Below are 71,085 nucleotides of genomic sequence, written 5' to 3'. Positions count from 1 at the left end.
CTTATTAAATCTCAGGTATTGCTCATTTACTCACAGCGAAGCATCAAAAAGAGAGAGAGAATAGAAAAAACAAAAATTCTGGCGTTAGGGTATTTAATCCATTTATGGACGCTCGGAGAGAACAGTCGGTGTCACTCTGCCGCCATCTTGGTCAGTCACAGCATGGCATCAAAACAAACCCATTCATCTGGTTCAGAAAAAGGAAAAAGAAGAAACTAGATGAAGGAAAAAGACTGATTGACTGAAGTGACACCTGTGTTAGTGAAGTCCAGCACGTTGGCATTACATTTGGGAGGGAGGGTGTGTTGTTAGGCAGATGTGTGTCACCTGCTGTATCCTTGTCCAGTGGGAGCTGCTGTTCCCTCATAGACCTCCTCTGCTCTTCAATATTTGCCATGTAACATTACTTTAGTACTAACATTACTTTAGAATTATTTTAGTGTGTCCTCAGATTATAGGTCTCTAATGTGAAGTGTGCTAAACAACACGAATACATATTAGACCTATTGTAGATGATTATGGACTATTGTGGCAGTAGATTATTGCTCTGAGTGGATTATTGTTAACTCTGAGTTAGTTGCTTCTTTCTTTACCAAATTTATTACAATATTTATTGTGACAATATGATTAGAACAAATTTGCCTAAATTCTTACAGTTCAGTTATGTTTTTAATGTATTACTTTGTTTTATTCAAAAGAATCATAAAAACTCAAATCATAGTATGAATATTTGCTTAGGATCTATATTGCTTGCTAACCTGAGGAGTTTTGTCTTGCAGGAGCAATTCTGAAATATTTCGGAGCTGCGGACCATGAAGCAGCACGGCCGCCTTCAGCACCACCAGACCAGGATGTTTGAGTTTAAAAAGGTTTGACAATTTAAAATAAACACTTTTGAGGAACACTGCATCAGTTTCATTTATTGACCTATAGAGGATCCCCATTGTTTACTTTGTCTTATCATTTTCTATCAGTTCAACTTGTTTGGTTGGGTCAATTTAAGATGTTTGATTTTAATTTGAGAGAGGTTTTCACGACTGTAGCCTGTTTTCCTCTTAAAATGTGATTGTTGCATCTTTGTGGATCACCTAAAGGGTTAGGAATCTATCCATCATAGTTTGATAGAATAGGGGCCTCAAACAGCATCTTGCATAGGGCCCCCGACTATCTCAGCAAAAATCAAAGGTTAGTGAAAAGGTCCTAAAACTAACAACAGATCAGAACTCCATTAATCATCCCGTGACCCATCAGATTCATCAGGCCTTATGTATAAAACTGTATATAAAGTAGTTCAAACTTGCTCCACCACCATCAGCGACAAGGGTAACATGCTGCTTTTACTCTGATGTGTCAGTATTAATGATCTAACTATGTCATATATTAGTCAGAGGGGCCAAACCAGTTGTCTAATTTAATACTTTAACTACATTTTGCTAGTGGTACTGAGATACTTCTTTTTAAGGATCTGAATACTCCCTCCATCACTGGCTATAATGTTGCTTAGGTGCTATTATTGGTGGGGTTTCACCATCAGCAGCTTAATTTATTATTATAATGTAACACCCAGTGGTCACATGTACTTTTCTTCTCCCTTCAGATGCACTTTTGAAATAGTTTGTCCCCAATGAGAGAGGCACCATAACAGATATGTGCTTGAGATACAGGTCTCTTTCAGCAAGTGGGTGGAAGCCTTTCCCCTACATAATGACCAGGCTGTAACTGTGGCTGCAGTGTTCGCCTCAGAGTGAGTGTGTTGTTATGGAGAACCAAAGACACTTCAACGAGTGGAGATGAACTTCCAGAGCACAGTTGAATCATGATCTCAACATTTCTAAAAAACAATTTTGTCTGTCTGTAAGTATACTTCCTCCTTGAACCGGCACCTTATCGTGGTGGAGGGGTTTGAGCACCCGAATGATCCTAGGAGTTATGTTGTCCAGGGCTTAATGCCCCTGGTAGGGTCTCCCAAGGCAAACAGGTCCTAGGTGACGGGTCAGACTAAGATCGGTTCACAAGCCCCTAATGAAAGGAAAAACACCAAGGACGTTCACGTCGCCCGGATTGGCGTCACCGGGGCCCCACCCTGGAGCCAGGCCTGGGGTTGTGGCCGGGTCTTTGCCCACGGGATCCGGCCGGGCACAGCCCGAACGAGCGACGTGGGCCCTCCCTCCCGTGGGCTCACCACTCGCGGGAGGGTTCAGATAGGGCCAGTGCAGTGGGATATGGGTGGCAGTCGTGGGTGGGGGCCCCGGCGACCCAATCCCCGGATGGTGACTCTAGCCATGGGGACATGGAATGTCACCTCGCTGGGGGGGAAAGAGCCTGAGCTGGTGCGGGAGGTTGAGCGGTACCGGCTAGAAATAGTCGAGCTCACCTCCACGCACAGTTCTGGAGTTGCCCGCGGTGAGAGGCGGCGAGCTGGTGTGGGCTCGCTTATAGCTCCTCAGCTCAGCCGCCATGTGTTGGAGTTTTCCCCAGTGAACGAGAGGGTCGCTTCCCTGCGCCTCCGGGTCAGGGATAGGACTCTCACCGTTGTCTCGGCTTATGGGCCAAACAGCGGTGCAGAGTACCCGGCCCTCTTGGAGTCCCTGGGAGGGGTACTGGAGAGTGCTCCAACCGGGGACTCCGTCGTTCTACTGGGGGACTTCAACGCCCACGTGGGCAGCGACAGTGTTACCTGGAGGGGTGTGATTGGGAGGAACGGCCTCCCCGATCTGAACCCGAGTGGTGTTTTGTTACTGGACTTCTGTGCTAGTCACAGTTTGTCCATAACGAACACCATGTGCAAGCATAAGGGTGTCCATATGTGCACGTGGCACCAGGACACCCTAGGCCGGAGGTCAATGATCGACTTTGTGGTCGTGTCATCTGACCTCCGGCCGTATGTCTTGGACACTCGGGTGAAGAGAGGGGCTGAGCTGTCAACTGATCACCACCTGGTGGTGAGTTGGATCCGCTGGCAGGGAAGGAAGCTGGACAGACCTGGCAGACCCAAACGTATTATGAGGGTCTGCTGGGAACTTCTGGCGGAACCCTCTGTCAGGGAGATCTTTAACTCCCACCTCCGGGAGAGCTTTGATCAGATCCTGAGGGAGGCTGGGGACATTGAGTCTGAATGGACCATGTTCTCCACTTCTATGTTGACACGGCTGTCCGGAGCTGTGGCCATAAGGTCTCCGGTGCCTGTCGCGGCGGCAATCCCCGAACCCGGTGGTGGACCCCGGAAGTAAGGGTTGCTGTCAAGCTGAAGAAGGAGTCCTACCGACCCTGGCTGGCCCGGGGGACTCCTGAGGCAGCTGACGGGTACCGGTGTTGGGACCCACAGATGAAGTCATTCATTGTGGATTTCAAAATGGACTCTGAAATGAACTCAGTGTCCCAGAATTCCCCATTCTTCACACCTAGGTGCAGAATTCAGGTTTGAGCTACTATTGGTCAGGGTGACAGACCCCCTGCTGATCAGGTAGTCAAAACCCCAGAGCATTCAATGTTCTCTCTCTCACTCAACGCCCTCTACTCCTTCAACTTTGGATCTTCAAGGGCTCCTCTCCACCTCCCCCCACGGGGCTGCCTGCCTTCTAGATCCCTTCTTCTGGGCCCAACAAGCTGTGGAGAGCTGCAAGCTGCATTGGCAGCAGGCCCAAAGAACTTCTCCTCACTGCAGCGACACGAGGTCCTGCCAATCTGAGGATCTAAGGAACACCAAGCAGGTTAGCACCGAGCTGCTATCCTTACAAAGTAAAGGAGCGACCAGTTTCCTCCTCTGCCGACTTTCATCAAACCTTGCACAGCAAGAGCAGCTTGTTCAACCTTGGAGCCCCAACTTTCTCCTGCAACCGCCAGCACCTTCTCCTCAAAGACTGGTAACGTTGAACTGGGCTTAGATAGCAAACCATAGCACGGCTAAGCACAGGACTTTAAACTCTGGTTGATGTAATGTGTTCAATTGATGTGTTTGTTCAATGTTTTGGTGTTATGGTGACCTCGAGTCAAGTTATTGGTAGTTTGCTTTCCTAGACGGCTAATTCGACATTAGTTGAATTATGCTTCACACCGACTCAGGGTCTCTGCATGCAACTAACCATCTTCTATAACCTGGCACCACGTCACACACACATACATACTCACAGACACACACATTCCTGGAGGCTAGAGCATATCACACCCACATGTGATATCATTGACCGCCATTGTTCCTTTGTTCTGCCAGGCACTCGCACACACACACACACACACACACACACACTGGTATAGTACATGTTAGTTAGATTGTGTGTTTCCATTTTGTGTTAAATAAAAGATCTTGAACCTTCTTGCTGTCTATCTAATATTGTACATGAGTGAATGTTGCCAACCTCTACACTGTCAAGAACTCCAAAATCCTTCAACCATTACTAGCTGTTATGGTGAATTTGGTTGTAGTTATTAAGTTAATTATTAACCAGAGTTATAAACAGTTCAGTACGTTTTTATGAGACTGATTTAGTAAAATTGCTATCTTTTTCCCTTCTTCAAGGGTGGTGCCCCGAGGTGATCTAATGCAAATTGGATCATATTATTTATCATAATTAATAATTATCCCAAATAATCATTAATTATTATTGATAGCCAAATTTAACCTAAATCCCCCTTTTATTGTTGTTAAACACACCTTAACCGGGCCTTGTGTAAGGTGAGGCCCAACACCGGCAGGCCAAGCGTGCGGCAGCACAGGCAGTCGCGGAAGCAAAAACTCGGGTCTGGGAAGAGTTCGGGGAGGCCATGGAGGAGGACTACCGGTCGGCCTCGAAGAAATTCTGGCAAACCATCCGGCACCTCAGGAGGGGGAAGCAGTCCTCCACCAACACTGTTTAAAGTGGAGGTGGGGAGCTGTTGACCTCAACTGGGGACATCGTTGGGCAGTGGAAGGAATACTTCGAGAATCCCACTGACACGCCTTCCATAGAGGAAGCAGAGGCTGGGGACTCAGAGGTTGACCCATTCATCACCCAAGCCGAAGTCACTGAGGTAGTCCGGAAGCTCCTCAGTGGCAAAGCAACCGGGGGTGGATGAGAGCCGCCCTGAGTACCTCAAGTCTCTGGATGTTGTGGGGCTGTCTTGGCTGACACGTCTCTGCAGCATCGCGTGGCAGTCGGGGACAGTGCCTCTGGACTGGCAGACCGGGGTGGTGGTCCCCCTATTCAAAAAGGGGGACCGGAGGGAGTGTTCCAACTATCGGGGGATCACACTCCTCAGCCTCCCTGGGAAAGTCTATTCCAGGGTACTGGAGAGGAGAATTCGGCCGATAGTCGAACCTCGGATCCAGGAGGAACAATGCGGTTTTCATCCTGGCCGTGGAACACTGGACCAGCTCTATACCCTCCGCAGGGTGCTCGAGGGTTCATGGGAGTTTGCCCAACCAGTCCACATGTGTTTTGTGGACTTGGAGAAAGCATTCCACCGTGTCCCTCTTGGCATTCTGTGGGAGGTGCTCCGGGAGTACAGGGCTGTACGGTCCTTGTACGACCGGAGCAGGAGCTTGGTTCGCATTGCCGGCAGTAAGTCAGACCTGTTCCCGGTGCATGTTGGACTCCGGCAGGGCTGCCCTTTGTCACCGGTTCTGTTCATTATTTTTATGGACAGAATTTCTAGGCGCAGCCACGGGCCGGAGGGGATCTGGTTCGGGAGCCACTGGATTTCATCTCTGCTTTTCGCGGATGATGTGGTCTTGTTGGCTCCTTCGAGCCAGGACCTCCAGCATGTCCTGGGGCGGTTTGCAGCCGAGTGTGAAGCGGCTGGGATGAGCATCAGCACCTCCAAATCCAAGGCCATGGTTCTCGACCGGAAAAAGGTGGCTTGCTCCCTCCGGGTTGGGGGAGAGTTCCTGCCTCAAGTGGAGGAGTTTAAGTATCTTGGGGTCTTGTTCACGAGTGAGGGAAGGATGGAGAGTGAGATTGACAGGCGGATCGGTGCAGCGGCCGCATTAATGCGGTCGTTGTATCGGTCTGTCGTGGTGAAGAGAGAGCTGAGCCGAAAGGCGAGCTCTCGATTTACCAGTCAATCTACGTTCCTACTCTCACCTATGGCCATGAACTTTGGGTCATGACCGAAAGAATAAGATCCCGGATACAAACGGCCGAAATGAGTTTCCTCCGCAGGGTGGCAGGGCGCTCCCTTAGAGATAGGGTGAAGAGCCACCCGGGAGGAGCTCGGAGTAGAGCCGCTGCTCCTCCACATCGAGAGGAGCCAGCTGAGGTGGCTCAGGCATCTGTTTCAGATGCCCCCGGGACGCCTCCCTCGGGAGGTGTTCCTGGCATGTCCCGCCGGAGGACACGCTGGTGTGACTATGTCACTCAGCTGGCCTGGGAACGCCTTGGGATCCCCCCAGAAGAGCTGGAGGCAGTGTCTGGGGAGAGGGAAGTCTGGGTGTCCCTGCTCAGGCAGCTGGGCCCGCGACCCGGCCCCGGATAAGCGGACGAAAATGGATGGATGGATGGATGGATGTAAGTATTCAGAACCATTATTTGTAATGAAGGAATTTATAATTCATTCATTCATTTTCCTGACTGACTTTTTTTCTGTAGTCATAAATCTATCCCATGTTCTGTAAATAACCCCAGGGACACCTTATCATGCTGTTTTCTTTTTCAGATCTTCTTTTTCTTTTTCAATTCATTTTTCATTGAATGTATTAATCAATAATCAGTCACGTAAGTAGAGTTTATGGTACATTAGACTTTATATTACATTTTACTCATTGTAAGAGACACAACTGGAAAGCTGATATGTGGTGCGTCCACGTTCCCACTGCACCCCTACCACCTTGCCAGCAACTTGCTACCACTGGTTGGCAGCATGAGAAATAATGCTGTCAGTTTTAGTCTATTAATACCTACATAATATTCAGATTTCTAATGCTCACATTTAGCCTATTATTAATTCCTATGTTAACCAACCTATCATCTGACTTATGCATTATCAATACCAGCATGTGGTATGAGCTCCGTCCACAAGAGGGTATTCCAACATTACCAATAAACAATAAACTGTAAGCTTTCTTGTTAAATGATAAATAAAGCAACAATATGTAGAAAATTATATTTTGTGTGATTTGGCAGCCCCCCACACTTTCGAAGGTGCAACACCACAGTAGCAATGCAATGACTTTGAATCTGTCATTTTAAGGTAAAAAAGTTACTTGACAGTGCTATGTTAAATGTAAACGTTTGATTGGGATCCAGATAGTTTTTGATCATCAGACATAACAAGATTTCGTTGTCACATGTGTGACAGACAAAAGCTCATTTGTAGGAGCAGATCTGCCACACAATGAATTTTGTTACTGATCGCTTGTATCACCCTACACACTGTAAGCTTATCGTCAGCTATACAGTCAACCCTCTTTTAAAGAAGCATTACGCTAGCTACCAAGTTAATCAAAATCCGCTTCCAATGTTTTTTTTTAAGGACTTGATTTCTGTCAAAATAATCTGCATAATTTGCAGATTTTAAGACTTTATGGAAACAAATCCCAGTGCAAAAAGGGTGAAACTCGCTCATGCTGGCCTACACATTTATTTTATCTGTGATTTATATCCGAAGCATTTCGTTGGACATGACAAATGCAGCGAAAACTTTTGAAACAGAAGTGAAAACAACAATAGACCCACTGTGAAAGACTCATCTGTAGTACGTTATTTTGAGCATCACAACCCCCACAAAATTCAGATTCAGATTCAGATTCAGAATTTTTTATTAATCCCCGGGGGGAAATTGTTTAACAAAGTTAAAGTAAGCAGGAGCGACTGGAACAGGCTGCATACACCGCGGTACATGCACACTTGAATGACTAATTTCACTGTAAATATTTGAGCCATTTGGACCAATAACATTTGAAAAGTCCAGAAGATCAACACAATTACATTATTTTATCCCCCTTCAAGTTAGCTGGGCACTAAACCGAAAGTTTAGATTGCTCTGTCTGCTATCCATGTATTTTCATAGCCAAGAAGTCAAGCGTTGGGGTGCCGTTTAGCTCAGTGGGTAGAGCACGCGTCCCATGTGCCGAGGCTCTGCAGCGGACCTGGGTTCGACTCCGGGTCGCCTTGGTCCCTTTGCTGCGTGTCACTCCCCCTCTCTCTCTCTCCCTGTTTCCTGTCATATCTTCAGCTGTTCTATCAAAAAAGGCCAAAAAAATATTTAAAAAAAAAAGAAGTCAAGCGTTTTTGGGATCAGAACACCCCTGAGCAGCTTTCATAGTACTTTCCTCTAAGCCGGGGGTCAGCAACCTGCGGCTCTGAAGTCATATGCAGCTCTTTGCCTTTCTGCAGTGGCCTCCTGTGGCTTTGTCAAAAAATGAAATCAAAATGAATAACAGTTAATACTATCACTATTTTAGGTCAAGAGTGATTCATACATTCTCTGACTGTACAGATGCATACCATGCACATATCTGCTCTAGCATGTTGTGATTTTGTCATTGAATTAAATGAGATTTTAACAGGAAACTTCACTCTTGTAGGTAGCACAGGGCCAACATTTGTCCATCCCTAAATGTTCAAACTGAATACTAATGATTGGGAGAGGTTGGAGCTCTGATGGGGACTAACTGCTGTCTTCTGAACTGGGTTATATCTGAGATCAGACCATAGAGCAGATCCTAATGTGAAACTACCAGAAAAGGCAAATTATTCCAACATTTAACAGATATGCCTGCCCTGGCAGCAACAGGGTAAGGCTCCGCTTCACCATGCACAAAGCATATGGCAAAGGTTCCAGAAGTGCAGATAACATTAGCTGGTACATTCTGTCTATATGTCCAGAGTACTGCCACTGTCAATCATGAGTCTTTACAGAAATGGACTGGTTACTCTGGGTTGTCAAGTCAACGTTGAACAGCCTCCTAGGTTTTAATGATGTACAGTCTTGCTGGTTCTCCCTTCCAGAAGGGTTACCCACCCCTGGCATTGAGGGAGTGTTGGCCTTTAGGCCTCCACAGCAGCCTTCAAAGCAGCATCGCTCCTTAACTGGCGCTATTTGGGTGGCCACAAAAAAGTTGGCCAGGTTGAAAGCTTCAGCAGCTGATTTAGGATCATGCTTCTTAATCCAAACCTGAAAATCAGGGGAGACTGCTCTTAATGAGAATTGTTTCACAAATGTCCATAGAACTTTTACATTTGCTGAAGATGTAGTAGTCCTGGCCGTGGTAGCCATAGCTATTTTCTTTGTTGTTGTGTGCTGGAGCAGCAGATTCTGTAGTCAACACCATCAGAATCTACAAGTATCTTAATATATATTGTTTCAAACAATAGGCGACCCCTATAGAATGTTATCACATCAAGACAAATCTGAGGATGGAAGAAAAATAATTACATTTTTAATTATTGCCACAGTTGTAGACATGAGTCGCACTGAATGCCTTCTTCCATATACTGTTGCTTTAAGTTTGCAATTAGCATAAAATATTTCTGATTAAAAAAACAATAACTAATTAAACAAGGAGGTTAACTTACATTTTGTTCTTAATATAGTAATACCAATTTTTATCTGGTGTTGTGTAAATGGGGTTAAGAATGATATGTGTGCCATCTATTTGCACTAACCTCAAAGATGGCAATGGCATTGCAGGGAACACAAATTGAAACTTGGGAACACACTTCGGCACAACATTGCCAATTTTAAATTGTTATAAGTATGTGGATGGATTGCACTGCACTAAGTCCAGGTTCACATAGAATCGTTCTGTTTAAGAACTATTTTTCAGATTAAATAATTACAAACTGGGCCGAACCATTTAACTAAATAGAATTCACCCAAAGATGAAAATGTAGCCATTATATCCTCTAGGAGATGGATATTCAGGTGAAGTTTTGTAGTCCACAAAACATTTCTGGAGCTTCACAGCAAAACAGAGTTGCAGCACTTCTGTAAACAACTGAAGTGGCTGGAGACTTGTCTTAAAACCTGAAAAAACAGCTGTAACAAAACATAATGGCTCCAAATAGCTTGTCAGGCATAATCTAAGACTCACGAACATTTAATATTAATATTTAATAAACAATGGTATTTACACTCTTGGTGCACAGTTGAGCTCATGCACCCAATTCAGACGGGATGCATGCTAACACTGATTACGGCTTTGAAAGGGTGTTAATAACATCTTTCCAATTTGGGATCTCGTGGCTTCTGGGGACTTGGATTCAGTTGGATGAGCTGTATGGACCCATTCTTTTGTTTTCTTTCAGTTGTTTATGTTTTAAAACAAGTCCCCAGCTACTTATTTCAGGACCCATTCCATCAGCATAGGGGTGAGTAAATAATAAAAATTGTATTTTTGGATGAACTCATTATTTCAGATTCTAACGGCTGCTCTAGAAGAATAAGATATATCAGGCTTTGAATACACACAAACACTTTAAGCAGAATACATTTTCTGTTGTACTTATATATTACCACCAGAACTATCCTTAAGGTGTGACAACACAACTATCCTGAAGATGTTTCCTTTCCCAAAGAATGCCTTGAATTTCAAAGATCATTATTCAATTCCTTCATTATTTGAACAATATTTGCACATTTCCCCCCACTGTCATCAATAATTTATTTCCGATTCTGATTTAATGATCAACATTACTCTGTAAATATTTTTTGTCAGTGCTTTCTCCTTCCATCCTTACTCAATTCTAAATAATTTGACAAAATGGCACATCATACATGTACACATTAAATTAAAAAACCTGCTTGGTCTTGAACAAGTGTGCAATATATGTTTTTTTAATTTCATGATCTTTCATTGGATGTTTCCTTGATCATTTTTACTACCCATCAAAAGTATGGTTAATAGCCTCCAGAGTGCCACTGCACTGGCCGGAGTCTATAATGGAAAACAAATGAAAGCCTTGATAATCCTGTAAAACATTTAATGAACAACATAAAAAGAAAGATGATCAGTACAACCAGTAAACAATCATGTTTTCTTTTCCCAAATTCTTTTCCATTAACAATCTGCACAAACACTTCCAAACTCAGACAACTTTGACCTTTCGAAGACTATATAGATGTTTGCTGTAGTATAACTCTGCTACATGAAAAAGGATTTCACCACATTAACATCTGAAGATTAAAGAGTACAAAATGATGTCATTAGATTGTCTACAGATCTTTTAGACCTTTGTCACAAAGGCAGTGTAACTGTAAATAGACATGACATTTTTCTTTTCTTAAAAATAGAAACCACCCACGACTGACTGCTTGTAAAGTTTGAGATACTGTTGGTTTATGTTGCTTTTATGATGACATCTATGTTCTATATCTGATCATTCGTTCTCAGGGCCACAAGCAAGCTCAGCCTGAACTTGGTTCTGGTTTGTCAGAGAGCTTTGGTGGCTGGTAACGATGACATTTACAGTTAGACTTCACCATTTGTGATCAGGTAGGATATCTGCGACTTACAATGCATTCCACTGCTAGTCTTCAGTTGAAAATTTCCAGCTAACAGATTGTACAGCAACCTCCGTGTGCTCCAGTGATGTAGTTCAGGAAAAAAACAGGGAAGTACATGGACAACCTTGAGCTTTCTTTGCCCAACTTTAAATGCTCCTTGTGTTTGGAGAATAATCAACAGGGTGAAAGTAACATCATCTGTCAAGTTTTAGGAAAAACTGGACATATTGTTAGATTGCTGCACCATATACCAGAGTTGACATACTCACTTTAAGAGCTGTTGAATGTTAACAAATAGTAGGTTGGAATTTCCTAATTTCCAGCATCTTTGGGAAGCAGCACTATTTGATAACAGTAGAAGGACATCAATTTTCCCTTTTTTTCTTCTAGCTCCTCTTTGCATGCACTCAGCTGGGGTCCATAGAAGCACCTTTATATAATGTAACATAGCACCATTTTTTCATATAGTTTTCCTATTATACTGGGACCCACCCATTGGCATGCATACATTCTAAACTTTATTTTCTTGGTTATCACTTCTAAACGTAGCATTGTTCAAATGTTACAAGGCAAGTAATGAATATTCATACAGTACTTTACATGTAGAAGATGAACTAATACAGTACACATAAAGAAAGTGCTAGAGTACAAAATGTCCTTGTTTTTTTGTTTTTTTAAATCTCACGCTACAGGACAATAGGACACACCAATGTATTACATTTATCTAAATATACACCTTTTCACATTTTCATTACTCATTTCAGTTCATCTTTAAATAATTACCAAACATTTACATCTCCAAAACTATGATGGTGAAAAGAGGGCAAAACAAAACAGCAAACCAGAACGTCTTCAGTATGCATAGGCTAAATTCACATCACTCTTCCTGCACAACCACAGATAAACACCTACCATTTTTCACACCTCTTTACTTGTAATACTCACTGTTGTGAAATTATCATTTTCATCCCGGATATGATCATGCTATTCAAATTTAAAACAACAGTGCTATGAGAACTAGTTTTCTATTGGTTTTGACCATTGGAGTTTTTTTAATGGTGTTTTATTCATTATTTATTATCACTCCTAATTTCTTAAACAAAGCACATGAATCAAAATAAGCAAAAATACAGTCAGACTGTGAAGGTGCTTTAAGGCGTCAGGGTTGGAAACCCTGAGATCTTTGTTAACAGTCCAGATCTCCTGTCATCAAGTTGTTCATCAACATCCTGTAACATCCTGTAGCTCTGCCCCTGTAGCTCTCTGTTGACTGTCCACTGAAAATGAGATGTTCCTGGGATCAAACACTCAGTTACTGTTGATATCTCCTGAGTGACAAGGAAGAGCAGCTGTGGTCAAAATATGGTTGAACACACCATTTGTCATTGCACTTTCATACTCCTGTGATGACAAATTCTGAGAGGTGCGCTGACACATCAGAGACAGACATTTAGCCATTTCGTCGCAAAAATATGCATATTTACAAACTTCATAGCACACAGATGGACAGCTATTTTTTTACTCAAAGAAAATAGGTGTAATACACTGACCACAGCTGCAGTTTTCTGTCAGGGAGGAATTTACAGCTTTTTACAGCAGCCTTTTTAGTCTACACAGAGTGAAGGATTTGGACACTCAATTTCAAAGAGCACACTCAGTACATCACTGTAATGATCACCAATGTTTTTATTGATTTACTTACCATTCATGCCATGCAAATAGAAAGTAATTTATAAGGCCATAATTTCTGAAGGTTTGCAGGAAAGAACTGTCATTTTTTAGACTTCATTTAAGGGAAACTGGATTAGTATATTGAGATAATACTGAAGGTGAGCACAGCTGAAACAGTGCCAATAATCCTTCACTTCACAGGAAAATTTTGCGCACACAACTGAGAAAGTAAAGTTAGTTTATTGTACCTTCTGGGTCTGATTGAAGGTCGAGTGTTAAGGTTCGCGTTCAAAACAAAGGAGCTGAAAGTCAATCAGAAATATGGAGGATACATGATGCGTTGGTAATAGGGGAAAAGGCGAAGCTCCACTATGTGTCTTCAAGGGGAACAAAAAGCATAACAAATATGAATATATTAAATACCCATTTTTATTATGCAAATAAGATACTAACATAGTTATAAATACAGACAAAGCATTTGCACCATAAATTATTGTATTATTTATATATTCATTTAATTATATTTGGGATTTTTGGATTTGTTTTTTTAAATAAGGGTCACCAGTTTTAGATAAATATTCATAATCTCTCTCAGCTTTTTTAAGAATCTTTTTAGTTCTGCAGTTTGACATTATTTCCATACAATAAGGAAACTTCTCATGAGGGTTCCACCGTTGACATCCAGTACATCATTTTAATTCTACAGAAAATACAGGCGCATACAGTATATTTCAGAGTTACGTTGTAGAGCTGAGATAATTTTCCTTCTTATCCTAATCATCTTGGTCTCATGAAATGCTGTGAAATGAGCACAAAGCTAAGGTATAAAATGTATGCTTCCACAAAACAAAGGCTATTGTGGTTGCACCATTTCAATGTTTTATTTTAAGTATAATTTACTTTTTGTAGTCAAGTCGTGTCAGGTTTAAAGTAATCCGAACAAACATATAATCCACTGAAATTTATTTGAATTTAACCAACATGTCAAACTACGTTGTAGCATAAACATTGGTTTGTTCAGCTGCGGTGCCATCTATGGTGTTAGATTCAAAAAGAAAAGAAGTTGAGAAGTAAGTTACTTCTCAGATGGTTTTGAGCCATAATTCTCTCTTCAGCACAGCTTGCACATTTAGCGTTACTAGCAACACAAATTTGGTTTGCTGACTACAGGGCATGGATCAGATATGAACTTTTTGAATTCAAATAGGTGATTTGACACATTGAACATTGCATTTCTTTTATTGGTAGTTTGGACTGTTGCCAAACAATGCCATTCAAAATGAAGTAATCTTCACATTGGTCATGTCCACAGGATGAAACTACGTACTCATTTCACAAAATTCAGTGATGCTAGTGTCTCAGTACATCTGATAATGATTATTTAATTTGGCAAGTGCAATATACACAAGATGGTAAACTCTGAACTCTCCCCTCAATGAGAAGCAGTCAACAACAGACGCAGATCATGATGCTCATTAGATTCTACAAGCAGGGATCCATGATTGTCACTTTCACCAAAGGCAGGGGGAAAAAAAATGGTCCCACTACGTCAACTGATTACAAAGCAGCAGAACAAAAGTGCAGCTTTCATTTAAAGTGCTTTTGGCTGTGATATTTGGAATTCAAAAGACAGATGACATATTTCAAGGAATTTATATTCCACTTTTAAGAGAATAAATACCATGTCTTTATCTTAATATCGTGGCTGAGGCCAGATTTGATCTAAAATCCGCCTCTAGAGCCATGTTCCATTGGCCATCGATGCTAAATCAAATCAATGTAAAGAATTGATTATATATTCTTATTCCACATCATTTTGAAAATATAATTGTGCTTTGAATTATACTTCCTACACTGCTTTATAACTCAGCCATTTTTATGAAAATAAAACAACCCATTGATTCATTTAAGTTCAAGCCTTACACTAGACAACAAACACACCAAACCCAACTAGTCTTGTGCTTTTCATGCACCTAAAGGCATCACAAGAAACGGCTGCCACAAGTACAAATCTTTTAACATAGAATTTTCTCAACAGATTTTTTTTACATCCTCCACCAAGACCAGTCATTTCATTTTATCGCAACATTAAACTTAGGGTTGATAGCAGTCAGTACACTGTAGAGTTACACTGAGACAAAGGGCCCGATTCAGAGACTTCTGAGACTCATGTGTCATTCAAAATGTGTGTTTGGGTTGCTTCTGTTTAGACATGGGCTAGTCAGTAAGTTTTTTTATATATGGATGATAATGAGTTCAGGTGAAACCTCAGTGCAGCTCAGTATTATTCAATAATACTGTGAGGACAAGGTCGCTCGATAAGCACAATATTAAAACAATACAACAAGAACGATGCAGCAGCATTCATTCCTCTGAACAGGCACTGGCAGGATCTGGCAGAAATATATATTTCTAAGTGTGTCTATAAAAACTGCAGCAGGCACCAGAGCACTGAGATAATAGTTCAGACACCTCTACAGAGCAGCATGTCTGCTGCAAGACAACACACATCAGTTACAGAAGTCCCAACATCTTATATACATTGACCCTCAGCTGCTGTTGCCATCAAAGATGCGATATTTAAAAACTTTAAAACTTTAAAAACGCAGGGGGAACTAGGCCTTTTATTTAAACATGCCTTTATTCTAAATTCCATTTTATTAGAATATCTTTATTAAAGCAGATACTTCCCTGTTTTTATAATCTGTTCATTTCATATTGTTATTTTACACAAACTGAGTCCTTCCTCCATGTTTATCTGTCGACTTTGAAAATGTAGTGGACATTCAAACAGCTCCTTGTTCTGCTGCTGTTTGTGTCTACATCTGTAGGGAAGTGTTGAGTTTCACTTACACTAGTGTGGTGAACAAACCAACAGCAAAATACACGTGACTAGAATTAAAGCAACATTATATAACCATTTTACTTTCAATAATAACAGCTTCAAAAGCATTTTGATGGTACAGTGTATTGTACTAGATTGAATGGTGTCAGCTGCCCTATCACTTGTTTCTGCCCTATGCAACTTTTGCAAGCCGGTAGGATCAGAGAGCATCATGCCTTACAGCCGTACATTTGAAACAACAACAACTATCAGGGATTTTAGTGAAACTGAATCATATTTTATGGTTAAGAGGTTTTCTTGTGTTCCTCGGATGTCCTCCGGCTGCTCTGCCTCAGCTCTCTGTGATTTACGTAGTTTCCTGAAAGCAACCGGTAACTGCTGCAAGCAGGCAATGTAGACAGGCTCAACAGCCTCTACCGACATCATGACAGAGCTGAAGAGACCAAAGAGGTAGGAAGAGAAAAAAGGAGAGTGACAAAGCAAGAAGCTAAAGACAAGAGTGAATCTCACACTAGCTTTGAGTCAGTGGCAACGATCTTGCTAAATAAAAGGCTGCAGGCAGACACAGAGCTGGACTTGTTACTGTTGAATAGTGAGTAATATTAACTGGGTTAATGAGTAAGTATGTCTTATGTTGTTGCACCTGCATGATGTTTGGCTGGGTTAGCAAAGTTTTCATTTCAATAGATTGTGATCACAAGCCAAGTCTGCCCATTTGATAGCATCTTCTAGCCAGGAGTTATTGTCTGGGGTTCAGGTTACGTCAGCCTGGCATACTCTTACTGTTCTGAGTTGTTTGCAGTGCTTGCAAAAACGTCAACTCAGCAGGAAGGATTACTTCAAGATACAAGTTTCCATGCCATTACATTGTTATGACATGCCTAGTTTTGTTTGTGGTTAGCATGTACCATTACATTATATCTGACCAACTGTTACAGAAACCAGGGATTTGGATTTACAACAGTAAGGTTGCACTCAGAAACAGTAAGGGTGTGCCAAGTTGCACAAAATATAAATTTCTATATAATGTTGCTTTAATTAGTGAATGAGAACAGTATTTGTGTCAGGAGTGATGAGTATGACACGACTCTATTGTAGTGAAGGAGTGTATGCGTTGGATGTGTACATTATTGTGAATTGACCGTGTGTGGTTCAGGTAGTCTTCCATCCTCAGTGTTTTTCAACCCAGTCACTGTTAGAAAACTGTCCATTGCTTGTTTTGGTTACACTCCTACATATTATTTGAATACTGTATTGGAGTTTCAATCATTCTCCATTACAGTATTTTCATAGCACTACATATAAACTGACTGTGTCTCATAGTTGTTTGTTTTTTGATACCAAATAATTAGTTCTAATTATTCTTTGATTATAATTTTGGTACTTACTGGAAAACAAGTGCATTTATTCTATCAGAAAAAGGTTGTGAGCCCTTAGTTTTTGGCACTTGGCACCTTGTCCTGACTTAGAGATTTGGAATCAGCACAGCATAATTACTGTATTGCAACACCTGTGCGGTGCTTAAGTCAAAGTCTGAATCGGGATCTTTGTGATTAGTGAGAACTCCTCTATCATGCAGGTCACATATAGTATAAATAGAGCTTGACATACAGCAAACTGCCATTCAAACTCTAATAGAGAAGCAGCACTTCATGGATTTTTAGGAACTCACAGCCAAAAAGAACACACAGGTAAGACATAAATACTATAAGACAACTTCATCACTTCCTTATCAATAGATAGTAGGGAAAGGTAAAATATATGGTTCTGCAGAAGCGAACAAAATGATACAAAGATGGTTTAAAGGCCTGTTTGAGCAGGATGTTGAGCCCTTTCTATGCTACCACAGAGTTCAAGGTAACAAGTCCATTTTCTACCTTTATTCATCTGTTGATGTCATGTTGACAACGCAGATCTGTAGATCTGAGCTGTCCAACGTGGGTTAGCAACAATTTTATACGACAAACAGAAATGTGTCAGCACATTTCTATAGCACCACATATTTCAAAACCCAAAAAAGGTTTTTGGAGATACTGGTCAAATGGATGAAATAAGTAAACAACTCATTTTGATGTCTCATTTAAAACATTATTGATGTAAAGGCCTAAGGGCATTACTATACACTCCTAGGTGTGTGTTTGGCTTTGTTTGTCTACATACTATTGGGTCCATCAAAGAATATCTGTTGCCTGGCTTCAGTCTCCTCTACCGTCGATCTTATCCTCCAAAAAGTTTGATTTCCCTTATATAATGCTGCGTAAATGAGGGTTAAGTCAGAAATAGCCATTGCGTCCAGAAAATCATGGAGCAGGTGCTGTCAATTTAAGTTGATTTAAAATTTATAGATCACATGTTCACAAATTAAAAATGGATTCTTGTATTCTTAGAACCTTTTTAAGCAAGGTCTTTTATACTCAGCATCTTTTATTAATTTGAATGTCAGCACGTTGCTGGAAATCATTTCAAGACTAAGGTCAAGTATAAATCTAAGAATATTTTTATAACTGAGGCTCCACATCTATTTGTGGCCAAATAGTGTGGCTACTGAGGATACGCTGCATATGATCTCTTGTGTGCTCCGCAGAACACATGTAAAATACCTTTCCTTCAGCTAACAAAATGTGTGAATGCTGAACTGTTAGGCTATAATTACCATATAGTATAAACAGTGTGAATATAGCAGCACACTTATCCTTACGAATGAATACATCTACATATGTCTCGTCAGACAGCAGTCAGTTTTCTCTTTTCTGTCTTTACTGGGTTTGTGAATGGTGGAAAGACATATTTTCAAAAATATATTCATCCAGTTATCTCTTGCAGCAGCAAATGCCACAGGTCAATTTCTTTTCTTAATTGTCTGAGGCTTTGAAAGAAGTAACAAATCAAATATTAGAATATGAATGTGACTCAGCTCCTGTGTTTGTGGACTAATTGCCTGTGTTGTAAACTGTTTGGGCCTTTTCCACTGACATTAGCATTATGGCAGAACAGCCCAAGGTGCTGCATTGTTGTGCTGCCACAGGAAATGACATATGATAAAATGATAAAATACCCCAAATGTCTAGTCTGAAGGCTTATCAGAAACCAGGCCACCACTTTGAGTCCCCATACTCTGGACTCTACGGCACTACAACGTTCAGTTTCTCCCCTCATCTCAATGCTGCCAGGATAAGCAGAACATCATAACACTGCAACATGTTATACACTGCATGATATTCTACCTGGTCTGGTCACTGGCACATATTTGATTTGCCAACAGCACAGCACTGCAGGGAAAGTTGTGTCATTGAAATGAATGAGTAGGCCTAGATTCATTGCTGCCACAGAGTTATTGTGAATGTGAAAGCCTGACCTCTACATGGAGACATCTACTGTGTGTGTACTGCAGTATTATTATTGTCTTGTATTTATTATGTATCATCACATTTGTTCAGCACACCCAATCACTGTACTGACGGGTTCTTCTATCTCTGCAGTGGGGACAGCCAGTATGTGTTGCCGCTGCCCCCCTCCCACACCCCACCCCCCCCAGACACACACACACACACACACACACACACACACACACACACACACACACACCCTTCCAACAAGCTATTTCCATATGTGAGGTCTGTTCATATTTAGTTGCAATTTAAATACAAATTCAAACTACAAAAATGTTATATTTTTCTTTCTGCACTTTTCATGGAAACTAAACTACATTGAACACACATTAAGTTAATTCATAATTTTATTATTTTTCTTTTACTGTCAGTGATTAATTTGGGTTGTAAGTTTTACTGCACTTGTGTGCATTGTACAACTGCACACCAGTATTCTTTAGGGGCTAAATATATGAAGTATTTTTGAAATATTATCACTTGCCCTACAATCTACAATAGCCCTGGTTTGAGTGGCAAAAGTGCATTAGATTGCAAATGAATTGGAAAATGGACATCTGACATGTTTTCATTGGGCTGTGAATGGACAATTTCTTGGCAGGTTCAAATCTGTAGCTCTCTCTACCCGTCGGCAGATGAGCTGACAGTTAACGTGGGAGAGTGGATCGAGTAGTATTGTAGGACAGACAGCAGGCCAACATCATTGGGAGTATTTAGGGGTTGCTGTCTGGTCTGGACATTTTCTTCGTGAACAGAATCCCTAGAATACATGCAGAAGACAGACAGACAGACAGACAGACAGACGCAGCCTACTGCCAAGGTCAGTCCTCCTGCTCGTCACTGTCCTGCCGAGCGTCTGTCCTCTTCTCTTTGTGACAGGAGAAAATCCGCCGCATCTCCTCCTCGTACCTGATGAAATTCTCTCCAAATCTAGCCCAGGCTTTAAGGGGAACTGTGATGGTGTTTCTATACGGCTGTCGCACTTCACTAATTTTTAAAAAGATACCATACCGGTTAGAACCGACGTCAAAGTAAAACCTCTTGTTGTCCACCCGGATGGACGCGGCCTCTGGAAGTTCGGGGTTGTCGTCCTGGTTCCTGGACCCGGCTCGCTCGCGAGCGTCGCTCTCTTCGTCGCCATAGTCTTCGATCAGCTGTGACAGCGCGTCTCGGAACTCGATGAGCCCCTGCGCGGGCAGCACGATGGTCTGCTCGATGCCCTGGCCGTAGTAGCCCATTGTGCCGTGTCCTTTGCTGACGGTCTGTCGTATGCGGAGGAACCTGCCTCTCTGGTTCTCCTTCAGGTCCAGAAAGTACTTTCTGTTATCTCTCTCGATAAATTCGCTCTTGAGGACGCGGTGGGCATGGTCGTCGGACACCGCAGAGCCGGTGGGAGACAGCGCAGCGTGCGGCTCCTGCGTTCTCCTGCGGGAGTCGTGCGCGCGGCCCTGGCCGTTGTTGCTGTGCTCCTCGAGCTGCGGAGGCGCCAGGCCCCCCCGCAGCCCGATACGGGCATAGTAATCTATGAAGTCTCCCAGGCAGTAGCGTAGAGCGGGAGCCATCGACATAGACAGCGTCAGTTTGCTCTTCCTGATGTTATCATGACGGCCTCTTCCAATCCACACCTCCGCTATTTTGAGGAAGCGCCCGCGCACACTCTGCTTTACATCCAGATAGAAGCGTTTCTTCTGGATGTCGACTCGTTTGGAGGCTAACTCCTGGATGTCATTGCCCTGCTGCTGTGATCCGGTCTGGACATATTGCTGAGTATATGCGGACCTCTGTAAAGAATCTGATGCAATCTTACCCCTGCCTCTCTCCATCCCTCTGCAACATCCATCAGCCATCATGATTTATATTCCACTAGGATATTAGACGACACAGGACAAAGCGATCCCCCATCCCAGTGGACACTGACAGGCGAATAAAGCAGGCTTATTCACACAATTTGCTGGAGCTACAAACAAGTTAGCGAGATGCCTCGAATGACGTGAAAATGGCAGCTTAGTTTGGAGTCATCCTCTGATCGAGTTTCTGTGTCCCAAATAAAAGTCAAGCTATTTAGCCATTTCCACGACCAACTTCCACGCCGTTCTCCATCACCGACAGCCACCTTTTTGTCGAGAGAGCCAGGGAAGCAGCTAACCCGAGATGGGAGGAGGCGTCCAATACTACATGAACCCGATGAACCCATCCACCCCCCCTCCCCGTCCTGAGAATACCTCAGTTAAAGAGACACGATTTACACAGTGACTGTGGATGCTGTAGCCTAGATCTCATACAGGATACACACTCACTACAGCTGCATCAAGCTTATCTGCAGCCATTCGAAATCAGGGAAATCCATTTAGAAGGAAATGATGCTTCAAAGCATATGTCCAGACAGTCCTGAGCTACTGAGTAATGAGCCAATTCTTGATAACAAGATGGTAGAATTTAGGAATAGTTCAAACAAGAAAAGCACATTTATTTTGATCAAGCAGGTTAAACATCAGACTTAGTATCTCACAAGAAAACAATCGTTACAAAGCAAGTCAGAACATAATGTACCACCAAAATGTAGCCCAATCGTTACTCAGTGGCTATCGCTTCATCACAATAAGATACTGTCACAAAATGATGGTTTACTTGTAAGACACAATAATGTCAGCTGTTGAACACATGAAGCAGTGGTGTTGTGTACGTGTGTAGTCTTCACACACCTGGAGATTAAGAACACAACATCAGGATGCTGTTTGGTGACTTCAGCTCAGCATTGAGAACAATCTGACTCATGAAGTTGATTAGAAAACTTAACACTCTGGCCTTGACCAAATGTTATTGGACATTCTCAAAAGCAGACCCCAGCCAGTTACGGAGACCCCCAGGGCTGTGTGCTCAGCCCTCTCCTGTTCACATTGTACACCTATGACTGCGCTCCCAGACGACAAAAAACTCTATTGTGGGGGCGCTGTTTAGCTCAGTTGGTAGAGCAGGCGTCCCCTGCACTGAGGCTCTGCAGCGGACCTGGGTTCGACTCCCGGCCTGGGTCCCTTTGCTGTGTGTCACTCCCCCTCTCTCTCCCTGTTTCCTGTCATATCTTCAGCTGTACTGTCAATAAAGCCATAAAAGGCCAAACATATATATACATATATATATATATATATATATATATATATATATATATAAAAAGAAAACAAAAAAAACTCTATTGTGAAGTATGCTGACAACATCATCAGCCACATTGCAAAGAACGATAAGAGCACATATCAGGAGGAAATAAACAATCTTGCATAGTGGTGCACGGAGATGGCGCTATGGAGCCAGAACGGTGACTTTAAAATTTGGCATCCCAAAAAAAAATTGGCATTGAAAACAAAACCAGTACTGAAAAAAGAAACATTGTCATTGAAACATTTGTATTGAAAACAGTTGTATTGGCATTGAAACAAGTATTGACACTGAAAAAAGAAAGTAATTCAAATAATTCAAATCTGAAAATCTTATCATTTTATTTTATTGGAATTTTTTGTATTTTTCAATGACAATCTTCAGATTTTTTCTTCATGTCACTTTTTTTCAGTGATTTTTTTTACAATGTCAGTTTATTTTCAGTGTCACTGATTTTCAGTTTCAACTTTCTGTCACTGTTTTGGCGTCGAGAGGGAGGGGCCTGAGGGGAGGGGCAAGTAGAGCGTGGTTTGCATATCATTTGAGAAGGTAATGGCAGCAGCCTGCGGGGAGGCGGGGCTGGACGACCCAGCCACAATACACCATTTTAGGACCCGTGTGCCAGCCGTCTCTGGGCAACACAGAGTCCAACTACCTCGCGGACTTTTCTTTAAGCTCTCTCCTGATGTGTCCAAGTCTCAGTGTATCTGGTTCTGTCCCGGAGCTCCCTAGCTTCGGTCTCTATATGCGTTTGGAGTGTGGTAGCAGTACCGGGGCGCCGAGCACGGAGCATTAGCCCCAGTTAGAACAACAGTACAACAGCAAGCTGTTCTCGCTTGTTGTGTTGTTCCGAGCCGGGGCTGCAGCGCCGACTGCAGCGCTCTGGTCTGCTCCCCGAGCTCTGTGCCACCATACCGCTACTTTTCAAATGATATGCAAACCACGCTCTACTTGCCCCTCCCCTCAGGCCCCTCCCTCTCGACGACAAAACAGTGACAGAAAGTTGAAACTGAAAATCAGTGACACTGAAAAAAAGCTGACATTGTAAAAAAAATCTGTCACTGAAAAAAAAGTGACATGAAGAAAAAATCTGAAGATTGTCATTGAAAAATACACAAAAATCCCCAAAAAACAAAATGATAAGATTTTCAGATTTGAATTATTTTAATTAGTTTTGTTTTTTCAGTGCCAATACTTGTTTCAATGCCAATACAACTGTTTTTAATACAAATGTTTCAATGACAATGTTTCTTTTTTCAGTACTGATTTTGTTTTCAATGCCAATTTTGGGGGGGATGCCAAATTTTAAAGTCACCGTTCTGGCTCCATAAAGTGCCTGCTCAACACTAGCAAAACCAAGGAGCTGATTGTTGATTTGAGGAAAAAGGAGGCAAAGAGCCTTACACCTGTCTTCATCAATGTGGCTGATGTGGAGCAGGTTTTAGCCTTGGAATTACAATCACTTAGAAGCTATCTTGGTCCTCACACAGCACAGCACAGAAAAAGGGTCTACCGACGATGGAAAAATTAGGAAGTTCACCCTGCTGCCATCTGACAAACCATACAGAAGTATCCACAGCCGTACCACCAGACTACAGAGCAGCTTCTCTCCTCAGGCTTTGAGAGACCTCAGTTCATCGTCAACACTCCATTTTCTAAAAATAGATGTAGCACAAAGGACTCAAACAGTTCAAGTTTAATTTTGTTAAGCCCTTGTGTTTCAAAAATAGAAATGACAATAAATATACCTTGTACAACACTTTCTTCATTTTGTATAACATTTCAACCTGGTGAAACCCCTAAAGGTCCACTGTGTAGGATTTAAAGGGCTCTATTAGTAGAAATGGATTACAACATTTAAACTTGTGTTTTTATTAATGTACAGACCAAATCACCTTGACGTTGTGCTAACCAAAACAGTAATTTCCGGTAGAGTAGTTGAAATTTCTCAATATTAATATGCATGAATGCAGAGACAGAGTATAATTGAGAGATTGCAGATTGTTGACTTTCCAACCTTTGCTGGACAGTTAAGTTGTAAAGTTGTGTCGTTCTCATGCATGGATTTTGTCCGGACATTAGCCCAACTCACATAAGTGGACACACGTAGGTAGATATCCTTTGACAGAGACGCTCTTGCAGCAAGGAGTTGCTCTGGAGGATAAGTGACCCTGAGGATCTGAAGAAAGGCTGAACGGGTCGCTGTGTTGAACCACAAAACTAGAGCTCATAAACTGCAATATCAGAACTGCAAGAAAAACATACATGGACAGAGTTACTGTGAGTTAACTACAATCACCAATAAACCACAGGCAGAGTATGCAGGTCTTGCGGAACTGTGGCGGGATCAGTGGCATAAGTATCGGTGGTGCAACCAGTGCAGCTGCACCGGGACCAAGACGCCGTCAGGGGCCCATGAAGGAAGAAAAAAAATTAAGATGATTGGATGAGGGGGGGTCTAGAACATGTGTGGGTGGGACTCTTGGGCCTCTGTAGCCTCTCATAGGGCCATTGGGCCAGGTATTCTTTAGACAGACAAGCCACTGGACCAATCGTCACCTCTCTGCTGTGTCTGCAGCTGAGCACTGTGGGCCGAGCCGATGTATGTCTTTCTCCCCAGGCCGGGAGAGTTATCATTGTTACCAAGGCAAGGTCAGGCATGGCAACAAAAAAAAAAAAAAAAAGTTAAATAAATAAATAAAAATAAAATAAAAAACGGCCGTCCATCGGCCCATTATTGATTGGCCCACTGGGAAAAATCCCGGTACTCCCGATCCATCTCTGAGGTGTGTGAAGCAGATTTATGTTTGTGGTGTTTGCCACCTTCAGTAAGTATCCTGTTTTAGAGCTGTTATGTGAAATTTTTATTTTTGCAGATGACAGCAGACATGTAATGCCCTACGAATAAATGTTTGTTCTGCTTTTGTAATACAGATACTGGTATTGAAAAGATGCTCACCGTATTACAGTACACTTTTAAGATGTAATAAGCTGTACCTATTGTCAAATTAGACAAAAACTAGGGCGGCTGTAGCTCAGCGGGTAGAGCAGGTCGGCTAGCTCAGCTCAGCCTGGCTACCCCAGGTGATGAGCAGTACCCTGCCTTTGTCAGGAGACAGCTGGGATTGGCTCCAGCGATAAACTCTGCCACCCCATAAAAGGGATAAAACATAATATGGTCTTTGTCAGGCAGTAAACAAAGACAGTTATACTTTACACTACTATACTTTGACACCACTGTACTGAATTATACTCTTAATTAGAAACCAAACATCAGATCCTCATACATTATTACATACAATTTTCACAAGATTATGATATAAGATATCAAATGCAAGACCATGTCAGATCCAAAATATACTAATGAGCCACTGTTTTACCCTTTCTACCAAATAATACTGGTGACGACATACTTAATGCTACCAACATGGACTTGTGATGGTTTAATTAGACAACACAGGCTGTAATATGCCATAGTTAGTGACACATTACAAGAAAATTGTACTGTGAAGTGGAATAGAGAGCATCTTATTTCCTACCTGTTAAGACACACTTTCTCAAGGTCAAATAGTGCAACAATTTGGTCAGTAGCTAAGGGTTAGCTTGTAGCAGGAGAAAATCATTTAAATTCATCAGTGTAGCTTGGTCCACTTTAATGCACAATTCAACAGTAGGACAAATGAACGATAACAAAAAAGCGATACATCAATTAACCTAATCAACAGACACTGTGCAGACACTGTGTTGAGACGGCATGTGAGCATAACAAATACCATTCTGTACCCAAACAATAAGTTGAATCTGAGAAAATTGTATGGTCCAAGGCCAATGCCAGTTGTACACAGCAGGATGTTGTTATAATGTGTATCAACAATGTGAGATAACTTAGGTACGAACACTGTGACACTATTGTGAGTTATCACAAGTTCTTCTGAGCTGTGAAGAACTCAACTAGCCCTGTAAATCGGCACACAACAGTCATTCGATTGAGATTCGTCTAATATTGTACAACAACGTTCTTAACCAATCAACCAATCGATCAATCCACGATGGTTGATGTAGCCACCAATCGGGAGGACATGGCGAAGCTAACAGCGATGAAAGCTGCAGAGGAGACTGATGAATAACATAAAAATGCATTAAAGGGCTCTTACACCATCCCAACACCATCTTAACAAATAATAAATACACTGGACTTTTGCTCTCTGTCGATTGGACATTCTGACCTTGTGGCAAGCCTGGCTATAAGATGAGGCTATAAGATGAGACTCATGATGGACTAATATGGACACATGTGCAGACACACATGTAATCTGTATGTACTGTCTAGAGCTTGAATTCAGCTCTGTATGCTACTGCTGTAATATGTTTTGTCAAAGGTCATAACAAAAGAAGTTGTTAGGTAAAAAAAAAAAAAAAAAAAAAAAGAAAATGTAAAATGCAAAAGACAAGAAAAGATCAGGATGAAGATTTTATCCTGTGGGTAATGGGGGCGGGACTTGATAAGCTTTGGCTTCTCCCGCTTTTCCCTTTCGGCCATGTGTATTGTATTATTTGGACAATGATGAAATGTGATGTTTATGAATTGACATGCCCGAAATAAACAACATAATAACCTCCCCGGTATAAAATCACTCCATCAATCTTCACCCCATATATTACATAGTTCTATATCGAACCTGGATAGTAAAGATGGATTTTTGTATCAGGCAGTAAGGTGATGGCCCAGCCCAGCAGGATTCAAACCCAGGACCTTCTTGCTGTGAGGCAGCAGTGCTAACCACTGCACCACCAAACTACCCTCATTTCCTATGTCAACCCTTAAATAATCATATTAATGTTATTAAGTATCTTATCAACGTTGATAAGCAGTCTCTAAAGTATCTAATAATTTGTTTTTTCTTGTAAAACAGTAATAAATGCATCAGTTATGCAATTTTAACACTTATATATGCTTATTAATATTAATAGGCATATTGTGAGGTCTAATAGGTGGCCTATTGACTATTTATTTATACTTACTACAAGAACCTTAATATAAAGTGTTACACACGCACACACACACACACACACACACAAAGATGTGTGCTGCAACTGATTTTCTCAGAATGAGACCCAAAACACATTGAGATCATCAGGTGCTTCATTGGTCCATCCTCTCACAGTCTGTGGCTACCATCTACAGTGACATCTTCACCTCCACAGCCTATAGAAATGATTATATCAATGTATTTACCATGAATATAGTACAGCTGTCTATCATGTACTAAACTTGGGTATCAGGGGCGGCTGTAGCTTCGGCGGTTGAGCAGGTCATCCATCAATCGGAATAATGCTGCTGGTCCCCCTGGCTCCTGATGAGCAGAGTGGCAACTTGCACGGCAGCCTCTGAAATCAGGGTATGAATGTGTGTGTGAGTGGGTGAATGTGACAAATATTGTAAAGCACTTTGAGCGTTCAGTAGACTAGAATAGACTCTATAGAGATGCATGTCCATTTACCATAATGGCATACCCATACTTTATGGACCAGTGGAGGGATGATGAACTGAAAGTTAACCTTTAACTCCTTCCCAAAGACAAACCTTCCAAAGCTGCATGCTACAACTAATGATGGAGAAAACTTAAAGGTGCCCTGTTACAGTTACTGTAGACTTTTGCTGCTACAGCCTTATGTGACATAGCTATGTGGCTATTGTTCACTAAATTTAGACAGACTAGACAGCTCATGGATAGACTGCTGTATAAATGAGTGATATTGGTCAACTTTTGCTGAACAGCCAGTGCTACTTAGACGGTAATGTCTCATTACATGTCCCTTGATTTTGCATGGTTTTTTAGTCACTTCCTTTAAGGACATGGCTGTGAGCGAATGGACTAGGCCTTTTCTACAGAAGATATTTTGACATGTCACAGTAGGTAGAGCATATGTTTAACTATCCCACTAAAATAAATGATGACTAGAATGCAGGTAGCTGCATTAGTTTCATTGTTCTGGTATGGGACATGCTGTCTCAATGAGGCATTATGTACATGCTATAAAAAAAACATGATGATCGGTCAGTTATCTTATCACTTGCCCTTGTGGTTAATCATGTTGGGAAGACAAGTTGTATGATTAACACAGAAATACTATTAGATGTAAACACATGAATTATCCAGTAGCAGCACATTTTGTTGAATTTAGTCACCCTATTCACTTTCAAAGATATACTGCAATTTAAAAGGTATCACTTCCCACCAAGAGGAGGTTATTTGAATGTTTTACTTACTATTCAATGTTCAATTCAATGTACTTACTATTCCAATCAATGGTTTAAGAACCCTGGCACCTCATGGACTAAATACAGATTATAACTGAACAGTTTACTGCGAGGGAACCCAATAATTGGATATGTATGTAAATGTATTAAGCTGATGTTTTACCTTTCCTTTATATCTTTAAGAAATGTTAAGAAAAAAATGTGTTAGTAAGGTACCTCTCTTTATTGGATATTCAGATAAAGGTGTTTCTGAGGTTTAACTAGACCTGATGTTAAAGTGCAATCTTATATCCATTAGAATCTACCCAGAATCTGTGTGGTTAATGTTACAGAAGGTATTTAACCAACATCAAATTGAAGTTTGAGTCTTTACGTGTCGTATGAAACATTTTCAATTTAGTAGTAGTTTGATTTCATGTATCCTGTCACTGTTTTAATTTGTAGTCACTGTAGGCTTCTTGATTGTTTGTTCCCTCCCTAGAGTTGGAGGTTGATTGTCTGATCACTATCACGTGTTACTACGGTTTGGCCTATTGAACATTAGTGCCTGTACAGTTCTGTTTTTTAGAAGAACAGCATACTTTGATAAAAAACTTGATTGGAGAGGGGAAAACAAAATGTTAGGCTGCTCAGCTAAAATGATCCCAAATGCTTTAAAATAGCAACCAAAACCAGAAAGAAACCTAAAAAATTCTACCATTTAAATTGATCAAATAAATAACCAAAATGGCAAAGACTCAGCCAATGATCAGCTCCAGGGTGATCAAAGACGGTCTAGAGTTACCTGTAAGTACTGTAACAATTAAAAGACGCTTGTGTGAAGACAAGTTATCAGCAACAAGCCCCACAGAAAGAAGTGGAACACAGTGACTGGCCTTAACAGAAATGGCACAACATTTTGTGGGCTGATGAAAGCGAGATTGTTCTTTTTGGGTCTAGGGGCCGCAGACTGTTTGCCAGACGACCACCAAACACTGAATTCAAGCCACAGTATACTGTGAAGACAGTGAAGCGTGGTGGCGCAAGATCATGATATGAGGACGTTTCTATGGTGTCGAGCCTTTTTATCCCATACCTGGGATCATCGATCAGTTTGAATACATCAAAATACTTGAAGAGGTCATGTTGCCTTATGCCGAAGAGGAAATGCCCTTAACATGGGTGTTTCAACAAGTCAATGACCCCAAACAAACCAGTAAGCAAGCAACGTCTTGGTTCCAGACCAACAAGATAAACGTTATGAAGTTGCCAGCCCAATCCCCGGAGCCTTAATCCAATAGAAAACTTGTGGGGTGACATCAAAAAGGCTGTTTCTGAGACAAAACCAAGAAATGCAGGGAATTGTCAAATGTAGTCGAATGGTCCTGGCCCTGGGAATACCTGTTCACAGGTGCCAGAAGTTGGCTGAGTCCATGCAACACAGATGTGAAGGAGTTTTAAGAAACGGTGATTACACTACTAAATATTAGTTTAATGATTCAAGGGAAAGCTAAATATTCAAGCATTTTCAGGTTATACAGTAAATATTTGAGTTTGTAAAGAGAAACATCGACACTGCTATTATTTTGAACAGCCAAATATTCCCTTTTCTTCCCTTTCTGTAAAGTAACAACACATTTGATACATTTCTCTTTATGTTTTGATTTGGAGCATTAATCACTTTTTTAAAACAGACTGCTATTATTCTGTACATAACTGTTTCAGTATGCATTGATCTTGAGGAAAGCCTACGACCGAAACTGTTTGACATTCCGTTTCATATTATGTTCAGCAAGGTGTCCTATTCAACTTTAATTTAGTTATGCTAACAGGCTTTCTCTCGCAAAGCTGCAGCTAAAACAAGATGTGAAATTCGAAGTTTGCCAGCTAATTTAATGGTAACAAATATGCTGTACTGTTACAACCAATTTAGGAAAACTACAAAAATGAAACCACCATAATTATCCTAAATAAACTTCTATGTACCGCTTTAAATGTACAATGCATGCATTATTTTTCTATTCATTCTGAAGGAGTGTGTCCTTTTTATGATAAAAAATTAAAAAGGATAAATTGCATTGCTCAGAAAGAAACAAGTTACACTCATCTCTTGAATTGTACTAGCAAACTAGCAATATTCTATATTTGGAAACAACGTAAAAGACTTACATCCACAAATCAAGCAGCAAATTGTTCCTTAGACTAAATGATGCTTTGTGAGCTACAGACTACACATGAATCAGACATGTACTAAATCAATTTCCTTTCTTTCACCTTTCAAAAGGCAGTTGAATTTTCTTTTTATTGAACATGCACTGGCATTATGTACTGACAGTCTGAACATTTTTAATTGATTACATTCATGTGCAGTGTGTATATATGTGTGTGTATATATATATATATATATATATATATATATATATATATATATATATATATATATATATATATATATATATATATATATATATATATATATATATATATATATATATATATATATATATATAGACACACACACACACACACACACATATATATATATCAGTATAGTATCAGTTGAAGACATACTTTATGTACATTAAAAAACAATGCCTGGGTAATATGTTGTAACATTTCTGCAGGGGTGGTACCTCCCGCAAGAGGGCGGTACAGCCACAAGCTGCTTAAAAAGACACAAGCAAAAGTGAAAGACAGTTTCATCCTGAAGCTACCTGTGGTAGAGTCCATCACATGTCCACCTGTGATTAACACGCATCATCTTCACAATTTCAGGAGACATTTTGAAATGCACCATATGACATTTAGCTCACATGTAGCTCAAAGTATTCACAGACATGTGTAGAGTAGGTTTTGGACATTATTCTACTACAATGATAAGGCAGAATTATTTTCCAAGTGAGTGCAAAGCTAGCAACCATATGGTGTAAGCTATAATTCCCATTGCACTTGACAGAGAATGTTACCAAAGCATCCTGAAATATTCATACTAGGTTAATTGCAAAACACATAATGGATCAAATAAATGGCCATTAACAAAGGCACAGAACCACTCACATAGATAACACATGTAGGTCTGTCTGTGTTCTTACTGTGGCCTGTAGCCACCCCGCTGAGGCATGTAGCTGGAGGCCGGTGCTGCTGGCAGCCAGTCAGCTGACTGGCCCTCTGTAGGTGTTGTCTGCTCAGAGTCCTCTTCCAAGGGATAGAAGTCCAGAGGCTCGAGCAGCTCCTGCTGCTCCATCTCCCGCTGGTGGCAGTCAGCAGGGTCAGTGCTGTCTTTGTTCTGTGCAGTGTGTGTGAAGCATGGTTGTCGGGGGAAACGCTGCGAATGTTTGCTGCCCTCCTGCAGCAACATGTCAGGGTTCTCCTCAGAATCCAGCAGGGGCTGTGTGGACTCAGATCGTGAAAAAATGGCCTGCTGTGGTTGGGAGCTCGGCGTCTGACCCTTGTATCCATTGGAGGCCATCACTGATGAGTACTGAACGGTGCTGGCTGTGGTGTCAGCCATGTCGCCGCCCTCATCGCTGTCGGACACACTCTGGCGAGGTGAAGACATGCAGGAGGAGCCACCAATGCCGCTGCTGTGCTCCTCAGACAGATACTTGTCCTTCTTCAGAGGCAGACTGGCCTTATCTTCTTCAAACACGCACTTTCCATCACACACATCCACATCAAGCACACTGATGCCAGACAGACAGTTCTCCTTTGGAGTATCTGCCTGTAGAGGACAAATAATTGTTTATATAAAAAGACAAGTTCAATTACAATCACACTTAAATCAAATAATGCTTAACACATTTGTCTCTGCAGCACTGAGCACTGTCTGAGTCAATACTTCAGGACTGGGAGGCTCTGCTCCTGCTCCCTCGTGTATTTTCCAGTATTATGATTAGTTTCCTCTTCCTATGAGGACAACTTATTTCCACAGATTTAAATATATTTTTTTTTTTTTTTTAAATTAACATATTGGTCCAGGCCTTTTCAAAACATGGCTTTGTCGGCTAATAGTCATGATGATGTCACAACAGAAACTGTCTGAAGCTTAAACTTACACCAAATTAGCATGTAAACGCAGGGATTTTTCAAAAGTTGCTGAGCAGTGAGACTTCTCACTTTCTTTCTGTTGAGAGAGTTGCACAATGCTCAGTACGGATCAGGCAGCTGACTAGGCTCAGACTACACGGAAGCCACAAACAATGGTTACTTTATTAATATCTTCAACTTCAGTCTCTCTTTCAAACTCTGCATCGATTGAGAAGGATGGAAAGATATTAACAACCCAACAGCCTTAACTTCAACACATATCATAGTGCCTGAAAGGGAGAATAAATGTACGTGTTCACCCGCGGGTGTAGTTCACGTCACAGCCGAGCCGGGCCGAGCCAGAGGCAGTAAATACTTGTGAACACTGCAGGGTTAATTTACCCTTTATTTATGTCTGGTTAGATGCAGTGTACTAAATTGTCACAGAAAGTCTTCTGAAATCTATCTTCATGTCAACTATTGCAGTGAATTTAGATAAAGCATCTTTAAAAGATCAGTTTGTCAGCAAAAAAAATGCCATCCTTCATCCCCTGCTAAAAAAAAGGCTTATTTGAACCCTTCTACAGTACGCAACTAGAGAGAAAACTAACTGGAGTAATGCAGTAAAAACTCTAACACAGAGCTGAAACTGCACATGTAAAATACCTAGTTTTCCTTCTTTCAGGTTGGGCTGACGGTCTTGTTGGGGGGTGTGCAGCATATGTGTAAATCTGACTGGCATAGAATTGGACATATCTGACAATGCCTGGCAAATAAATTACCGCTCATGACTATCGTTGCATCTCTACTTCTGGTTATACTGTATACTAGTATAATGATAGTTAGTATAATGATAGTATGTTAAATACTGTACATATTGGCACATGTGAAGGTGTCAGTACAAAAGAAGTCCTTACTTTCACAGGATGATGAGGAGACCATGTTCCAATGGTGCTCTCTCCAGGGTTGGGAATCTGAGGCCAAAAATTCTCCTTGATCCTATAAGAGAGGAAACAATGAAGCATATGTGACATCTCAGAAATCTGTGGCATCAAAGCTAAAAGTAGCACAATAATAACATATAAATAAAGTATTAATTGACATTACCACACATACCTGCACAATGGTGAATAGTAAAACCTGAAGATATGTAAACCCCATTCTGCAGAGGAACATTATGCAGTAGGGAATAGTTTCAATTCACTGGCTGAAGGCCAGGGTACGTTCAAAATAAACTACTTGATACAGATAAGACTCTTAAAAACGTCCTATTCCTCCATGACAGGGCCCTAACCGGTTTGTGACTGGTTCTGTACTGGAACCTGTAAGAGTCCGTGACTGGAAAGAGATCCGCTTCGATGAGGTAGTAAACACTAGGCCAAAATGCAACGCCAGTAAGTACTATGTGTGGAAACCCATTGCAATGGTTTATCTATCCACCAGGGGGAGCAGTCATGATGAAAGTTACTTGAGCATGATTCAGCTATTCTTACTTTATCATAGGCATACCTGTGAGAGAGTGTGATTCCCACACTGAGCATATTTAATGATGGTTAAGCTACCCTGTCATGAGGTCATCAATATTATGCTTCAGCTGTCATTTCAACAGTACTACATTAAAGTGAAAGCAATGTGGATGCGGAGTTAATGATTTAACAAGGAGGAAAAACTCGCCTGAGTGGCTGACTGTGCCAACAGCCTCTGCAGTGGTACCGGGACAAACTGTTACAGTGTAAGAGCCGGTTTTCAGCATGCACCTGACAGCGTGATCTAACAGTAATCTTACAGCATGAGAACTAACATTTATATCTCTACAACTACAAACAAGAAAACATCTTTATCAGCTCTTCTACTGTAACAGTTGTTGATAAATCATTATTCTATAGCCATTTTACTTTCATGTAGTACTGTTGAAAAACAAAAAGCTGAAGCATCATATTGATGACCTTTTGATATGGTAGATCATCTTTAAATATGCTCTGTCTGTGATCAAAACAAGTCAGTGGGGAGAGATATGTTTCACTTCTCTTTGCCAAGTGGATGATGGGAGGCAGAGTGATGACATGCAGCAAGAGACCATGGGTTGGACTGTGTCCATATATAGGTCCCATGTTCTACTAATTAAGCTACTGGGTGGGTCGAAATGAGACATTTTAATGATTTCATGATTTCATGTGCTTAAACACACTAATTAAAACATATATTCTTTTTCACAACTGAATAAACAAATGGTCCATTTCAGAATAATATATGTATAGTATATTCTTAAACTATAACTACTGATATGATGCATTTATGTGTTCACAATTTGAAATTAAGTATAAGTAACTGGTAGGGCTAACGCGAATTAAACTAACTAGAGCTTTAAAAATAATTATACTGGGATAAAAGCATAATATATGTCACTGAGATGTAATGGGGTAAACGAATATGGTTTAGGTATAAAAGGGTATATATGCTGTATGCTGCTGTACATGTTTTTTCTGAGGGAAGTGACATCTCAGGCTGACATCTTACAATTGAATGAATCTAGGCACATCCCCTGGAGGAGAGGGGGGAATCCCAGTGGCTGAGAGCCAGCTGGGAAAAAGCTAAGAAATGGCTGGCAGTCAGCTGGGAGTAGAAAAACCGAGGCGGCTGTAACTCTAGGACTATGTCTGGGAGCTGAAGTGTTTGCAGCTTTTTTAAATGGCCAAATTGAATGAGCACAAATTAGGACCCTACATCTATCCTAAAAAATAGTTTCAAGCCCTGCGCTGAGAGCAACAAAATGTATGCATGGGTGTCAAAGTGTAACTTACACATCTTTTTTGTAGATACAGAGCAGCATGGTCATTAGAACAATAAAGAGAAAGCCAAGGCTCACTCCAACCACGATACCCTCGATCTCTCCTGCGGCTGGGAGAAACACAGAGGATATTCAAAGATGATAACATTATACTAACAATTCAAAAAGCCAGGCTAAGTATTGAGTGAAAACACACCTCACTTATGGCAGCTACACTGTTGTTTCGTTACCATATGGTACCACTGCATGTAAATTAAGAGAGCTGTTTCCACTCCTCATTACATATGCAGTCATTTATCTCTTGCGCACATATAAGACCCTTAGGATCCAGACATACACAGGATGTTTAATTTAATATAAGTGCCTGATTTCTTAAATGAAACAGAAGTAATGATAACATTTTCTTTGGTACATTGTTTTCTGTGAATCTAAAACATACTAAGCTCAATCAAGTTTGAGTTATGGCAAAATTGCCTTAAACGGGTGTTGAAAACGCAAACATAAAGTCAAATCTATGAAATTTGCAACAAATGATCAGGGATGCAAAATGTTGCACCTCTGCAGCTTTTTCTAGTTAGTGGGGTATTTACAACGAGAACAGTTTTAAATACAGTCTAGGGATGTCCCGATCCGATCTGCAGGATCGGGATCAGGGACGACATGGGCCGATATGGGCATTTTTCCACTGATCGGGGATCGGACCAAACCCCGATTTTTTATATTTTTACGCCAGAGCACAATTTGTGGCAGAACTCAGACACGCACGTAACATTACTATGGCAAACATGTTGATAAAATGTCTGCAGTGTGGAAATAACTTAAATTAGAAAGCGAAAGCAGCCCAACGGTGTAACATGTAAAGGGTAACGTCTGAAGTCTGCAAAAACCATACCATCATATACAGTAAGCCCACCAAATCCTCCTCTGCTTTACACACACTAATGGCAAAATCTATTTTAAAAAATCTGGTTTTGTACAATATTATAAAATGTATCTCATAATTTTGACTTGATTCTGAAAAATATAACTCTCTTACCCCTCAAATTATGATTACCTTATAATATATTACATTTTTCTATCATTAATTTGCCAACCAGGCTTTTCTAAACTAAATGATAAACTAAACAATAAATCAATTTACTATCTCAATGAAAAGTATAAATTGTCAAATCGTTTTGGGACATTTTTTGAACAGCCAGGACATTTCAATACGTGGGGAACGCTTACACTCACCATATTTCAGGGTCCAGAATGAGTGATTAAGGCTTCTGGCAGAGCCTCCGATGGTTGAGGCACTGATCCAAGCATCATACCTGGTGTTGCCTGACAGTGACGTCAGAGTGTATGAGGTGGTGTTAGCTGGAACTGTTACGGCTGCAAATCAGCAAAACAGAAATCAGCAAGTAAAACTGACAGTTGGGATACTGTCAGAAAAAAAATATTAATTTAGTCCAACACTTAACAGAAAGCTATAAATGTAGGGGGAAAAAAGCGTATTCAGGATATAACATGACGGGTACATACAATGTGTTTTACTCCCATTCTTGTAGAAGATCGTGTACTTTGTGATGAAGCCTCGTCGTTTGTCTTGTGGAATCTCTTTCCACACCAGCTCTACGTCGTTACGTCCAAGTTTTCTATCGACAATTTCTGGGCCTTCCAACGGAGCTGCACTCACAACAGCAACATAATTTATGTTAATCATACAAATGAGGTCATGCCCCTTCCGGTGGAAAGAGTTGCACTTTTATAGAAAGAGAGAAACTGTGAGATGAGATAAAGCAAAGACTTTGGCTAATCTCAACCGAATATTTGGTTGAGATTAGGTTGCCAAGAATACCAGACAATGACATAAAGCTGTTTTGAAGCAGATTGTAAAATGATTAAATGTGCATGTATGAGCTTCCTGTAATTCTTCATTTGGCAATATATCCTTTCATGACAACAAATATAATTATGAAAGGACATCCTGATGGTGACAGCGGTGTGTGCAATTGCAGAGGCCAGTAACTCCTTCAAAACTTTTTATTTTTTGCCTCTAATTAGTTGTTAGCACGTTGCTCGGCTAATGTCGCTACTCCTTGACTGGGATGATTCAGGAGTAATGTCTCTTAAATAGAATGTTGAAACCAAGATGGAAATAAAGAACACTACAGAAAAATCAATGTTTCGGACTTAAAATGGGATTTTTGTAATATGATTTTGACCTCTTGTTAATATTCACTATGCTTTAAAATATAAGAATATCATCTTACCTCCTTCCTCTACAAAGGCTTGAACACTTGCCGGTTTCCCAGTCCATCCAGAGTATACTGGATGCACAGATACAGTGTAGCAGACAAATTTCTCAAGGTTGCCTAGAGGTGACATCGAGATCAAAAGTTAAATCACAGTTGTGCAATGCCCGCAAAACATGCCTGTTTTGAAGAGGCGATTGCTTGGCCTCTGGTATTGCCGCTAGCAGCATTCTCAAGAACAGCTCATTCAAACTACTTCACACTCAACACTGCACTTCCTCGGGTCCTCAGCAATATGCTATTCATTTGTGAAACCTTCTCTTTGTTCCCCAAGATCTTTTCTTTCAAGCTTGGTACAATACACTGCAACAGTATAATCCATCCTTGATGTATTTCTTAACCTGTGAAGAGTTGGGGGTGGGCGAAACGGGAAATGTGGGTGGTAGGTTGCATCTTAATTTCAATTTATGAATATTCCACATCATGAGAAATTATGAAGCAAACCCCTTTGTTTTGAGAAATCTATTTTTTTGTTTAAATACCTTATCAAAAACTACTGTGTTGGAGTACATTCAGAGCAGGGAAAGATAGTGCTCAACAACTTGCTTTGACATCTTTAAATGCTCAGACTTAAAAATCTGTAACAATTTTATTTTGGAATCTTTGTGACAATGCACATATCAGCTGACAACAGCTTTCTCTCTATGATGCATCAAACTTCACATAATTTTAAAGAAACCTCAAACATGTACAGAGGGAGTGATTAGCTCTCAATAAAATGAATTGCAATGTTGATTTATAATAACATCTGGGTAGAGAACCCTTGGATCAGACTTAGCTAACATACAATTTAATTGCACTTGATGCTATTTAATTACAATGATCTTATGACAAAATGTATGTACTTTATTACATACTCCCATGAAACATTTCTCCCGATTTATGGCCACAACCATTCACTTCACAAGAGCCGTAATTTTACAAAGATAACGGGACACTAATCCTCTTTCTTGCAGCAATTTTACAGTGCATCATTCATTCAGGAAGATCTAGGTAAGTGACTTTATCAAATAACACCACTAAAACAACAATTTGAGAGCGTTAACTGTGTGTCACCCATGACTGATGTGATTTCGCATATTTCCAACATACAAATCTACTGCAAGTTGTCTACCTAGAATTTTATGGCATGTTAAATTCATTACAAATTCTCCTCAGATACTCTTTTTTCCCAAAAAGAAGAATTATCACCTTTAATGACTGTGTGTGTGGTAGTTCGGTTTTCCCTCTGCCAGTCTGTCCAACCGTTGGCAGCCCACTCAACCACATACTCCGACACTGCTTTATTTTTGGGAGCTTTCCATTCCAGCCACAGCTGTCCACCATGAGACGACAAATTCAGCCCTTCCACTGGGGCAAGATCTGTAGCAAACATACAAAAAAAAAACACGGTGTCAAGTTGTTGATTTAAGGCTGCTTTAAGTGTTTTGACTTTTTTCCTCTTTAATACATAATTTCTCACCAGTCTAGGCTTGATTTAGACTATGGTTGAGTAGTAACTCCCATTTATGTAATATGTAATTTAAGGTATTAAATTATTGTTTAAGATATCATATCGGAAATACCATGTTGTTAAAAATGTAATTACAATAGTAGTCAGGAAATTTTATCCCATTATTGGTCCGTTTATTGGATTTCACCCTGAAAAGTTTGCACTTATTTTCAGGAAATGATAACGTTATTTGGCTCAACAGTCTTAACATATCCTTAACAAATACAATTTGGCATCATCAGCCAAGTCTCAAAGATAACTTGATTTGGAGTTCTAGCCTGGATAATCAGTAGTGTTTTTTTTGTCTCATTTGGTAATGATGAGTTCTGCCTTGAAAAGCCAAGTGCTCATGTTACAGCGCTGTATGTCATCCTCGAGAGTATATGTTTCAATTGCATTTATACTGATGGGACTGTCACCTTTAAAGATCAAGATACTACAATGTCGTAATTAACACTGTTCCTTCCATGGACAGTTCCACAGAAAAAGACATGCCATCACTAAAAGAAGTCCTCACAGTAGCCAGGACAAGCCAGCAATGACTGGCTTTAGTGCTAGATATTACGAATTACATTGGTGTATAGTGTTGCAATATGTCCTCCCTACTGGTTGGAAGTTTACAATGTAAATAGTACATGCAGTAGTTCAGAGTGTGGCCTGTAGGTCAGACTTACCCCAAACACCATATGCTTTATCAGGGATGAATAAAGATGCCTGAGCGGATTCCCCCACAGAATTGAAAGCGGTGACATAGACTCTAACAGATCTCTCATCAGCTAGGTCAATCTGTTTAAGGAAAGTTATCTCCCGCTGGCTAGAGCTGCCATCTGCCTCCGACCTGTTGACTGGGATGCGCTCCCACTCTTCACTCCTACTCTTGACTTTATCCTTTTTGTCTTGAATCTTTATGTGGAATCTCTGGATTCTCCCATTGGCAAACACAGGATCCTGTCACACGGGAAAGTCCAGTCACAACCTGACAGAACTGACAGAACCTATGGAAGTTAGTAGCTTTTTGTTTTTATTTGATAGATAGATACACTAAAACACAAGTGACTTTTTTCAAATTTGTAGAGCATTAACATTCGAAGTTAGTTGGTGACTACCATTGCCTGTTGCCCCAGAGCAAAAAATGACATGGGTTTACTTCATTAATCAATGCTGCAGAATCTGATGCCATAATCACATTCACTACAGAGCCCCTGAATGTGTTAACCAAGACACCAATCTGATACCAATGAAAAGCAAAGAGAAACTCAGATGTACATGAGTGTTAAAAGGATTTGGATAGCATTAGCAGTTCAGAAGTTTGTGAATAGGTATTTCTGAGCTGCCAGGAGCTTTCTAGGACTTTGAGTGGATAATAAAAATCCTACTTGTAAGTATAAGACTGGCCCAGTTTTAGGGTGCTCATAACATCCTCTGTTTAAAAGGTTATTTTGGCCAAAATTAAAAGTAAAAACTAAAAGTCAAATTTAAATATTAAAGCTAAAATAAATACAATTTAGAAGATGGTTATATTACTACACAACAACAAAAAAATCATGTCATAAGAAAAAGTAAATGTCTTCAATCACTTAGCTTAGAATGTAAAGATGAACTTGCAAATGGTAATGGCAGTAAGAAAAGGGAAACGTGAAATGTAAAACTCAGAATGAGGAACAGTTAAGCCTAAATGGAAATATGGTAATTATATCAAGGGGAGATAATCAGAAGATCTCAGCAATACATATTTATAGGCTACAGCTGTCCTAAAATTAACTGAAATATATAAAACAATAAGATCTTTCAATGTAACTTGTGAATGTAATAACTCCATTCACTACTATGTTACTGCAAGCTCAAAAAGGAATATTCTGCTGTTTTTTGCGCACATGCAAGTAATGTCCAGGACTTCACGTCATGAACTCTAACACTGACAACCCCAGTCATAAACAACCCACATTTTTGCATCTTGACCAGACACAGTCAAGCCATCTAATAGTTTTGATCTATTCTTATGTTGTTCAACAGACCTCAATTGTACACATCAACTCAGTAAACAGAGTTTAGGCTAGAAAAACTCAACAACTATACTTCTCATCTCCAACAGTCACTCTATGTTCAGACAGCTCTGCCAGTTTGTCAAGTGTCCAAAACATTTGGCACCAAATGCAATGCATGCGTTTAAAAAACAATAACAGACAATACTGGCTGTGGATACAGGCCAACAGTGTATTGATTATATGTATTAGGAAAAATGTATTGTTGGTTTTAGATTCTTTATGGGAATTGTATGATAAAAAATAAATAGCCATATTTGGGTTAAAAGTGGAAGAAGGTGGAAGACTGCTAGTTTAGTTTTATCAAAAGGTGCAAAAAATAAAATACTGTAGTTTCAGTTGATGTCAATTTACACAGTGGAGTTGTTTTTGACAACTCCAAGGTGTATGCTCTGAGCGCAGCTACAGTTGCTCTCACTAGGCCACACCACACACCTATTCCTTAAAGGAAGTGCGCTGCTCTTTTATCTTACACCATATATGGCTTCCATTTCGGGAGACACTGCCAGTGCTTCTACAACTTTTCAAACAATGTTCTGAGTGCGCCTGTGTTGGCTTGGAGGATGAATAGAAAGATTCTACTATAGTTTAAACATCATTGTTAGATTTGAGCAACAGCTTACATTTTTTTAAGTTAAACATAAAATAAAGGTATTTGTTGTTTAACATTTTGGCTGATCAACATTGTCTGGAAATTACTCAAGAAAGGCTTAGTCTGTCATCACCGTGGATGGGTCACAGTCCATCAATTTAGAGACACAAGATTCTTTAAAGGATGTTACCACATGGGTTCAGGCACACTTCATAAAACCTCCCTGAACACAATTGGTTAGCAGATGAGCGTCCAAACTACTTAGAATTGGGGTTGTAAGTGCATACACGTATATTGGAAAATTTAGGTGTACATTTATTTGTGTTAAGCTGAATGTGATGTGGCAATTTACCTTAGTAATAAACCGCACTTGTCGTTCATTTACGCCGTCTACCTTGGTAATGATTCTCCATAAATCCGGTTTACCTTTTGGTACTAAGCCAAAGAAAACAACCAAAAAAACAACAGATTTTGTGTTTGCCAGAGGAACATAAGGAAAAACATATATTACAAATGTACAACATAGCATTACGCTGGGCAAATATTACAGACTCAAAAGAAAAGTTCAGCATGCTGTTTACATTTGCATTGTGTTTGCATGCCTGCGCACTGTGGCAGTCAAGCCAATCACTTTCTCTGAACAGTACATATTCTGTAGATGCTGCCAGCTTAATCTGATATCCATGCTTTTAATAATTAGTGAGTGCAAGAAAAGTCTAAAGAATTTAGGACTCCTTCAATTAAAACAAAATAATAAGTAAACAATTCATTAACCTGAAGTTCTTAAATTGTTTCAACACTATGCTGTATTTGGTGTTTGGATCCTTTTACTTTGTAAACTGGCAGCCAGTCAACTTACTGCCTTCTGGTGTTCTCATGGTAGCGTTGGTACTCCAGTTGCTCCAGTAACCGTGGCCTCGTCTAGCATTTTTGCAGCACACCTGAATGACATAAACTGTGTCTGGCCGAAGGTTCTGTAGTCTAAAGGACTGTATGTACTTGTCAGTGTCCACAAGAGGTACCTAAAACGACATTAAACACATCTTGTTTAAAGAACAGACAAAAAGCAGACGTGTCGATGGATCAGACATACACTCATACAAAATAACACATAAAATACATATCTGACTGAAGGAGAAGAGACAAAGGTCTGTAACACAGTCACTTGATTTATAAATCTCAACCCTGGTAATTGATGCTTATAATTCACGTATCATATTAAGTTAAGAGCTTAGAGAATTCACACAAAATAAATACGTACGAACAAATAAGGAAATTATCTACTTAACCTTGCGCTACACGCCAGTGCAAATTTCCTGTTATAAATCCCGAATCAACTTGTGTGCATATACATATTTACATCATTTTGATGCACAGAAATTGGCCTGCTGACCAAAGGTTCTTTACAATGAATCATCTGAAGTAGGGAATTCCCGAGCCGATCTGCAGGGTCAGGATCGGGATCAGGCTAATATGGGTGTTTTATCACATATGGGCAATTTTGGATGTGGACCCAAGAGAGATGGAACCAAACTGATCAGAAGATCCTTCGTCAAGCAGGAAGACAATGACCCAAAATACAATGCCGAAACAACCAAGAAGTTCATCAGGGGAAAGAAGTGGACGGTCTTAGACTGGCCAAGTCAATCTCCAGATTTAAACTCTATTGAGTAAGGCTGCACAAAAAATCGTTAAATAATCGCGATCTCGATTCACACATACACGTGATCTCATTTCTACACACAGCGATTCTGAAGCATTTTATATCTCGAGCTGAATCACAAACAAATGCTCCTATTTCCCTCCCGGATTTTTTCAAGCGCCCCCAAACGCAGCACTGCCGCTGCCTCCTCCCTCAACCTGTGGTAAAGCGTCTTTACAACACGTGATTCAGTGGAGGAAGCTTAGCCTGCAGTTGAGTGTCTGGAAGGAGTGAATGAGAAGCCGTTTTTAGACGGGGCAGCAAGCCGCTAATCTGCCCGTCCTTTTGGCGGCTAGGTCTGCGGTTTTGGACAGAGGGCGGCAAATTGGGGGTCTGTTTTGGTCCGCCGATTTCCCACCTCGGAGGTAGGGCTGGGCAATTAATTGAATTTCAATTTCGATTTCGATTTTGGCTTCCCTCGATCACGAAAACAAGATAATCGTAATAAAACGATCATTCTGCCGCACGCTGTGTCTTGTGTGGTAAATGCAGCAAACCCTTTCATCTCCACCTTTGCACTCCGCTCCGCCCCGCCCCCGCCTGAAAGTTTTCGCTTTCATCCACGCCGGTGCGTATTGCCAGTGCGTGTTTTGAAAAAACGTGTAGAAGAAGACGGTAGAAGACGGCAGAAATGCAGCCTTTGGTCGGGAATAAAGGTAAAGCGAATTCTGTGGTGTGAAAACACTTTGGTTTCGAGGAGTCTGACTCGGAACAAAGGAAGATATTGTGCAAGATATGTCACGCGACCGTGTCTGCATCTCAAGGGAACACGACCAATTTATTTAACCATTAAAAAGTCCACACACAGTGTTATACATGACCAAGTAGTGAAGGAACAAAAAAAAACAAAAAAATGAAAACCTGCCACCGCCACACAGTCCTCAATTAAGGACACATTAACAATGCCACCGCATATCCACCCAGCTCCCACAGGCATAAAGAAATAACGGATGCCGTCACATACATGATCGCCAAAGACATGTGCCCTATCAACACCGTTAGCGACCCGGGGTTCAATAAACTGATTAACACATTGGACAAGCAGTATGTGTTACCATCACGTCACCATTTCAGCAGAATTGCGCTGCCTGCCCTTTATGACGAATGTCGCGGACAAGTTGCAAGAGAAGTGTCAACAGCATTATATTTTGCCACCACAACGGACCTATGGTCGAGCCGCACCGGGATAGTGTTTATTTTTTATTTTGACATATCATTTAATTCATTTTATTGATATATATTTCTCTTATTTATTTGCATTTTTCATGTTTTTCGGTTCAAACTTATCGTGTCAAAGTTCAATAAGTGCTTGTTCTCAAATCAATGAATAATCATCTTTAATAATCGTGATTGCAATATCCATCAAAATAATCATGATTTTTATTTCCGCCTCGCCTGCCAGATGAGCAACTGGACAGCCGCTGAGATCCGGGAGATGCTAGCGTCTCCTCGGTCTCTAGCTGTATGGGTGTGTTAGCTTGTTGTTGTAGCGACAAGCTAGGAACGGTCGCTACTTTCAAATTAAAAGCCCCCTGCTAAGAACCCAGTTCTAAACTCCAATGGGGTGCAATGTAAAGCTCTTATTTTGAAGACAAATTCGTTGTCAACTGTTCACTGCCCAACTTTGGGTTTCACGTCACATCACATGTTTACATCTACCTCTGAGGCGGCTTTTGGAAAAGGAGGAATATTACGCCTCCGTTTTAGAAAGCTGATCACAGCAGCTATCACATATCACCTAGCCAAAGATACGGCCCCAATAAACACTGTACACCATGAGGTATTAAAGGTTGCCCTCTCATTGTTGAGACTAACTTTTTTTTTTACTTTTGTAAAAATCATTTCTCATCCAATGAGAACTTTAACAAAACAAAAAAAACATTGCTTTGGCAATATCCATATATCCTGCCATACTACAATGTTTTTTGTTTTGTTTTGTTCAAATTCATCAGTGTAATAAACATTTTGTGAAAAAAAATCGTGCCAGAGAATCGTGATCTCAATTCTAAGCAAAAAAATCGTGATTCACATTTTTTCCAGAATCGTGCAGCCCTACTATTGAGCATGCACTTTACCTGCTAAAGAGGTAACTGAAGGGAAAAATCCCCTTGAAACAAACAACAACCAAAAGAGGGAAAAAGAAAGTGCCAGAAAAAGCTTCACAAAAGAAGAATGAAAAGGTTTGGTGATGTCAGTGGGTCGCACTTGATCCAGTTATTGCAAGCAAAGCATTTGCAACTAAATATCAGGTATTATTTACTCTTATCTATTTAAGTCTAAAAAGTCTAATATTACAAAAACAAACTTACATAAGTCCAACTTTGAGATCCATTTTGGCAGAATCTGATTTGATACGTTAATTTCAGGTATTCTTCAGCAATAGGATGAGTCCAGTTTATGAGGAGGGAGGTAGGAAAAGTCTTCTCTGAAATGACTTTGATGTCTGACGGAGGGTTGGTTTTCACTGCAACAAAAGACACAACAAGCGATGTAGAATGCGTATAGCATCAGTGATGCATCAACACCTAAAATCAACAAAAATAAATATATAATACAAATATAAATACAAATAATAAATATATATAAGACTGGACTTCTGGTAGATCAGAACAAGCCATAAAGATGACAGCAAACGATACAAAAAGATTTAACTTACCAAACGAGTCGGCATCTTTAGACAGATGCCCCGACTCTATTCTTCCCAGTTTATTGTGGGCCTCCACCCAAATTTCCATTGGCATATGATGGGGAAAAATTTCTAGATTCACTTGGGAACTGTTACCATTTGTCTCCTTACTATGGTTCCTACCCCTGTTGATGAAAGAATTTATCAGTCAGAGGAATTCTTCAACATTATGCTTTCTGGGTTATTCCCTGTCATTTTGTGTGTTAAAGCTTTTTGTGCATGTAAAATGCTGCAAACTTCCAAAGCCCAAAGTCCATGCCAGACGGGGAGTTCATCTTTCCTAGACAATACACTGCGACCAGTTTTCCAAAGAGCCCCAGACCATCACATTTCCCTCATGCTTGACAGTTGGCTTTAAGCACTTCTCCAGCATTTTTTCATTTGTTCCTCATCTTGCAAATGTTTTTTCAGGTCATCACCACACCTCAAACTTAGATTTGTCTTCCTCTGTCCATAGTCTGTGTTCATTTCTTTTGTGATCTCATTGGCCAGTTTCAGATATGGCTTTGTCTTTGCTACTTTGTCTAGAAGGTCAGCATCCTTTAATGGTGCTCTCATTGAAGGACCTGTGTGGCTCTTCTCTGAGTAGAGACTGCTGTTCTTGTCCTCTCTCTCAGCTGGCCATCTTCCACATCTCTTTTCCATTCTAGTTAAGAGTCTAGTTTGTGCAGGTCTTTGAAGGGAGTACTTTACATTGTTGTATGTGATCTTTAGTTTCTTGGCAATTTCTTGCATGGAACAGCCATTTCTTCAAAGAATAGGAATAGACCGACGAGATTCAGAAGAATGTTTGTTTTTGTAAAATGTCCTTGAGTGACCTGAAAGGTGCTTATAAATAAAATATATTATCATCATTATTATTATCAAAATATTTTTCAAAGGCCATATTGAGACTATAGTCAAACCCACACATGCTGATGCTCCAGATACTGAAATAGCCTAAAGAAGGCCAAATGCAATGCTCCTTCTATCAGTATAAACAGTTTTCAGCTGTGCTGACATGATTGCACAAGGGTTACCTAATGATCAATAAGGCTTTTAACTAGGGCTGTCACATGATAAAAAATGTTTAATCGCGATTGTTCGCGTTTTGTCCATAGTTAACTTGCGATTAATTGCAATTCTTTTGGCACATTTCTTTCTGTTCTAAATGTACCTTAATGTATTTTTTTCATGCTCTTAATACTTTTAACAACATAAGAACGGGCAAATATGCTTGCTTTATGAAAATGTTTATTCAACACTTCAAATAATGCAGGAAAATGAAAGGCTCAAAAAATATCCCCTCACACTAAATGGGATCAAAACATGGTGATGTCAGCTTTTGGCGAGGGGGGGCGTTGGGCTCTCTGCATCTGCCGTGTATTTGGCTTGTAAATGATATTTGAGACTCGACGTACTTCAATGGTAACTCATTTCATGTCAACAGTACGTGCAGATAACTTTTGTCCTATCGACCGAACCATCTGGCAGTGTTTTAAAAGTGAATTTGCCGTTCATAAGTCCTTTCTCCATTTACGTTCACTTTCGCTTTTCCGTCCACCGTGTTTTTCCCGAACGCCAACCCTGCTTCTTCTTCTTCTGATTCCCTTTCTTATTCTTCTGCCACCTTCTGGATCGAGACTACAGGTGCCACTGACGGCCGTAAATCAAACAATGCGCGGTTTTTTTTTGTTTTTTTTTATACCGAGTGTTAATCGCGCGTTAAAAAAATTAACAGCGTTAAAAGGATGTTGCGTTATTAAGTTAACTTTGACAGCCCTACTTTTAACACAATAAACTTGGATAAGCTCACAAAATGTGCCATTGGACCAGAGGAGTGATGAACATGGTCCTCTGTATACATTTGTAGATATTCCATCAAAAATCAGCCAATTTCAGCAAAAATAGTAATTTACCACATTGATATTGTGTAGACTGTATTTCTGATTAACTAAATGAATGTTTTTTTCATGAAAAACAATGAGCTTTTCTTTAAAAAATAAGGGAATTTCCAGGTTACCCCAAACTTTTGAGGTGTAGTATAGATAGTACTTTGCACTGTTTTGGAAAGGTGAAATCTAGTCAGATTTATGATGTGACTTTAACTTGTTACAACATGACACATAAATAAACAAATGGCAGGCTGTTTAAAGATTGAACTGCAAGAAAAGGACAAGGCAGACATCATACAGGATAATCTAAAAACTGCAAATGATAAGCCATGAAAAAAATCTAATTATCACATCCTCTCTGTCTTCAATAACACACAAAACATTCTTTCAGTTACTTCCAACAGCCAGCCTTACTTGATTCTAAAATGAACCAGTACACAAATCTTACAGGCAAAAATATCTAGACTTATACTCACAATTCTTTAACATACAGAGTGTACTTTGTAGGAACATCTGTGCTACTACGTCCTACTTTTTTCCACACACAGGTTATGGTTGAAGAGATTTCCATTTTCACCTGAACTGCCTCACAGGACAGATTCTCAGGCTTCCCTGGACGATCTGACAAACACAAAGACATCATATTAACTTTTTTTGTGATGATGTGAACATATTCTAAAAAGGTTTTTGTGTATTTTCACTTTCAGCTTACATAAAGCTTGCACAGCAGACACAAGTTATAGAAATAATGATGAAACCTTAGATGCGGGTGTTTAAGAAACAGCTAAAGATTTTAAGGTTTGACACAAAAACTTACAGCCTTTTGTAAGGATGATCCCATGCCTAAATTTGCTTCTGTTCAGGTAAACATAGTTCGAGACTTCCTTGCAGAAGCAAAATAACCATTCATGTTTTTCTCCGATGACGGGGATAGTGACACTGAGAGATGAACTGTTGATCTTGGTGTACTGTTTATTGGAAACAGTAATATCTGACAGGTTCCAGTAGAGGTCCTTTGCGGTTATTTCATCTGTGTTAATGATCATACATGTAGCCGTGAAGTTAGTCCCAATCTCTAGCACTGGAGACTGTGGGGTTATCACCAAATGGTTGTAAAGTTCTGAGGACAAACAAAACAATAAAACACTGTTAATCATGTATCAGAGAGGGAGGAGCAAGATGACGTCATAGTCTGAGCATTGCTGAAAGCCAGTTCCGGTGGCATTTATCAGTATATGTCTTAATTATTCATGTCTGTGCAGTAAAAGTACGGGACAGGAGGTACCCTAACATGAGCAAGCTTTTGAGAACTTTACACAGGATGAAAAAGCCTTCGAGAAAACCAGCAAAGCCCATTTCTCCCTCAAGCCCTGGCGATAGAGGTGAGGTAACAATTGCTAGCTGATAACCTCACTAAAATCATTGACACCAAAGCTGCCACGGTCTCAGAGGCCGTTGAAGAACAGACCTCTCAGTACCACACATATAGGTGAAGCTGAAATTGCTGATGTTGAACAGGTAACTATAACCTGAACACCGATGGTTCAAATCCTATGACGTTTTCAGAAAAGTGGGTCCCTGAGTACCTCCAGGTGACTATGAAGGACGGCTGGTTGAAGCTTGACTGGGCTCATAGATACTCTGCAACGAAACCCAGCCCAAACCAGCGTCCAAGACCATTGGACAGTTTCATAACTTTTGGGATAAACAACGAGCAATTAAGGCAGCGCATTGGCTTGGCTCTCGTAAATCCAATCAAGATGACTCCTCACCAAGAGTACCCAAAAGCCCCATTCGCACTGCAGGGTTAGTGTGCCAATTCCACGCCTCCGTCTCAATGTGAATCTCTGCGGAAAAAGCCTTGACTGAGTGAAATGGTTATATCTATTTTGCTTTTTGAACAAATTTGGTTTAGGGAATAATCTCTCTATAAAAGCAAGGAATGCTGCTGCTTGGTTCAAGGGTGTGCAACGTCGCATTTGTTTGGACTGCGATGATAATGTGAATAAATTATTTCAGAAATGCTTTACCAATTCAGCCAGCATTGTCCACCGGAGCCACCACAGTCACGTGCGCACCAGAGCCAATCACTGCAGAGCCCACCGCGACCCCCCAGCTTAAGAAACAAGCAGATTTATACCTGCAGCGGTGCAAGCTGGACCGGGATTTTGCCGGTGGTTCGGTCCCGTTCTGATCGGTGCATCCAAACTGACTAGTGTGTATTAATGAGACTAAGAGAGTCCGGACCGAGTCTGTTCGGGTCTGAGGAGATCCGGCGACGCGCGGACAACAAAGTGGAATCGGAATCTGTGGATGTTCGTGTGTTGCTAGCTGCTAGCTGCTAGCCCACCCACACGGCCCACCTCCCGAGGCGAAGGACCGGACGCACCGGCACGTCCAAAACCGGACTTAGGGTAAATAATGTCCGCCACGCTTTTTCGCGAACATTGCCGTCACGTTTGCTTTGTGTCTGGTGCAGGGAGAAACGGTAAAAACAGGCTTTTGTCACGAAAGTGTCCAAGCAGCAAGTTTGGTTGTTGAGGAACAGGAAGTTGTGGGAGGGACGTAGGCAGATGAATGACAGGCAACGACGGTCGGTGTATAGACAGCGATATTGAGAGTTGAGAGATTTGTGACATTTAGCGTGTTTGGAGTGTATAGTTAGTGTGTTATGTAGTGTTTGGTGTAGTGTGTTTAGTGTGTAGTGGAGTTGGTTTCTTGTTTAATGAGTCAAAACAATGAGGAGACTGCTGAATGAGAATTGCCTGCATTTAAATGTAAAGTTACATATAACTTTATACATTTTTAAAATGTATGCACATATTTAGCAAACAACAATTTATATTTGCATTATAAGTAATAAGTGGTTTTCAAAGTAAAAAAAATCTAACTTTTTCTACTTGGATTTTATGTTTTTTTTGTGATTTTAGGTCCATTGTGTTAATACAGTATGTCAAAATAAAAAAAATAACTGTACAGTCACACGTGAGGTTGTGCTGAAAATAATGACACTAAGTAAATAGTTTTTAAGGTGAAATATGATGGCAAAATCAAAAATAGTCAAAAACGGCCAATTATACCCTGGAATATCGGATTTCACAACAAACCTAAATATCCCTGACGTCCCACCTTCAAACACTGCCTCATTTGGCCATCCATGAAAAAGCTACTTAACTTCCCACTTTTCTATAGGAATACATTTTTCTTACGGGCACTGCACTAGTTATATTAGATGGGTCAAGGTCCTGTGAAGCAATCCTCAAGCTGCCATTATGGCTAATGAGCTCAGATCAGCTAGCTTCCCTGTACACAGACAAACAAGGCAGGGGTGTCTCTCATCTCCAATCTTGTCTGATTTATTATTGAACCTTTGGCAGACGCCATAAGAACAGCCCCCTCTATACAAGCTTCGTAAATTGATGGTGTACACCATAATATAAGCCTTTATGCAGATGATGTCCTAATTTATACTTCAAGTCCAGATACATCAATACCTGCATTACTTAGCATTACTGATTAATTTAGCAAATTGTCTTGTTACAAAACTAATTTGACAAAATCAGAGGCTATGCCGCTTGGGGGTCTTAAGTCTATACCTAAAGCACTACCCTAATTAAGATGAACATATTGCCTAGAATACTTTTCCATATCCAAATGAATTCTGTTTGGCACTCCAACTCATTGTCTTTGGTCATGCCATAAGCTGAAAAGATGCTGGTCAAATGTCTTAACTGAAATTGAAAAGATACTCAGGCTTAGGCTAGAGATGGACCCAATGTCTCTTATTTTAGGCCTTCCTGCTAGATATGTTACGTCAACAAACCAGAGACTGCATTGTATTCTCACTTACGCAGCAAGGAAGAATATTTTATTGCAGTGGAAATGTGGTCAACAGCCTCTGTATGTTTCACTCAAAACATAACAACTTTAGAAAGTCTGGGAACCTTATTTAAATTACTTGCACTCCAATGTCTCTGCCATTATGTTAAAAGGATTTTCTAAAAGGTAGTAATACTGTTTTTTGTATTTACTGTGTATTTATTTCTGTATTATTTTCTTTTCTTCTTACATGTCTACAATGCAGTGTGTGTGTTGTGTGTGTTTTTCTTCTTCTTTTGGATTTGTTTGTTGAAATGTTTTTTAGTTGTCCTTGTAAATTGAAAATGAATCAATATATATTTTTTTTTTAAAAACAACCCAAAAATCATGTATTAGAATCAAACTCAACCAGAGCAATAATTACCATTTAAACAAATAAATAAAACATACAACTATTGTTATGTTTACATCTGGCATCTACACTACCCTGACATGTCAGGATACCTCAAAACAGAGACATTTGGAAACACTGCAGGCCCTGTTTTAGTTTGAAAACTTCAGGGTTATGTTTTAATGTGGACTTGAAGAAATGGAGACTTTAGAAAAAACAATGACGGACACACTGACATTTGTTTGACAACTGGGTCACAACAGTTATCATGTGTTCCCTCTCGATTCTTCACAGCCCTAACACGTTGCACTTTTGCCAGAAGAAAAAGACACCTGCCTTTACTACCAGTGATTAATTCAACATTGACAATAAATAACAGACATTGCTACTGACCTTATTATCCTTACAAATTAGAGTGGAGGTAGCCTAAGACTGCCGAGCTAACAAATAACCCACAGTTCCTCCCACAGTGTAAGTAATAACAAAAAGTCAGCTGTTGAGTTTGATGAGATGCATCTGTATTCCATTTTTTGATCAAACATTTAACCAAGAACGCACTTGTGGAAAACAGTAGTGGTAATGAGACTGCGGACAGAACAAATTCAAATACCACTTTTTTATATGATAACATGATTATGCTTGTTGAAAAGGTGCACTGATAAAAGAAGTAAACTTCTTTACTTGAGCTGACGAGTTACTCAGCAATGTTGAGTAAACATCTTTTCTTAGTTTGCTTCACTAGCCCTTCTCACACAGAGAACTGGCAGTTCGCCAATTCTCCGCTGTTGTTTGTTCACACAGAGCCAAGCAGCTCCAACATAAAAGGTGCACAAGTGTGTAATTTATACAGAAAGCTGGTGCTGCGGATCCAAAAGAGGCGTCTTGGACAGGAGGGCTGACGGCCACCGTGATTTTTTTCAGTCACAAACACTTGCCCGTGACAGACGCTGTTTTTCAGGCAGAAATGTGACGAACAGTCAGTCGGACAGGCAGGAGGACAGACACTTATCCACTTTAAACTGCGTCACTTTGTTCTGAATATGAGTTGCCAAAGACAGTTACAGTTACCATGTTACTGCTGTTTGGTCCTGTGACGTTGCTTTGTGGGACATTTCACTTTATTTTGTTGGGTGTAGGACCTGTGTAGTTATTAGACTGTGAACACCATCAGGTTACAGAAATTCTTCAGTTGATATTAATAACTTTTTTTCTTTTTTTAAGATTTTTTCTGGCATAGACACCTTTACTAAGCAGTAGACAGATAGGAAATATGGGAGAGAGAGGGGGGGATGTGACATGCAGCAAAGGACCTCCGGCCAGAATCGAACCAGGGTCAGCTGCGTATGTGACATGCGCACTAACCACTCGACCACCTGCGCGCCCTTGGTATTAATATCTTTTAATACCTTTTTTAATACCTTCACAATATTTTTTAACACCAACACAACTTCGAGCTGCAACTGTAGTGGCAACCTTCAAACTGTCATTTTTTTATTTAACTTTCTGAGTGAATAATTGTAGTAATGCTTACAATTCAAATCAAGTACCTATTATTACTGGATACTTTGTTACTTTTTTGCCTCAATAAAAACACTGACCTATACACAATTATTTGTCATTTAATCCAAACCCAAGACAAAACATTTTTTCATTGTTATTAGGCCTGCACGATATGAGGAAAATCTGTGATGTGTGATAACACTGTTCAATATTGCATGGCCGATATAACTTGCGATAAATAAACAAATATTGAAGTTTGCATATTATTAGCTATACAGTTAATGATGGCTAACATTAGTTTTGAATTGTTGGTGTAGTTCTTTATGGTTGTATTGAAGGTGGTGATGGAGGTTGGTTGTGTTTCCTCTAGAAGTTGCAACAACTGCTCGCCATGTTTTACACAGTGCCTGTGTTTGTAACATGTTGTCTCTCCTGAATGAAAGCGCTGTTTCTTTTCACCACCAGGTTTTTGTCGACCACATTTTCATGACTTTCCTCTCCTCCCTCAGCCATCATAACCTGGCAATCACGACCAAACTGATGCCGATTAACTTTGTCAGGTTAGCTAACGGCTAGCTGGGGCTTTATCTGACTGGCCCTTGTATACAGGGCAGTCTCACATGCAGTCTTTTGCGATGTGTTTATTGCACATGTTCATATCGCGATGACAATGAAAATTCGATTTATCGGGCAGCCCTAATTGTTAAGTGTAGGAAGACCACACACCACTTCTCCAGCGTTACACTCTTTCTCTCACTATCATTCTATCTCACTGAAGACAAAATGACAAATAAAAATCAGAAAGTTTTTTTACTCGCGGTTGGTAGGCCTACTGCTGGCAGGGCCTTCCGGGAGAGTGGTGGAGGTTTGGGGGAGAGCGGTGGAGGTTTGGGAGAGAGCGGTGGAGGTTTGGGAGAGAGCAATGGAGGTTTGGGGGAGAGCGATGGAGGTTTGGGGGAGAGCGGTAGAGGTTTGGGGTAGAGCGGTAGAGGTTTGGGAGAGAGCGGTGGAGGTTTGGGGGAGAGTGGTGGAGGTTTGGGGGAGAGCGGTGGAGGTTTGGGGGAGAGCGATGGAGGTTTGGGAGAGAGCGATGGAGGTTTGGGGGAGAGCGGTAGAGGTTTGGGGGAGAGCGGTAGAGGTTTGGGAGAGAGCGGTGGAGGTTTGGGGGAGAGCGACGGAGGTTTGGGGGAGAGCGACGGAGGTTTGGGGGAGAGCGACGGAGGTTTGGGGGAGAGCGATGGAGGTTTGGGAGAGAGCGATGGAGGTTTGGGAGAGAGCGATGGAGGTTTGGGGGAGAGCGGTAGAGGTTTGGGAGAGAGCGGTGGAGGTTTGGGGGAGAGCGATGGAGGTTTGGGGGAGAGCGGTGGAGGTTTGGGAGAGAGCGGTGGAGGTTTGGGGGAGAGCGGTGGAGGTCTGCGGTGATACAGCCATCGCACTGGCACATAACATCAAAATTGGTAGTTGCTCACTACATCTGCACATTCTTGTTTGGTGACTAGTAGACTCCATGTGTGACCTGACAGCATTCACTCCCGTCCAGGTGATATTCATTGTCTTTTTACAGACGTGGCAATAAGCCTCTTGGCTGTCACCAACTACTGGCCTAAGCCAGTCTTTGAATCTCGAGGCCTCTGACCAGAGGTCCGAAAAATTACATTTCCCTGTGACTTAATTTTTGCTAATATCACTTACTACCTTTAATCACCTTACAACCCCGCGGACACACTGACCATCTGATCGACACTACCCCTCACTGCATCTGAAACTTTCAGACAGAGGAGGATGCAGAGAATTGGTGCAGGATCCCCACACTCAAAGGGCAGAATGGAGCTACAGTCTCCACTCCTGCTGCTCTACTCTGACTATGGTGTGTGTGTGTGTGTGTGTGTGTGTGTGTGTGTGTGTGTGTGTGTGTGTGTGTGTGTGCAGATGAGGCTGCATTATTGATAAATTACAAGTTAGAACATTAAAAAGAACTGATAATGTCAGAGATCATCAATACTATAGTATTTGCCCCAGGGCCACCTTAAAACTATCAGTGGGTTTAGGTACCCATTTTGTGTCAAGACTAAGTGGATTAAGATATTAAACAAAACACTTATTTTCAATCCAATCAATGTCAATTAACTTTTGATATAGGAACACCCCTGGAACTCCTCAAGTAGTTCCGGTGAAACTGTCAGTTCACATTTCAATAGACAATAGTTTAATGTAAGTTTCATTGTTTCATCATCAAATTTCATTTAGATTTTGTCAAATGTGAAGACAGTGCCAACGTGGATGCTTTTTGTTGATGATTACTTATTTTTATCTAATTCATTATTATTTGTTGTAATGAGAAGAGAAGCAGAGAAGAAAAAATATCCTGTCTTCCGAATTCATTGCATCTGTGACCTAATAGTTAATTTTGTGGTATAATATCGAATGATGGTATCGGTGCAACCCTACTCCATGATTAAGAAAATAATCGGTTCATGTGGAATACTTACTGTCTTTGTATTAACATGGATCAACCAAATGTTGATTATTCACAGATTATTGTTTTCTCGTGTTTTTCTGCTGTAACGTTACTGCGCAATGGTCACGTGAAGTTGAAGGACAGTTTTTTCCCCTTTCTGCGAGAATGATAATCATGTCCAGGAGTGCTTCAGTGTTCTGGCTGACACTTGTTTTAATTGTTAAGGAAATGTATTAATTGTTAAGGAAATCTTTTTTAGGATATATTATCTATTTTATCTAGTTTTATTTAAGTATTTTGAGTCCAGTACTTGAGTATATTTATTTCTTCGAATTGAATCACGTGGTTGTACGACAGGTGGTGGAAGAGGTTGAATGTAAATAAACATTTTGAGGACTTCAGAATCAGAATCTAAGACATGAGACAAAATAGTGGAGAAGTTGACATTGCTGCTTAATAATATGTTAACCTCTTGAGCATTAGAGAACTTTTTTTACCATTATTTTCTATATCATTATATATTTTTGATAGACACAGAATCTGTTTCAGAAGTCAGTGGGTCACATGACATAGAAGCTATTGAGAAAAAAAATCAAGATTTCTGCATATTAATATTCATATAAAATAGAGGAAGCACTAAAGTACAATAAACACAGCTGTGTCTCATTCGTCCAGTTTACTAATACAATCTGCTGCTGGAGTCACTGGGCCCCATGACATGGAAGATAGTGAAAGAACTGCAATTATTTTGTATTAATATATTCATGCTAAGTAATTTGATGACAGTCCCTAAATCAGTTTCCAGCAATTCAGTGCCATGTTCTGGGAGGTGAGCTAACCGTCCTCCTGCTGCTCCCACTGGGTGAACCTCAGTAAAGTGGCGGCTGGACCCGAGTAGAGCTTAGAATCAAGCCCGACCCGAGCCCGTGCACGTTGTGTCCGAGCCCGGCCCGACACACTGAATGTAATTATGAGCCGGAGACCGATTTAAACCCGACAACTGTTTAATACGTGGGCTGTTATAACAATCGTTCTCGACTACAATTGCGAGTTGTTTGAACTACAGAAATCTTAATGAATAATGCAACAAGTGCCGCACTTAATGCACTCGACAGAGCCGACAAATGTTATTATCACGGCCCACGACTTGATTAAAATGGGTCCACACCTCTGACTTTCCTCCAAACTTGCTCAAAGTTAATTCTACTGTTTTTATTTTTTTCTTTACATCTTCATGCTCCATGTTGCACTTAAGCTACACAATCAGTGATGCCGGTAACGCGTTACTAGTTTTGTCATTTTCCTTAGTAAAAAATATATATTTTTTGCTTTCTTCTTGCGTCTCGGGGAGTGACGTCACGTACGCGAGAAGTCACGTTTTCCAGCATGAGGACACTCACGTGTCAGACCACGCAGACACACAAATGCAAACAACAATGGAGGGAGGAGAGAGATGCGCGTTTTCTAGCTGGAAATACAGTCATTATTTTGAGTGAATAAAAAAACAAAACACAAATGTTTGATCAATGGACCGGCCCGGCTGAAGACAGTGGCCTGTTGCAGCTTTTGAACGCAGCATCATTACACAAACTGTCCGCGACTCACAGCAAGAGTGGGTTCACTTGATTACTAACCTGGCATAGCTGGTGTTGCATCAGCGGGCGGAGTTTGCCATCAAATTAATGTAAAATAAGCACATCGGTATACGCCGGGGTAGATTAATCAAGTGGACCAAACATGTCCCCTGTCCCTAGTGGATGTTATGCCTATGACACCGAATATACCGACATGGCCAAAATGACGTCGGTTATCGTAGTAAATTTCGGTATCGGTAAATTTCGGTATCGGTATATATATATACACATATATATATACACACATATATATATATATATATATATACACATACACATATATATATATATATACACATACACATATATATATATATACACATACACATATATATATACACATACACATATATATATATATATATATATATATATATATATATATATATATATATATATATATACACACATATATATATATACACATACACATACATATATATATATATATATATATATATATATATATATATATATATATATGTATGTATGGATGTCTGTATGTATGTATCTATGTATCTCATCTAGTCTATATCTCTCTATATATAGTATGTATCTTCTCTCTTGTCTCTATGTATCATATATCATAATATATATCTATATATATTCGGTTCCACAGCCTTCCTGGGACATGTATATATGTGTGTATATCTATATATACTATATATATTATACATACCACGTATAGATATATATATATATATATACATACACGTATATATATATATATATATATATATATATACATACACGTATATATATATATATATATATATATACAGTACACGTATATATATATATCTATTATAATATATATATATACATACACGATATATATATATATATATATATATATAATATAGATATATATATATATATATCTCTATATAGATATCTATAATATAAGTATATATATATATATATATATATATATATACACACACACATATACAGATATATATATATATATATATATATATATATATATATATATATATATATATATATATATATATATACACACATAGACATATATATATATATATATATATATATATATATATATATATATATATATATATATATATATATATATATATATACACCATATGATTATAAACAGTCAGCAGGTACATGTTTTGATTAACAGGAGGACACCGGGGAATAATGTTGAAAACAACACAAAACACACAGAAGACATCATCATGATGTGTACCACCACACATTTTTAGGCTCCGCAGCGCCGGCTTCCTGTGTGAATCACACACTGGTGCATCTTCATACCGAAGCTGCTTGGTTTTGTTTGAACAAACAACAGTGGAAAACTGGCAAAGCGCCGTTGCGGCGATAATGCGGCGTCGCTGTGTGAAAAGGGCTAGTGTCTCACCCACAACACTGATAGCCCATCAGCAATACATAATCTGCAAAGTTTTTACTTTTAGAGATGCAAGCAATGTGCCCTGCATTGACACTATGAATCATTCATGGGCCTGTTTTTAACATTAATAACTGGTTGGCTGAGACTAAGCTTAGCTCCTGTTTAATGTTAAAGTTTAGAGATAGACTCTCGCCTTACTTGTGTAATGGAAGGGGGGGTTAGGGTTATCTCTCCCCCCTAACTGCCAAGGTGAGACACCTGGGCTTGGCTCTAACATCAAATATATATTCATAATGTCAAGATGTTTGTTCATGCAGCAAGTCTTTTCTTGTCTGTCTACTGAGAAGTCATAATCACAATCAAGATGTGCAACAGCCAATGTAAAGGAGAACAGTAATGTGGACATCAGTGACAGAGCAACCATTCAAATGGTGGTCCTAGGTTCCTCAAAATGGTACTTTAGTCAAGTACTTGAGTCAATTGTAGTTGGTTACATTCCATTACAGGTCATTCTCAAGTCTGGCATTAAGATTTTAAATGTTCTGCATATGTATCGCTTTCAATTATCAGTAATCAGTCTCCATGATTATTACTGATATCAGCCCTGAATTATCAGTTGACACCTCATTTAGACCATGTTTATCTTTGATGTCTTTACGTTTGTCACTTGACAACTTGTTACATTTAAACACAATCACACATATGGGGATATAAACAACCTCTAAATAATATCAATTTAAGTGCACGCGATATCGCTTCAGAGGCACCAGAGTCAGATTTTCTGAATGCTTTTTTATCGCCCCCAAGTCAAAAGTTAAAAAGTCAATAATGAGCATGTTCAGAATATGCATATAAACGGGTAATGCACTGATAATCACTGTAAATGAAGGTAAAATTTGACTGACCTCCTCCAGCACGTAGAGCAGAGGCAAGGCAAGCTAACACCAACAATTGGAGCACTCTCTTCGGCACCATGATGACAACTCGCTGAGACAGAGACAGAGAAAATGTCTGGGAAAGGCAGCATAGGTGTTGTCACTTAACGTTACGTCTATAACATTATACTTAGCTATAACCTTACAAACTTTACAGGTAGTTGTAACACATCATGCCGTAACGCCGAGGATCGCTGAACTACTAACGTTAGCTAAATGTGTTATGTTGTTAGCTAGCTGATAGTTACTAAGGCTCAGTATTAAAAACATAGAAATAACTTTTAAAAAATGGCAAAGACGATAAACAAGGGCACAGGTGGTAGCGTATGGCAAAGATAGTACAGGTTACAGTAACGTTAACATTAGTCAGTGCTGCTATCGATGCTAACGCCATGTTGTTTCCGAAAAAAGAGCAAGAAGTTAACTTACCCGTCTGGCGTCAATATCTGTTCATGTATAATGTTTGCCAGATTAATACCTTTTTTACGAAAGGAAAAAAAACAAAACCTATGGTTTAAATATAACAATCGCTAGATTGAATTTAACACATGTTAACGCTGACCACCATTTGTGTCACGTCCGTACCAGTGATTCTGGGGAACGCCCGCCCACTTCCCGTCAATGGAAACCTGTGTCGCAACATTCGCGGTGTTGCGCTATAATTACACGATCTTATATTATACGGATGGACCAAAGTCTATTCCTTTGAGCGGCCGCCCAGCCACTGACAGCTTAGGGCTCTGCTTAAATGCTCACCGAAGCCATATTTTTTGGTCACTTATCAGACTCTGGACGAGTTGTGTTTTCCTGTTTCGCTTCTTGAACGTCTCACACAGTTGTTTTCCAGTATGTCTCCGCCCCTCTTGTTCACAAGTATGGGCATGCCTATATTTCCCTCTATGTTCCTGGACCTCTGGACATTGACATTAGGAAGCACGACAGCACAAATTCCATTAATGCTGAATGGCAACATTTTTGTGCCATCCAAACAAACAGGGAGTGTTATCAGTTCGAAATGTAGCCTACAGGAAACTGTAGTCAGCTGTATTATTAAGTGCAAATGATACCACCGAACAATTTCCAGGTAAAGTCAGTGGCAGCCAAGTCGACAGGCTGGCCACACTGGATGCCCATGTAGTGTGTGTTGCTGCTTGACTACAGGCTACCATTTCCCAACAGATACTGGAAAGAAAAACTTACAGAGATGTAGCGTAAGGAACAGATTTTAGTGATGCAATCCTGCCCTCTTGTAGTTATGAACTGTTTGAACCACAACCATATTACAAATACTTTCAATTTGATATTGAAGTTCAGTGTTGTTGCATTGATTTGGTATGGTCAGAGAGACTTGCTTCAATAACAAATCCTTACTGGGGCCCTCTGATCAGCTTCTCTGTCTGAGAAAAGTGGTAAAAAGACTTTCATGTTAACATCTCCAACTGGGACTATTTAACTTCAAATACTTGGTCTGTGTTTTCATATCTCCTCTTTACAAATTTTTCAAATCATCGTATCTTAGAATGACGTGTGTCTTCCGCAGTGCCGTACCAACTGTCTTCTTATAGTTTGATCCCCTCACACTTTAAGTCCTGAAGGTGTAATTGTGAGGGGTCTTTGGTTAATGAGTAGATTGATTGTTCTATTGTTCTTGTTGTTCTTCATGTTCTTATGAAACAATCTTGTCAGTGTATCTAGCATACAATATCTGTGACTTTGTAGTGTGCTACTCATGAGTTTACCTGTGCAGTAGTGGCCTTAATATTTAGGACAGACATTGGTCAGATCCCTCAACCATCGGGCTAAATGTGGTGGTCAAACACAAATATCTGAAATTCCCTGGGATTTATGTTATTTATTAAAAGAGATTCACTCAAACAATCAAATGGTGTTACTTGCTTTGTCTGATTCAAAGGGCTTCCACTGATTATTTGGTATCAATACAAGGATAACGCAGACATGCATTCAGACAGAAATCACAACTTCAGCAAATTATTTGAGTCCATCTGTCAGTCCTATTTTGTTAACCTTACTGAATAACCATCCGGCAGAGTGGTTAACAAACAAAGAAGACAGGTGTATAGTTGGGACAAAAACTCTTGAGACCACATTGAAAATCTTTACATTGCCACATTAACCTGGGTGTTTTGCCTACTCTGGAGTTGTACACCTGCACAGAATTGACTCCACCCTGACAAAAGAGAAGCACCACTCCATTCTTCAGAGACTTGCTCCACCCCCTGGTTTGATCGTTGTGCAGAAGGATTTTTACGGCAGCAGATAAATTAGCTCAAACACACCTCAAAACTTTGCGAGAACTACTTCGTCAGACTTCACTTCACAGTCACCTGACCTCAACCCCATTGAAGCTTGCAATTGAAGACTGACACAGCCAAGTATTCTGTGACATTACTAGAATCTGTCAAATCATGTTGGGATAACGTGAGACATCAGGTTTTTCACAAACGTGTGGAGTAGCCTTAAATTTGAAACAAATGCATTGTAGAAATATCTTGACTTTTGATTTAGACAAGATCAACCTCACTGTAAAATGTCACATCAAGACATCTTACAAATGATGAGACTTCAGAAATACCCTTTTTTGTTATAAAATATTTATTCAAAATTAGATGTCAGTATTACAGCTCCCAGCACTTTTCTGAATTTCATCAGTCACACTCTCGCATATATTTCTGCTTGTTTGCTCTGTTGGTAATTGAAATCCATTAGAATCTAATATTGACTTTTAAAAATGCAACCCAGTTCATACTTTTGAACCCAAAATACCTTAAATGACTTAAAATAATGTAGCCAAATATGAAAACAATACAACTCGCAGAAAGATACGTTAGAGGGCCCTGTTAGACTCATGAATGTATGCATAGAGAAAAGCTTCAACATGTTTGGTCAAACAAGAGAAACCCTCTGGAAGAAACACCTGCTCTTGAGATAGTTGTACCAATGAATGACTTTCTTCCTTCACACACGATAATAAGATGTACATGGAACATCAGGGTACATCATTATATACATTATGATGGGATCATTTCTGATTGACTATACAGTGTATGCAGTTTCTAGTGCACACTTAATAGCCTTCAATTTGAAATAGACACTGTCAGGACACTGTCTTGCTCACTTCAGGGGCTCTTTATATTTACATCTGAATATATCTTCACACTTTCTTGTTTTTATTAAAATAACAACCGTTGATGTTATGTCATGATTCCCTCTGTATGGGCTTATGCTAGGAGCTTTGGGTGGGAGATAAACCATATTTTTGTCTCGTTCTATCCTTTGGGGTGTCCTTCACATAGCTCTGAAGACATCTCTAAAGATTGTTGAGCTCCAGAAGGGTTTGGTCCAACACCTGGTGCATGTCCAGGTTCTCTTCTTTGGCTTGGGCCAGCTTCTCTGGAGGAGGAAACAAAGTCACCTGTGAGCTTATACATTTCCTGTCTGGGACCGGAGATTAGGTAAGTATTGTTGTTACCAACCATTATAGTGTTGGCTGGTACTGTTTCAACTCATGAGTCGCTGTGTGTCATCAGATGTTTTAAGTTAAAACATAGTTTTAATCTAGACCTGTTTTATGTGATAAAACAACAGCAGATACTTGCTGTTTAGGAGTTTCAAGTAAGCTATAAGTGATGGCGATATGGTCAGGGTCAGAGCAGACCTTAGGTCCACATGGTTGACATTGCTTCATTATTAGGCTATGCAGATATGCGAATCACAGTCACCTTGCCCCTTCCATTAGACCCCTCCTCTCAAGGCCAAAACTGTGACAAAAAGTTCAGACTGAAAATCAGTGAGACTGAAAAAAAAACTCACATTGTATAAATTGTGTCACTGAAAAAAGACAGACATGATGGAAAAATCTATAGATTGTCTTTGAAAAACACATCAAAATCCTCAAGATCAATGACTCCCCTTTCTATCTCTAATGCCTCAGGAAGGGAAGAGAAAGTATGGACACAGTCCTGTAATACAATGAGACAGCCTACTATATAGATTCAACTTTACTATTTCATACGCCATGCACAGAGACATACTTATGGATACATACATGGATAAATATGATGTTTGTAACATAATTGCCATTTCAATTTTACAGATGATAAATGATGTATATTACTCACTTATCCAATATTGTGTAGAGTATGCAATTTCCTTTTATTTGCATAGGCGTTTGGCTCACCCCCGCAGCAGAGAGTGTCAAACTTTTAAATATGAAAGCTTGAAACTTATAGTTTTTACTTTCTCTTGATTCTTTCTAAAGAAAAGAACATCTTGTGATCATGCTTGGTCCTCTTGGCTCTACTTTAAGGCCTCTTCTCTCTTAACCTTTTCATCACCTTTTGCACCCTGTCCCTGTACCCTTCACCGGTGGGACCTGCATGGTCCTGCCCTGAACTCAGCTGTATGCCAAGACACACAGAGCATGCAGCCCACAACCTTGGAAGCACAACTTAAATGAGAGAAGCCTGCTAAACTTGTTACTTCTGAAGGAACCCGCACACCTTGTCCATTTCACACTGCACAAAAACCCACCTGCTTGCATCTGGCTTTTGTATTTATTGTGCATTTTATCTTTATGTCAGCATTCACTCCTGCATTAACTGACTCTACAGCAGTCACAGGTATTTAGCAGCTCCAGCACCGACTGGCTAAGATGAAAACACAGTATGCTGGTGGACAAGCTAATTTTCACTCCTATTTGTCACACCCTCCTCCTTATCCTTTTGTTAATCGTTAGCAGCCAAATTTGCCTGATAAACGCAGATGTTAACGCTTTTATTTTTAAGAATAAAGTGCAGGGAATATGACTTGGTCTTACTTAGAAATTATGTCCTTGCTGTTTATCAAGTAGAGCCACTCCAACTCAATGTCTTACACAACAGAGTCTCTCAGTCACATTCACCAAACAATTGACAATAATGCTTAGTAAAAAGCATTGCTGGCTTGGAAGTAAATAAACAATGTAATGTAAACTCCTCTGCAACAACCGGGTCAACCCTTGGTCATAATTGGTCACATGCTTTTCTTTTTTACATTGGTAAAATGTAATGTAACTTACGTTACATTGAGACCAACAGCATTGGTCATTCCTTGACAGTTTGTGAACATCATACACTAAAAAGGAATTATTGCAAAAGATGAAATTTTAAGCAAGACAAGGTATTTCTGGTCAGACTCATGGTTCAGAATGATGGACTAAATGTGAATGTTTAGAGGGCATGCATTTTGAAAAATGTTTTGCCAGTGACTTTAATTAACAGTATTCTAAAACAGTAAAATGTTCTGCTATCAATTCATATGTTTGTAACAAGAGTTATATGATATTTATATATTATAGAATAGATATATTAGATTAGACAGAGTTTATTTATCTTACAACGGGGAAATTCACTTTTGCAACAGTTGAAGATGTACTCATCATGTACAGGAAGAAGAGTCAGAGAAATATGCATAAAGTTGAACGTTACAAAAGGCTGAAAACCCTTCAAAGTTCCTTCTTTCTTTACTACTTTGTGGTGTGCTACTAAGCAGTTAATCATCACTCACACACAAATGGTGAACAGAGGAAGTAAATGGAAAGAAAGAAGGCAAGACTGGAAAGAGAGAAAAGTCAAGAGAGCATAAATACATTTATTTCAGATGGAGAGGGGGAAACAGGTTTGCAAGGATATTTGAATAAAGAGAGAACATTCATTGAGTGAATCAGCAGACAAACATCACTGACTGGGTGAGCAGTAATTTCACCTTTTGTAAAATGACCAGTGCTGTGTAACACAGATACAGCTTACTGAAGGGTGGCTGGATTCAGCACATTACATTTCTAGAATGTTCTAGCCCCTGATATCACTGTGGAATGGAACAAAACAACAGAAGCAGGAGGAGAAGAGTTCAGACAGGATGCAGGAACAGAGAGGAAGTAAGAGCAGCTACAGTGTAGTCATGTCATTGAGGGCCAGGTCCAGCTCCTCACTGAGAGCCTTGCCCTTCAGCTTCTGAGCATACACCTCATCTGGAGGAGGAGGACACACACACACACAATCAGGATCAGGATCATCTGATCAGGTTGGATATTAAGTTGAGACTTGAAGCTCATTCAGCTAAATTATTTAACCCCAGATTTCTATAGACTGGACCCAAATATACACACACTGAACAAATCATGCAGAGTTATCAGGGAATGCTCCACTCAACACCTCCAAAAACAATAAACAAAAAGCATTGTTTCATACTGACTCCGGTACGCACTGTGAGTGGATTGTAATGATAGCAGGGGTTACAGCAGATTGCACCTTTAATAGCAGAGAATGCTCACACATGCCCCAGCTGGTTGATGGTCATTTGAATGTTTACCAGGATGGATGTTCCAGGCATGTGAAAGTTGCTTTCATATTTTACATCTGCACTATAAATAAATATTATTCATCACTTTTTATGCTTTCCTCTTTTCATGAATTTTTTTTGTTCATATGTTATACTGCCATTTTCTCTATGAAACATTTTACACAAAGCTGCATGCATGGGTGTGATAGAAACTCCATGTTTCTGCCTGTGTGTCTATAAGTGTGTCCATAAACATCTAGCTGACATCTGTAGTATAATTTGAGCTCTATACACCTGCTGTGGAATCCATGTAAATGTGGGCTATGTCCAAGTTACATTCAAAACACAGGGTGGCACTTGAGAGCAACGTAATTACTGATTTGAGACACCCAAAACCTCTACAGATGAATGAATGGAGCAATGTCTGCCTGCCTCAGACCACATCCCTTTCATTTCCAGTGCTAGCTAAATTGTCTTCCTAGCTGTGCCAATGAATGGCATTTTATCAGGATGATAAAATAATTTGTTGGTGACCCCTGCCGACAAAGAAATGTTGTGTGGAAGCTACATGCCCTGTGAGCAAGCAAATTAATTAAGCAAGTCACTTGTAAGGATTGTAAGATTTCAGTTTTTACGGAGACACACATCTGTACTATACATTTATAGACTGGAGAATAAGTTTACTCCCTTTGCTTGTCATTGTACAACTTGCAATATTATAATATTCTTATAAGTGAAACTGGTGCTAGCTGTACATTTACACACTAAGAACAAGCCAATGAACCAAACATGCAGTAATAAGTGAGGTTAATCAGTGCTTCCAATCATCAATGGCTTCATCAGTTAAAAGTGCAGTATACAGCTCAGCCAGTCATCACTTCAGTTCCAACAGCAGAACTGTGAAGATGTTTGTTACTTATACTGGTTTCATTATTCACTGCAGCGCAGACATGTTATAGGTGTCAGTGGAAGTACATGTGAGTGTTGAATACCTTCCAAATCATCAATAGTCTTCTCCAGCTTGGCCACAGACCTCTCTGCAAACTCTGCACGGGTCTCAGCCTGGGATACAAAACACAGCACAACATGTGCAGCACACAGTCAGACATGTATGAGGACCATCTCTCTGTTCATTTAGCTAATATGGAGAAGTAAGCAACAGAAACAGTAACAGTAATGCAACTAAAAATCTCACCTCCTTCAGTTTATCAGTAAGAACTTTGATTTCTTCTTCATATTTGTCCTCCTTTTGCGAGTACTAAAATTCAAACATAGAAAACTATTAACAAAACATGATTCAAAAATATTTACAATGAAGTTATCAGCTACGTAAAGAGGGCAGAGTTCAGAAATGGATGGCAGATACACTTCTTTGTTGTGTCATATTGGGAGATTATTTGAATATCTTTTAGAAAGGAAAGTAGGATATTTGGTGTCTAATAGGGTTTGAAACACAAAATAAACAGTGAAATGTTCAGAAAGCTGTAGTACATTTGAATCATGTCATTATGTTACCTTAACCATAACTTTGTGCTCCTCACATGTTAATACAGCACGTAGAGGATCAGTCTAAATAACCAGGGGTTTTATTTGAGTTTAGAGGTCTTGGGAAGGTCTACTGCATATGTGAAGAAAGTAGAATAAAGTCTTGATTGATGTCATCTGGTTGCCAAGTTGTATTGTAGGTAATGTAGGCCCCAGGTTTTTAAAAACAGTCCACTGGTCTAGCATTGCACTCCTAATACACCGCAGGACTCATTATCAACAAATGATGAAAACTGAACCAGAGAGATCACTTTTTCTATTCAACGTATTCTTCTTTGTTTTCAAAAGACCCTACTGCATTTTTCAAGGTATTTCCAGTGAGTAATTGTGGACTAGTGGCCTTGGCAAGAGTTATAGTGGCTGATCTTTAAAAAGATCTTAATCTTGAAAAAGAAAATTGTATTTGTTTGATGACTATTGGTTTTAAAGTATTCTAAGGTCTACACCTCATACATTAGTATGGACTGCACAGTTTGACTGGCCAGTCCTAAGGATGAATGCCCATCAGATCTTACTTTACCTTCTCAGCCTGGGCTTCCAGTGACTTCAAGTTGTTGGTGACATTTTTCAACTCTTCCTCGAGGTCACCTGATTTACTGAGCAATGTAAGAAAGAAGAGAAGCAAGAGAAAAAAAATGCACTGATTTGAAAGGTAGGCAGGCAGAAGAGGTTGAACCCTGACACTGTTTGAAGTTCCACTCCAACACTGTCTTACTCAAAGACAGAAAAATTAGCTTCATCTATCATAAAACTAATCTCTTTATATCTGACTTTGAGTAAGACATAGAGAAAGGTGTGTGTATATATATATATATATATATATATATATATATATATATTTATATTTATACCAAATTAAAGTATAAAACTGTTGTTATTCTGCATTTTTCTTCTTGTCAACAAACCCCATAAAAAGATATCTGAGGTAACAGTCTATTAGTTCAGCCAAATTCCAATCCAATTCCAAGCCCCTACGCCCTCTTGCTACCCTAAGAGGATAGTAATCGCATTTTCTTTTTGTTTGATAAAACTATTTACATGCACGTTGTATTTTGGAACCAACATGCTGGTGAGCAGTGTTACACATGATGATTTGAATTGGCTTGATTGTCTGTGTAGTGCAATTTCAGCGACAGGGGAAAAAAACCAAGGACCTAATCAGATTAGGAATCGCAAAAGAAGCAGTGGATTGAGTTTGTATTTGTTCAATAATAGTGTTTGCTTTGACAAGCTTACTAAAACATTAGCATCAGAAATAGGCAACTTTATTGATCTAAGGGGATTTGCTTTGTGCAAGAAAAGAAATGTAACAGCATAGAGACATTCTGAGAATAACAGATATCAAAAGGAGAGAATAAAATAAAAAATATTGTATTTAAAGAATTGTCACAAGAGTGACTCCACACAAAGTTACAAACGCCTCCGAATTAGATTTTTTCATTTTTTTAAAGGCTCAGTCAGCTCAAAACAATTTGTATTTCTTGGTGGCTAATTTCAGCTGCAGACCACTACAGATTTTTGCAAAGGACCTCTACGGGGCAGAAAAGTAAGACTTATCAGACTTAAAGAATACATTCTAAGCCTTATTTTCCCCTGGGAGCAGGAGGGGGTGAACACACATTCCTGGGGTGTTCTGGTGTTGAGCACTAGTGTGTAGTAGAGGGTGGGTCAAAGTATCAATCTAAACTGGCTGGTGTTTATCCAATATCCATTTGCAGAGTGTGGTACTCAAGCCCAGAGTGTACATTTTTCAAAAGTCAATATAATGGGTGAGATTTTGTTAAATGTTGAGCTTAAGTCAACAAACAGCATTCTGATGTAGCTGTTCTTATGTCAAGATGTATGAATACTGAGTGTTAGGCAGGGGATGTAGCATCCTCTGTGGATCTCTTGGAATATATACTGGTGAGGGTCCAGGCTGCAGTCCTTGTCACTTTCACGGATAAGTTTCTTTTTTTTGTTTTCGTTTTTTTGTTTTTGTTTCAGGCAATAGCAGGTTATTTATGGATTCTGTTTTGTTTTGCCTTGGATTACTCAGGCAACAAACATAGTAGCCTCAGCTGTAATGGGAGGAGATTTTGGTCCTGAAAGGAAATTCTGAAGATAGCACTCAGGGCTTAACAGTTTTTGTACATCCTGCATGTTCTTTGTGCATAAACTGTGACTAACCCTAACCCATCACAAAAACATTGAACAATCAATCAGTGTCTGCTACGGTCCATGTAATCACAACATCTTAATTTTGATTCTGCCTGAAGTTTGTAAGCTACCCCAAACTTTTGACATGCAAAAAAGCAAGTTCAAAGTTTGGGGTAGCTTACAAATTTAATTATTCTTTTAAAAAGAAAAGCCAATTTTTTTTTACAAAATACCATTAAATATAATAACAAAATTGAATTGATCATAAATACTTTTCAAACATCATTAATGTGGTAAATTACTATTTTAGCTGGAAATAGCTCATCTTTAATGGAATATCTTAAGAGGTGTACAGAGGAACATCACCCTTCCAAAGAGGCGACTACGGGTTGTTGGCTTTTTAAGCAGAATAGCAAAGAAAAAGCCATTACTGAGACTGGCCAATAAAAGGAAAAGATTAAGATAAACCAAAGAACACTGACATGGGACAAAGGAATACTGGACTAGGGGACAAATTTAAGTTTGAGGTGTTTGGATCACATAGAAAAACATTTTTAAGACGCAGAGAGAATAAATAGATCCTGGAGGAGTGCTTGACGTGGTGGAGATAATGTGATGTTTGGGTTAGCTTGGTGCTGGCATAAAGGGATCTTGAATAAGGGAGGCTATCACTCCTTTCTGTTCAGGAAGTATGGAGTGACATTTCCTCAGATTACATCAACAAACTGACAGCC

At 40.0% G+C, this 71,085-nt stretch overlaps 3 protein-coding genes across 13 annotated transcripts in view; all 3 read right to left on the bottom strand.

Moving 5' to 3' along the window:
- Positions 1-10,736: 10,736 nt before the first annotated feature.
- purg (purine-rich element binding protein G) lies at positions 10,737-21,549 on the bottom strand. The gene has a single exon (XM_030435487.1). The coding sequence runs from the start codon at positions 21,171-21,173 to the stop codon at positions 20,145-20,147; it is 1,029 nt and encodes a 342-aa protein (XP_030291347.1). The 5' UTR covers positions 21,174-21,549; the 3' UTR covers positions 10,737-20,144.
- A 9,720-nt stretch (positions 21,550-31,269) lies between these two features.
- On the bottom strand, positions 31,270-61,109 carry il6st (interleukin 6 cytokine family signal transduce). 4 transcript variants are annotated; one of them, XM_030435542.1, is made up of 17 exons: positions 60,914-61,109; positions 60,758-60,806; positions 60,299-60,380; positions 49,031-49,333; positions 48,690-48,834; positions 46,310-46,464; positions 45,963-46,117; positions 42,811-42,973; positions 42,304-42,386; positions 39,992-40,265; positions 39,017-39,187; positions 37,784-37,885; positions 37,053-37,196; positions 36,762-36,902; positions 35,542-35,638; positions 33,658-33,739; positions 31,270-32,435 (listed from the first exon to the last, which is right to left on the bottom strand). In XM_030435542.1, the coding sequence occupies exons 3-17, from the start codon at positions 60,366-60,368 to the stop codon at positions 31,803-31,805; spliced, it is 2,718 nt and encodes a 905-aa protein (XP_030291402.1). In that variant the 5' UTR covers positions 60,369-60,380; positions 60,758-60,806; positions 60,914-61,109; the 3' UTR covers positions 31,270-31,802. The 4 variants fall into 4 exon arrangements, with proteins under 4 accessions (XP_030291402.1, XP_030291403.1, XP_030291401.1 ...); XM_030435543.1 differs by having other exon boundaries at positions 60,299-60,404; positions 60,914-60,932; XM_030435541.1 differs by having other exon boundaries at positions 60,758-60,951.
- Positions 61,110-62,923: 1,814 nt separating this feature from the next.
- Positions 62,924-71,085, bottom strand: part of tpm2 (tropomyosin 2 (beta)) — a 29,884-nt gene continuing 21,722 nt past the window's right edge. For 2 of the 8 annotated variants that reach the window (XM_030436058.1, XM_030436062.1), the window contains 4 exons: positions 68,733-68,808; positions 67,863-67,925; positions 67,660-67,729; positions 62,924-63,739 (listed from right to left, as the gene is read on the bottom strand). In XM_030436058.1, coding sequence (XP_030291918.1) covers positions 63,657-63,739; positions 67,660-67,729; positions 67,863-67,925; positions 68,733-68,808 — 292 coding nt within the window. In that variant the 3' untranslated portion in view covers positions 62,924-63,656. Of the gene's footprint in view, positions 63,740-65,957; positions 66,357-67,659; positions 67,730-67,862; positions 67,926-68,732; positions 68,809-71,085 lie in introns of those variants that run through there. The other 6 variants (XM_030436057.1, XM_030436061.1, XM_030436060.1 and 3 more) reach the window with 3 other exon arrangements.

The sequence above is a fragment of the Sparus aurata genome, chromosome 12 (genome assembly GCF_900880675.1).
Source record: "Sparus aurata chromosome 12, fSpaAur1.1, whole genome shotgun sequence".
Taxonomy (NCBI): domain Eukaryota; kingdom Metazoa; phylum Chordata; class Actinopteri; order Spariformes; family Sparidae; genus Sparus; species Sparus aurata.
The sequence above is the reverse complement of the archived record's forward strand: the minus strand, read 5'-3'. Positions and strand labels throughout refer to the sequence as shown.

What these genes read in the sequence shown, in the direction of transcription:
- il6st (XM_030435542.1), bottom strand. Translation starts at nt 60,368, where the DNA reads ATGGTGCCGAAGAGAGTGCTCCAATTGTTGGTGTTAGCTTGCCTTGCC. An exon ending in TGCTCTACGTGCTGGAGGAG is followed by an intron (nt 49,334 to 60,298) that starts GTCAGTCAAATT and finishes GTTTGTCCTCAG; the next exon opens with AACTTTACAACCATTTGGTG. An exon ending in GAATGGGAGTAAAACACATT is followed by an intron (nt 36,903 to 37,052) that starts GTATGTACCCGT and finishes GCTGATTTGCAG; the next exon opens with CCGTAACAGTTCCAGCTAAC.
- purg (XM_030435487.1), bottom strand. Translation starts at nt 21,173, where the DNA reads ATGATGGCTGATGGATGTTGCAGAGGGATGGAGAGAGGCAGGGGTAAG.